The sequence below is a fragment of the Sciurus carolinensis genome, chromosome 11, assembly GCF_902686445.1.
Source record: "Sciurus carolinensis chromosome 11, mSciCar1.2, whole genome shotgun sequence".
NCBI lineage: Eukaryota > Metazoa > Chordata > Mammalia > Rodentia > Sciuridae > Sciurus > Sciurus carolinensis.
Genome location: NC_062223.1, coordinates 19,063,433 through 19,135,521, shown reverse-complemented (window position 1 = coordinate 19,135,521; position 72,089 = coordinate 19,063,433). Strand labels below are relative to the sequence as shown.

Here is a 72,089-nt window from a genome sequence, read left to right as displayed (position 1 = left end):
TCCAGACATAACGCTTTTCAACAGGTAGCTGTGGGAGAGTGGGGAACTGAGGTAGAATTGTGAGATTGCTGATATCAAGATGTCAAGAGCTTGAGAACCCACGTGTTAACAGTGTGGGAACTGAAGGCAGTTTTGCGAGAGAATGATTACTAGGAAATATATAAGGGACAAAATATGCCAGTGTGTAAGGCTCAAAGCAACAGTGGCGTTCACAGAAATGCAGGATGTAAGAATAGATATGGAATAATACCAGAAGCATCCACAATCCTTACCTCCTTTGCCAAACCCAAAGTGTATAGAGAGTTCTAAATTGAACAGATATTTGGTCTGAAGAGAAATAGGTTTTCACGAAGCAGTTTACTTTCATTATAAGACAAGAAGAATCATCAGACTGTCAGTGTTGGAGATTTTGTACTTATCAAAATGAAAGTTACCTGTGTAGCTTTCATAGCAGTAAATGTTTAAGTATTAAAGGAAAAACAGTGAAGAGAAATAAAGACTAGAGATTGACAAATTTGTGATTCAGTATAGTAATGTTTCAAAATATCACAAAAAAAGATTAAACCCCTATAGTTATCATTACGATGGGAATACACACATGCTTCTGCGGAGTAAGCTTCAATCTAAATAATATCAACTCTACCAGCAGCTGAAATTTCTAGCACATAACATGAGACAGTCACTGTTCTCATCCCTTGGCTTAGGTGAATTCATAGATCACCTTTCCAAAGTTGCTTTGATCTCGGGTTGATAGGGAAATTTCTGCCTATGTGAAAGATCATTTGCATAAACTAGGAACTAATGTTAGAGAATTAAATTATATGTTATTCTGTTTCACTGTAAGCCAGTCATAAGGGGGCTCAGTCTCAGTTCCCATAACTGAAAATTAATACACTATATAATAATTGAAGAAAAACCAGGAACCAAATATGTAAAAGTACAAAACAAAAATTAAAAATCACTGTGAAAATATAAGTTATAGAAATCACTGCTTTCCAAATGATTCACTAGAATCCTTCAGAGTAGCCCTATGGTTTCAATATTTTTGAACTTATTATTACCACTCATTAACATTTTCCAGATGATTCAGTGTGATCTTATTTAAAGTATTATGATAGTTGTAAAAGAAGAATTTTTTCTTTATTCAAATGATTCTCTTTCTTATCTTATTAAAAATAGATATGGTTATACAATTAACTTTAAAATGCCATCTTTCTATCTTTACAGACCCTCACAGAGTTGCATGCTTCACTGTTTCTACTTAGGAAACACCATTTTGTTGTGATAGCAGACACAACACAAAGAGTTCCTTTGAATGTTCTCGACAGAAGATCAGTCCATCAGTATCATCGCTGGCCCAGAAGTTGTGCTCTGAAACTTTTCTTATACCTGTTCTATGGCTAACAACAGCAATCACACATCAGTGTCTGGATTTATCCTCTCGGGGCTCACAGATAATCCAGAACTTCAAATCATCCTCTTTGGTGTGTTCCTAGTCATTTACTCAGCTAGTGTCATGGGTAATCTCGGACTGATTGCACTAATCCAAGTAAGTCCTCAGCTTCACACACCCATGTATTTTTTCCTCAGCCATCTGGCTTTTGTTGATTTTTGCTTCACCTCCTCAGCCACCCCAAACATGCTGGTGAATCTCCTGCATCAAGTTAAAAGTATAGCATTTTTCGCATGTGCCATCCAGGTCTGCTGCTTCATCACATTTGTAGTCTGTGAACTCTTCTTGCTGTCAATCATGGCATATGATCGGTATGTTGCTATCTGTAACCCTCTACTTTATGTCATTCTCATGCCTAGGAAACTCTGTGTGCAAATGGTTGCTGGCACATACATCTATGGATTCGCGGTGGGTCTAGCACAGACAGTAGCAACATTCCACCTGTCTTTCTGTGACTCCAATGTGCTCAACCATTTCTATTGTGATGATGTTCCTTTAATGGCTCTGGCCTGTTCTGACACTCACATCAAAGAGTTGATGCTGTTAATCATCGCTGGGTTCAACACCTTGTGCTCTCTAGTGGTTGTGATCATTTCTTACATCTTCATCCTCTTTGCCATCCTGAGGATTCATTCAGCTGAAGGAAGACAGAAAGCGTTCTCTACCTGTGCATCCCACCTGACCTCCATCACAATATTTTATGGAACAATTATTTTTATGTACCTGCAACCTAAGTCAAGCCATTCTCTGAACACAGATAAATTTGCTTCGGTGTTTTATGTGGTAATGATTCCCATGTTAAACCCATTGATCTATAGCTTGAGAAATAAGGAGGTAAAGAGTTCTCTGAAAAGAGTGATTGAAAAGTTGTGTTTGGTCGTCAAATAATCTAGAAGTCACTGAACCGATGACTTTGAGTTGGGTGTTAGCTAGAGTAATTGTGCTGGTCCAGGGGTAGAGATAGACACATTCTTCACTTTGAGTGCTCAAATTCACTCAGAATAGGCCTCATCTCCACTCTTTTGGTCTTAGTAATTTCCACATGAAAGGCTTTTTATAAGTTTTGAGTTGTCAGATTTTAAAGGAGGGGAGGATAACATAGAGAAAGAAAGCAAGATCTTAATCCTCTTAAACCATACATCTTTATCAATAACTAAGAAACAGCATCAGGAAATAGAGGCTGTATCTGAACTCTGAGACACTAAGAAACATGGGTTACACTTGTGTCTTATATTTCAAGTTTGCGGCATAGATAATCTGGAAAAAAAAAAACAACGTGTAATAATAGCAAGGATTGCTTGATTTTAAGATGCTGGATCATTTCCACTTTGGCTGCATTTTTCTGGGAAGGACTGTGCTAGCAGATTTATTTAGACCAAGAGTGTTTAGTAACTGTTTATGCACCAGATCAGACCACAAAAGCCACTTCACACCATTGTAATTCACTGCTTTTTGGCTCTGAACACCATGGCTAAATTATTTCACATTTTTGTGCCTTGGTTTCCTCATCTTCAGAAGGCAGCAGGAGCCTCTTTCTCCTGGGGTGATTTTAAGAGTTCAAGAAGATTGTACATATAAAGGGCATTTTCTAGCTCCTAGCATAGTAGGTATTATAATTATGAACACGTTTATCATACCAATGATTCCTTTATTTGGTCTTAAGTGATTGTATAATATAGCTTTTCGTGGAATAGTTGACAATATGTTTTACTTCATTTTAAAATTCACAAAATGAAAATGGAGAAACTGAAGAGGTTTCTCACTGTGATTTTTTTTTTTTTTTTTGGAGGGAGTAGTCAGGTGATTGAAAACAGGGGATCTTAACCACTGAGCCACACTCCCAGCTCTTTCTATTTTTTTCTTTTTTTTTAATTTTGAGACAGGGTCTCACTGAGTTGCTTAGGGCCTTGCTAAATTACTGAGGCTGACTTTGAACTCACAATCCTTCCACCTCAGCCTCCTGAGCCACTGGGATTATAGGCAAGTTACTGCACCCAGCTCATTGTAATATTTTAAACAATACAATTCTTTTAAATTTGTGTGTGTGCTGACAAACTTATTTTAAAAAGAGAAAAATGAGTTTTTTTTTAGGTTCCTTTACATTAACTACCTAAAATATGCATATTTTTCATGAAAAAAAGAAGCCACTTTTGTTTCAGTTATCAAAGATTAGATTAATAATTATAAATTTATTTAGTTCTGGACATTTAAAAGTAAAAAATAACTCCCCATTTGCTGAATTATTTTCCTTTGTCAAAATGGGCAAAGAATAAAAATAGTCAAAGCATTTTATCATTTTATGTAATTCACTAACAGACTAAAACCAGAAGAACCAAGATTTGAATTCAATTTTATCAGTCATATAAATTAATTTTTAAATGACTATATTATGTTTGAACTAGTTATATAACATCAGAAACTTTTTTTTTACACCGAATGTGAGTCACAAAAATGTCACTTCGAACCCAGGTTTATATTAAAATTCTTAACCAGTTAAGAAATCATAAGGATACGTAAGCCTGAGATTGACATGGAAATTGATATTTCTCCGCATTGTTCATTCATACTGGAAAGTAAAATAAAGGGAGAAGCCAGCATGTAAAAGGCAGGGGACTTCTGTCTTTATTACCCCTTTGCCACCATTGATGTGAACATCAAATGTTTCTAAATGTCCCTCCTCTCCTCCAAAAACTAGAGTCTTAGCTGTTCCTCTAAAACCTAAGCATATTTTGCTGCAACATCTTGACATAACCAATTCTAACTACCTTGGTTAAGAAGACAGGAATAAACCCTTCACAATGCCAAGGGACAATCATCTCACCCACAAATTGAGAATTTTTTAAGAGAAATGATCTTTGATGGGATTCAACTTGTATAATTATTTATATAGAAAAAGTCAGCCATCTCTCCTTAACTGAATCACTTGCAGATCAAACTAAGTGTCTGGAAGACTAAAGGAAAAACTGTATAGTCTATAAATGTGTAGGTACCTGTGGTTCTTCATACATTATGCTCTAATACTACTTTGAGTACAATATTATAGAAAATGTATGGGCTTTCCTCAACTAATACGTAAGAAAAGTCATTGAGGAAATATAGAGAACTGTGGGCAAGCACACAAAACACAGTACTTAAATTTATCAGAGTATTTACTTTACAGATGTATGCCTAAAATCTTGTGTCTATGAAATAAATGATTTTGCAGTTAAATTATGTTCTTAAGGATTTTTGAAGTCTTCCTTTTTCCCCCCTGGGAATTGGACCCAGGAGGGCTTTAGCCTGAGTCATATCCCCAACCTTTTTTATTTTTTTTAATTTTGAGACAGGGTCTTGCTAAGTTGCTGAGGCTGGCTTTGAATTTGTGATCCTCTTGCCTCAGCCTCCTAAGAAGAAAAGGGTTTAAATAAGAATAGTAATATAGTAAGGTCTGTTTTTTGTTTGTTTTGTTTTTCAATTTTTTGGTACTAGGGATCGAACCCAGGGGCCCTTAACCACTTAACTACATATCCAGGCATTTTTTTTATATTTTACTTAGAGACAGGGTCTCACCAAGTTGCTTCAGACCTCACTAAGTTGCTGAGGCTGTCTTTGAACTTGCAATCCTGCTGCCTCAGACTCCTAAGCTGCTGGAATTTCAAGCATGCACCCCCACACCAGGTACTGTGATCTTTTTGAAGCACTGAAATTTCACAAAAAACTGAAGAGGACTGAAATGTAGCTACAGGATAGAAAGTCTAAAATGAACTATAAATCTTTTCATATCAATATGCAAAATAATTACTTGGAATAAATTATAGACACGAAGACAAAACAAACAAATTTTATTTATTTTTTGATTTATTTATACTGGGAATTGAACCCAGGGGTGCTTAATCAAGAAGTTACAACCCCAGTCCTTCTTATTTTTTATTTTGAGATAGGGTTTCACTAAGTTGCTGAGGCTGGCCTTCAACTTTGTGATCCTCTTGCCTCAGCCTCTGGAGTTCCTGGGATTACAGGTGTGTTCCACTGCATCCAGCAAACAAATTTGATTTATAAGAAAAGGTTCTATTAATGGTTCATATCACTAATTATAATGATGCTGATGTTTACCTCATCTCTGTTAAGTGCCAGGCTTTGTGCCAAGGTGTTTACACCATCATCTACATACTCAAATGAAAACATGGGAAATAAACCTTTTACCTATTTTATTAGTAATAGGAACTTTGTATATGACAAACCTAGGGATAGGAAAACTATAATATGGGGCCAACACTTTCTGAATTCAGGCACGATTTTCACTGATCTTGGATCCTGCTAAAAATTTGCTATTTCCTTTGTTTTTTTTTTTTTCATGTCAGACTCTAGATTATATATACAGACTAAATTTGACTCTATCCTGATATAAACACATCATAGAGTCCATAGACAGAGGAATAAAAAGATACAATATCTATTTAAAGGTACCTGAAGACTATAAATAATGTAGATTTCGATGTTGATTTTGATGCTTTGAGGAACTATATTCGAGATATGAACTCACTCACCTAAAGCAATTTCCAGAGCGCAGTTCTAGAGGATGCACAGACTGTATGTTCAAGAAAAAGCTTAATAACATATATTTGAGTTGCTTAGCTTATGTCCTTAAGAAAAGTTAGATTTACTTTGATATGTGATATGAATAGCAAAGGATTAAAATTATACACAGGCATGAAAACTTCAACTCAATTAGTGTTTAAACCCCATGGTCATAAATAATTCTATGAAGCAAAAAGGTGGAAAAGGCCCCAGAAAACCAGTATTCCTTAAGACTTCCTGGACCTGGATTTCTTAACCTGTAAAAAGAGAGACTAAGATGTTTCTATTTGTCAAGTTTGTGATATGTGAGGATTTTGTGTGTACCTATTCATAAAAAATTACACAAGAAAAAATATAAAAACAGAAACACCTGGCTTTTACTAGTATATCTGTTTTAAAAACTGGAGAACTCATGCAACTCACAAGTTCTTAAAGTACCTCATGGACGTATACCTGAATCATTTATAAATGAAATGTTGAACAAAAAATAAACAGTTGACTGCAAATCTCAACCTATATTCTATATAATGGCTGCAATTCCAGGTTTCATAATGGCTTTCCAAACAAACAAAACAAAATATGATAATATTAAACCAATGTTTTAATTGCTTTAATGTCAAAATAATATAAATGCGTATCAACTCAATAGTCTTAATTGTCATGATATACTTCAATTAAAAGCAGTTTTGTATGTCTTGTTCTTAAAATTATATTTCAAAACCTGTTATGCAACTAATCAAATATCCTTCATTCTTAACACCCACAGTGTTAAAAAAAAAAAAAAAAAACTCGATCGATTTGAATTTGCACTTAGAATTTTAATGTTAGTAGTTATGTTACTTTAGGTGACTAATAAAGAACAGATCCATGGGTGAAACCCCCATGCATCTCTTAAGTTTATTTGATTGTAATAGGCCTCTTTGAATAAATGCCTTGCAGGTAGAAGAAAATCCAGTCTGGTTGTGTCTGTTTCACTTAATGACACTGAAAAATTAATGAGTTAATCTCTACCTTTATATAGCAAAATTTATATAACTAACACAAAGCACTTACTGCCACTGCAGTAGTTCTGTGCATTTCATAAATATTGACCCTTGCAATCCTCAGGGCAAGCCAATGAGTTTGTTCTTATTTTTCAGCATTGGAAACAAGAGTCCTGCAGAGTGGAGGCTGGTCACTATTGCTTGCATAGTCAATGAAGGCAATAGCTTTCAGACTCAGGCAATCTCGTTCCAGAGCCTAAAGCTCTAACAAAAGCCAGCCTCTGTCTTTGCTTGGGTTACCCGTAAGTCTTTGCACATGTGAGTGTGTCTTTCTTTGTATTTGAACCTGACTTCACTGGTCTGGCAAAGCAATAAAGGCCTGAACAGGACTCTTTTTATCATGCTGCCTTTTAAGGTCTGCCTGGGTCCTCGTAAAAAATGTTAAAACTGTGAAAGGAACAGTCATATTTTCAGTTGGTTGGGAAAGAATTACAAGAAAGAGTTCGACTCACTTCCCTCTTGTATTTAAAAAAAAAAAAAAAAAACACTTCATTACTGTTTTACTAGTTTTAATATTTTTAAGGTTTCCCAGCCTTTATCCAAGGCTTTCTTGGAGGCATCTTTCACCTCTTTGTTCCTGAGACTGTAGATCAGGGGGTTCAACATGGGGATCACCACAGTGTAAAACACAGAGGCCATCTTGTCTGTGTCCAGGGAGTGGTTTGACTTGGGCTGCAGGTACATAAAGATCAGGGTGCCATAGAAAATAGTAACAGCCACCATGTGGGAGCCACAGGTGGAGATGGCCTTGCGACGCCCCTGGGTAGAGCGGATCCTTAGGATGGCGGCAATGATGAAGAGATAGGAGGTGATGACAATGGAGGAAGAGCAGATCATATCAAAGCCAGCAAAGGCAAAAATCAGAATTTCCTTCATGCGTGTGTCTGAGCAGGACAGGGCCAGCAGTGGGAGGTCATCACAGTAGAAATGGTTAATTACATTGGGGCCACAGTAAGTCAGACGGAAGGTGATAATGGTGTGGAAGAGGGCAACCAGAAAGCTGTAGGCATAAGGCACTGCCACTAGCTGGATGCAGACCCTTTTTGACATCAGTGTGGAGTAATGCAGGGGGCTACAGATGGCGACATAGCGGTCGTAGGCCATGGAGGCCAGGAGGAAACACTCAGTGATCATGAAGGTGAGAAAACAGCCCAGCTGTGCTGCACAGGCGTGGAAAGAGATAATGTTGGGTTGCACAACAAAATTCACCATCATCTTCGGCGTAATCACAGAGGAGTAACAAAGGTCGACAAAAGCCAAGTGGCTGAGGAAATAGTACATGGGGGTGTGGAGTCGAGGGTCGATCCTGATCAAGGCAATCAGCCCGAGGTTTCCCAGCACCGTGACCAGATAGATAACGAAAAACACCACGAAGCACGGGACCTGAAGCTCTGGCCGGTCTGTAATTCCCTTGAGAATGAATTCAGTGACGTATGAGATGTTAACTTCAGCCATTTAATCTGACTGATTCTGGGGCTTCTACTGAAAGTAAGGATAAAAATAACATTTCTCCTTCCAGTGTCAGGGGATGATCATTAGCATTAGCACCTTCTTACTTTGAACCATGTCATGATGAGAGTAAAACAGGCATCTTACATCTCCAATGAAGGTTTTCCACTTTGGCCCCAGGGAAGGCCATCAGTTGCTTTAAGAATAGGGGTCTAAGAGTTACTTCACTTTGTAAATTCAGAAAATAAGAGAGGATATTGTTGATTAATTCAGTTTTGCAAACTCATTTGAGACACTTCAGAGCTCGGTTTTCTTTCTGCCACTAGCTTTTCCATGCCTGCGTAGTAGCACAAACACATGTAGTTCATAAATAGAGCCTGATGTATATTCCTGGATTGTTTTGTGCACACTCCCATAAGAGATGCAGAAACCACGTCAAAATAATTTTATACATTAATTTATATGTTGACATGTATCAAAATAATTTTACACCTCCCATGACCTGTTTATTTCCCTACATGTCCTCCTCCACTGATAGAATAAATAATCTATGCTCTAAAAGTTAGAAGAAAATTGATCAGAAATATGGGGAACCAGATGACTTATTTATGCAGATATTAAAAAGGCATGAATTCTTTTCAATTCAAAATTTATCACATTTTGAAGAAGGCTTTTTTTGGTTTGTTGGTTAAAACAAATTAAGTAGTTTATCACATAACCCATTATACTATACAACATGTGGAGAATTATCTCTGTAAACAACTGTTGAGATAGATAGATAGATAGATAGATAGATAGATAGATAGATAGCTCTCCAAAGCACCTACACTAATTGGTTATACTTTAGCAACATATACTAAAGAAACATTCAGTTGCAAACAGTTTTATGATGAATACACAGGTTGATGGAGTTTTTGATATAACTTTAAGAATAATGTTAATGATTTCTAATTCCATAATCCCTTAAAAACAAGGTTAGACACATTAACCCAATATTATTCTACTGAAATATTACTTTTGCTTCTGACTTTACTTCTCACAAAGTACAACCATAAAATATTAAGAAAGGGGCCTGGAGAGATGATCATGTCTAAATTCTTCATATTTCCCCTTTATTTCTTAGTACAATTAGTATCTATTGCAATTAAATGTTGTTTTTATTATACACGCTACTTACTACCATTTATAAATTTACTTAAAATAGTCTCTTGCTTTTTCTGTGATGCAGATTCTCCCCCATCTCCCCTGTTTAACAATTTTAAAAACCCAGGTTTCTGTCCATGGTCACCGAGTGAATGGAGTAGGGGTTTATCTGGAGGTGCCTAAATGCAGAGCACAGATTCCTAATTGTCATTGTGATGATGGCCATGCCCTCCAAAGTGCAGCAGCTCCTTTGGCTTTGGCCAGTGAGATGAAGGAGCAAGGTTAACAGCCACATCTGTTTTTCCATAAGATCTAGCTAAATATTTAAAGCTTGGAAAAGACAAAGAGAAAAGCTGTATGGATGGAACTTGTGAGCATATGTCAAGTAAAATAAGCCACACTCAGAAATCTCAGAGTTGTATGCTTTCTCTCATGTGTGGAAGTCAGAGAGAAAAGAGGGAAGACAGTGAGCAACCTCACAGATAGAAGGAATAGAAGGGAGTCTATTGGGGAAGTAAAAGAAGACTGGGAACAGGAGCAGGGAAAGGAAGGGGACAATGAGGAATGAGATTGACCCAATTCTGTCATGGGCATGCACAAATATATACCAATGAATCCCACTGCTATGTGCACTTATAATATGTGCAAATATGTAATGATGAATACCACTATTTTGTGTAATTGTAATGTTGCAAGAAAAAATTTAAGATGTAGTTTACTAAAGATTGCCTAACACTCCATATACTTGGTCAAGGTGAAATTGCAGACTCCTTTAATTATGAAGTTAAGTTTATAAGACTAACTTTCCAGTAAATAACTGTTTCACTCAAGAATATTTAGTATCATGGGTTCTCTGATTTGCATGAGACCTGAACACATTCAACTTCTTCTTGAAAAGTGTTTTGCAATTCCAGTTTTGAAGTTATTATTTGAATTATAAGGGAGGTTAACTATACAGCTACCACAGGGCATAAAAGAAAATTATACCATATTGTCTGAAAAATGATGTCAGAGGAAGAGGTTTACTTAGACATTATTATAAGGCTTTTATTAACCAGCATCATCTGTGTACTAGAATTCTGTATGTTATTGCTTTTATATAAGCTCAAGCTGTGTGGAGATTTCAAACCACATTCAAACCAAATCAAAGGGAAACTTATAAAAATATAAATGGATCAGTTAGAACCTGATGGTGGGTGTTTACTATTAAGTGGAATCTTAGAACCACATTGTAGCAGAGAAACAAAGTTCACAGTAGAGTTGCATATGATGCTAGAGTTTGAATTTCAAATTTGAAATTTGAAAATCACAGAGACAAAATTACCTTTGAAATCTATAAAAAGTGCTCATAAAGTACTTCACATGATTGTCTATAACTGTCTAGGTAATTATATTATTTCTGATATTTTTAAAGTAATGTGTCTTTGTAGCTTTCAATTCATTTCTCTAGGTTGTTCAGAAGAAATCACCCTCCCAACATCTGATCATTTCTTCAGTCATTTCTATATCTCTGTCAGATTTTTGGGGAAATCTTTTTAATCATTGACATTTTAACAAATTTCTTTGAGAAACTCTGATGTTTCTGGTTTCATCTCATCTTTCCTAAAGCAAGTTTGTCTCCAACTCTCCTGCCCATTGAAATCACCTGTGGCTTTTTAAAAGCCCAGCACTCTAAGAACCCAGCGCTCAGGTGCCCCATACCAATTTATCAGAATATCTAGGGGCATCCAGGAACCAGCATTGTTAAACCTCTCCAAGTTCTTCTAAAGTTCAGTCATGTTGGAGAACCAGTAGCCTAAAGAACAAATTCAGTGATTATAATGGCAGAGTCAGGCATATTTTCAAAATTATTTCTTTCTCTTTTGGTTTTATTTGATGAGGAGTAGTTGAATTAGTTCAAATATATAACTCAACCATGACAGTGGAGTTCAAATTTGAATATGCCTATTTTTATTCCTATGAAAGAAACTCAGTGAGGGTTATCTGGACAAGAAGAGTTTAAGAAAACCAGTTGTCAGTTTCTCCATCTCCAGATGCTCCTTTCTGAAAATGAATGTTTGAGAAGGTTTCTCTTCTCATGGCTCTTATTCATCTTCCTTTTTCAAAGTCTCCCCTTCCCTGATTTTACAAATAAGGGCTGATTTATCATTCTCCTGCAATCTTATTATTTCTTTCTCTGAAGTGTAAAACTCTTTTGGATTCTAAACAATTTGGATGTTTGAATAATTCTTTCCATCAATACAGTATATGATTCAAATATCATTAATGAGAAAAATTTCAAATATGTGTTAAATTTATGTTTAGTTACTATTTATAAGTATTGGCAAAATGTGGATATTTCAATTATTTTATAGTAATACATATTTAACTTCAGGTTTTCTCACACATACATGTGCATACATATAAACACAAACCAAAAAAGATATATATGTGTATCTAATGTATGTGTATGTGTATATGTGTACACACAAACATTTTTTAAATGCCAATGTCTATAACACACAAAAATTACATCTTTGTACCTATTTAACTCTATTCATGAAAAGTTTTAGCTACTTATTTAACTGTATAATTTGAGGACAATATTTGCTTTTCTAATTGTTTTAGTGAGCACCAAAATTTATCAGTATTCATGACTTTTAGTCCCTCTGGTAGCTGGAACTACCAAGTAGTTTCATTGATTTTGTTGTCTCCTAGTGTCTGTTGGTTTTATTTTGCCCAGTTAGATTCAAAATATATGTGCAGAGCACACTAAATCTCCTTCTTACTCTAATTTTTTAAAGGACCTTGCTTCTTAAGAATTGGGACATATCTGGTGTTTCACACCTCTGCTATCTTAATCAGCAGCAATGCTTGGCATAGAAAATGTATTCAACAATGGGGAAAAGAAGAAAATGTTGCTCGGTAACCTACTTTCTCCCTTCCACTGCTGACTTGACCAAATATTTTTTGGTTTGCTCATTTCTTGGTATTATACACCCCCTGCCTGGCTTTAATTAGGGTTTGCAGGACTCTTCCAAGTTGAGCACCCTTCACCAGGCAGGATCCAGAGACACACTGAGTACCACAGGTGTTCAGGTTCAGTGACTTCAGTCATCAGATGCTTCCTCTTGGTGTACCAAGCACATTAAAATGACATGACCTGCCACATAAAAGGTTGGAAAGCCCTCAATTCAGACTGATTCCCTCAAATTCTGATGAAGGCCAAACACTTTTTCTGTTTTCGAGAAGCAGAATTAGACAAACGATAAACCAATAGATTTCTATTTTATTTCAGGATTCAAAAATTATAGTGAGTGTCAATTATTGGAGAGACAAAATTTTATCTTATGTTCTGAATATTATAAGAACAAAGGGCAAGGATGTAAACACACACACACACACACACACAATTACCAACATTTAAATAGAGAGTCATTCTTGGTGAAACATTTTCATGAAAGGATTTTAGAGAAGGAAATCTCAACTGTTCCCATATCTTTCCTCCATCAGCCATATAACTCTGTCTTGTAGGTGTTATTGCAAGAGTGAGGATCAAGTCCAGGATGTTACATGCATAACCTAACATGATGTCATTTAAGAAGTGTGTGTGTGTATGTGTGTGTGTATGTGTGTGTTTATTCATGAGAGAGAGAGAAAGAGATAATGAGCACTGTAGCTTGATGAAGTAGTATTTAAGTTAAATGCATAATCTTTAGAAAGTGCTGTGATGGACTTAAGGTATTAAATATAGCTGGGATGCAGTCCAATTTCCTTAAAATCTAGTTCACCAAGAAGAGAGATCCTTAATGGGGAACTAGGGTACAGGTGGAGGGTTGGCTGCTGGCTCCATGCAGAGACTCCATCTGACTCACCTGCTCAGCAGTTAGCTTGGCTCCCAGTGAGCTCATTCTGAAGTTGTCTGGGTGATTTATTAGTTCTTAGGTCCCTTCAGATCTCAACCTGAATCTCTAGAGGTCGTTGAAGGCTGTAATATTCTTTTCCATTTTCCTCAAGGTATAGTGAGCTGGATAGATAATAGTGGGGATTTTTAAAAATTCCCTTAACAACGTGTGTTCCTGAAGGATCTGTACTTAAAATACACCAATTAGATATTTCCATGAAGGCAAACATGGAATCTACTACCAGAAACAACATAATAAACCATAACACTTCATTTTGATTGAGAACTCAAGTTTTGTGAAATGACAAAGAAAAAAAAAACCCTTAAATCCTGATTAACAAAGAACTTGGACAACTTCCACATCCTTTTACAAACACAATTTCCCCAATTTTAGAAACAAAATAGAGTTTTACCTTCCTTACAATGTTTTTCTGAGTATTGAATGAGTTGTGTGTGTAAAGCATTCAGTAAACTCTCTGGTAAATAGCAAATGTCCAAGAGATATTTGTCTTTAAAGGTAACATAAAATCAATACTATAAATAAAATCACAATACACCAAATGCTGACAGAAAAACATGCTTTTGCCAGTTTCAGCCTCTATCTTGGCGAACCTGGAAAATTTAGTAAATCTTTCTCACGGCCATGATGGCATCTTTAACAAAGGTGATTAAGTCTTCCCACGCTTCTCAGAAATTATTTATTCATTTGCTCAATTCTCTGTCCTGCAGATGTATGTGTGTATGTGTGTGTATGATTAGACAAATATACATGTGTGTAGGCATGTATGATTTATCACTGCAAGTTCCCTAGTTCTAATTACCACATGTTTTTTAGGTTCATCCCATTTTTGCCACTGGATCTATTATTTTCTCTGATTAATTTGCCTTTCTACTTGTACTATATGTATGTAGTAGTAGAGAGGAGTGATACTTTTATTTCTTTACTTGCTACTGGTTCAGAACACTGGGTAACACCGATTTTACAAAATATCAAGAACTCCTTCTGACTCACTTTATGTTTGCCTTTCTGAATCAAAATTGATTCCATTCTTTAGTATGAATGGTAAAATTCAGTTTCTTCTCAATTTTCAATCCAAGAATATGTATGATAAAAAAAAAAATTAGGTGTGTGTGTAACAACTTTCAGTGGTTGCCAAAATTCTTGACAGAATTGTTTGCTGTCCTCAATTCCTCACAATCCCTTGCCTGTTGCAAACTAGTTTTCCACCCACCTCTGAGGCTGATCCTTCCTTGATTATCTAATATTACTACTGAAAAATTGAATATTTTCTATTCTTAGCTGAATCGTATCTAATATTCAAAAAAGCAGTAATATCGTGACGACCACTATTTCAGGAGGTCTCTATATTAGCATATTCAGTTCTGATAATGACCTGTAGTTTATAAGCACTATTATTATCTCTGTTTCCAAAGGTTGAAACAGAAGCTTAGATGGTTCAAGAACATTGTGAAGTTCCTACATCAACAAATTGGCAGAGTAATGATTTTAATGCTGGAGACATGACCACTAATTTGCATCTCTTCCCTGTTCTCCAAACATAAGACTGCTGTCCCTCCTGGATTGCATCTCCCAGGAATGCTTGATGGCTGGGTTTAATTGGATGTAGCCAATGGAAACAGAAGACTGGACAGAGTAAGGAAAGGTGACCAGAGTATTTGATTCCCACTCTCTCCATGCTTTGGCATATGTTTCTGCCCAAAGCTTCATCTCCTCACTAAGCTCTCTTCAGGAGGCAAGCTCTCACCCATGGCCTAGCTCTCTCTGGGCTCCTAAATCTCTGTGTCCCTTCAGCCATTGAGGTAATGTTAGGATTTCACTGCTGTTAGATTCCAGGTCTCACGTCTTTATTTGAAACATTATGGGTTGAAGTTTAGGCATCTAATAAGTAATTATCTAATTGCATTGAAATTCATCTATTTTCTGATAGTTAAATGCTTTGGTAATTGACAGAAAGATATATTACCTCCAGGCATTTAAGTAAAGGTGAATGCATTCTAAGATCTTTGAAAAAAGTGAAGTACTTAAGACTTAAAAAATGAGCAGGACTGTTATCCTCTGAAAGGCAGAAAATGTCCTATAAAGTGGTCATCTTTACTGTATGTTTAAGATATTAACTCTTGACATTTTATGAGGCTCAAACTTACATATTTGACAAGGAATATGTATGGATGTGAGGAAAAATAAAACATTACCTATTTGTGAACTGGTGTATTAGACAGTTTCATCTTACTATAATTAAATAGCCAAGATAATGAATTTATAAAGAGAAAAGGTTTATCTTGGCTCAAGGATTCAGAGATTCCAGTCTGAGATCAAGTGACCTCACTGATTTGGTCCTCTGAAGAGAGTAGCACATGATTGTTGGATCGTATGATGGAACAAATCATTGATGATGAGTTCTTCTAAGGGTCAACCTCCTACATAGCACCTGCCTGGGGACCAAGCTTTTAGTACATAAACTGTTGCAGGACACAATCTATGAAATGTTGTGAAGTCTGAAATTTACTTTGAAGATGACATTGGAGGAAAAATAGACGAGGTGCTGGGTATGAATGAAACACACCTACCTGACCACGGATTGAGAAATTGAAACTGGGCAATTATTAGAAGGGGATTATTATAACAATTATTCTGGTTTTGTAAGGTTTTAGAAAAAATCCAGAAGGACTAGTTTTCATTATTATTACATAAAAATTTATTAAGCAAAAATGGAAGCAATTACATTTTTAAAATAGTCCTATTCATTTGGGATTAGAAGTATTAGTATATCTCTATTAAAACATTACCATGGAGTGTGGTAAATGTGCATAAAGCAAAAATAAATCATACACTTTTCTGAAAGGGAAAAATAAAATGTCTCATAGTTAATGTGATCAGTAAAATCTAGGGAATTCAATTAATCAGAATAGTGAAATTTTAGCAAAAGTCAAACTTTAAAGTACTGCAGATAAAACTTGTACAAATACAATAGAAAATAAATCCTTTACACTAGTGTGAAATCTATTATGTAATGTTGAACTAAAAACACATCAACAATATACAAACAAAGGCTCAGAAGAAATAAAATGTTTTGACTTAGAATCTTAATAAAATGATAATATCCTACTGCATCCTTACTTTTCTTTTGAATGACTTTCCAATTTGTCACCTTGCAAAAATAAATAGAAGAACAAAGACAAGAAAGAGTTGCCCCAATACGTAAGGACCTGGAGATTAAAGGGAGACCGGCAGTCTCTGCCCTCAGTTCACAGCCTACAGAGCAAGACTACTAGGGACAGAATTTTAATGCTATAAGGAAAGGAAAACAGTGATGCAGAATGGCCAGGAGCAGTTGCTAAAAAACAAATATATTTTTATTTTTCTTATCAAGAAAAAGTCACCCATCTGACTTTTCTTATCTGAAATGTGGATTCATTTAACCTACATCATGCTGTACTTGCAAGGATTAAAGATTTATTTTTGAAACAGTTTTTAGCACCTTGCCTGGGTCATAATAAGGAATGAATAAGTGTTAGACACTGTTATTAGTAGTAACACTATCATTCTGTGCATAATCATTTTAGCATCAATTATTTGCAGTTTTGAAAAGCAGTTGAATATTCATTATTAGTTAACTCTGCAAAACAGTTCTGTGCTATAAGCATTCTTTTGACTTCTTAATTGAATCTCAGAGTTTATGTCCTTCCCAAGAGGACACAGGAAAATGGTAGAAAAGCCCAGGCAAAACCTAAATCTAGCTCTTCTCTCCCACGGACGGTCTTGTCTCCCAGAGGAAAGTGCTTCCAGGTAGGTGAAGTAGTCATCCCCAAGGAGTGATAATGGTCTCAACGCACTCAAACTACATACATATTCATTAATCATAATAAAAAAGTCAAAACTTTGTGTGTTTGTTGAGACTGATTTCAGTTAATATGTCCCCATGAAGAAGTTTAGAAACCAGTTATTTAATGAGGCCCCTGGAAACTGATTAGTGAGCAACCCACTTTGTAGCCAATACGGCAGGGAATTCTCTCTGCAAGGAAGAGTTTAGTAATAAGATCCAGAGAGACTGTTTCATCATCAATACCCAAGAAAACCCTGGCTTCAGTTTTCCTTCCCTTAATGATCAGCAATTATTTAATCAAAATTTAAAAATGAATAATGAAAGTCACAGCTAATGGCACTTTTTCTAATTTTCTCAGATACTCTGAATTTTTGATGTCTGATTGGAAATAGAATCACTAAACTTACTCATTTGAAGTTATATAGTATGGATAGGCAGCAGAGACTTGGGGACTCTTGAATTCTGTAGTGAGTTGTTGCATATTAACCAGCATCAAATTATTTGGGAATATGATCATTGATTTAAGGTTTTCAAATTCTGTGACAAACTACAACTTTTATCACAATTATAATTTCAACAGGTACTATGACTAGGAGTTCCTAGTAGAATGCATTAAAAGAAAATGAAGGAATGTTTCCTTCTTTTATGAACAAAGTAAACCAAGAGTCAGCAGTTTAATCCTTACTCACATGGAGGTAGAAAATAAATATCAAATGTGGAAGTTAAATTTTCTAACAGTGTAAGATGACACTATGCCATATCTGATCACTTTGGATAGGGCCAATGGTCTGTGAACTGCAATTATTAAGCAGATTATTAGGTTCTGCATATTTTCATAGTATGAATTATGAATCAAGCTAAGATTAAATTTTATGAGTATGTTTTAATTACTTCCAGAAATGAGAAACCACAACAATTTCATTGCACAGCCTAAGTTATATTAAAAGATATTAAGTCACTCTAGTAAAAATAAACTTGCTTGAAGAAAAATATGAAATTCTCAGTTAAAAATCTCAGGGAAATAATTGTATGTGTTTTGTGTTTACAAATGAAGGCATATGCAGATTGTTCATGTGTGGCCATATAATCTTTTTCTATTTAATGAGAAAAAAACTGAAATGCAACATATTATAAATTAACAAAATAAGGGAGAAAGCCTTACATTACTTGAGTTTAGAATAAAAATAAAGTGAAAATGAATAAGTGGAAATCAGCACCATCAACGATAAAGGGATTTATATGATTGATGGGCAATATGATGATTGATTTATATGATGATGTGTAGCAAGGAGGAGGCCACTGCCTTCTGTTTCCAAATAAACACCCTACATGACAAAGAACACCTATTATTTCTGCTGTTCAGCTTTATTTTCTTCTTGTGAAAATAGAGAACATAAAAACAGGCTATATATTATAAACATTATAACCAGAAATCAGAGCCAGGAATGTCACTTACTGGTAGAGCACTTGCATACCATGTGCAAGGCCCTGGGTTCAGTCCCTGGAAGAGCAAAAAGCAAAGGAACCAACAACAACCCCTGAACCGTGAGTTGTTTAAATGTCAGTTCATGTAATTCATGAACAGCTCTCAGTGTCTGAGTACACCGTATGCACATTAACATGGCTTCACACTAGCAAATGGGATTCTCATCTCAATCATCTGCATGTGTAGTCAGCAGAAAGCATGTTATCAGAAAGAAAAATGGACATTAAAAATACTATCTAAGGATTTGGAGTGAGGCTTAGTGTACAGCATTTGCCTAAGCCATGTGAGGCTCTGTTAGATCCCCAGTAATGAAAAGATAAAAAACAAAACAACAACAACAAAAAACCAAAACTACAAACAAACCCCAAATCCTACAAGGTAGAATTAAACAACAAAAATAATATGTAAATTTATTGTCAAGACAATGTATCTGCTTGTCTGATATTTTTAAGGTGTGAAGATTATTCTTAAAAATAATTTTGTTTCTTTTTTGAATTTATTTGTGTAATTCAATAAATTAAGACAAAAGAAGGGTATTTTCAATATTTTTTGTAAGTAGCAAAAGTTGAAATCTCATTATAAATAAAACTTCTAGGAAATTAGCAATAAGAAAACTGTTAACAGAATATTTCATTATATGTTTTCATAGAATCACAGAATTTTTTTTTCATACTTAATCATAGTTTAAGAAAATCCATTTCACTGTGCATTACCAGGTACCTGCCCCATCAGAATCTATGGTATAAAAGCATGGATTTTAACTATATTTATGTGCTATTGTGTCTCAAGGACATAATACAATATTTGACTCACAGAACGTATTCAGTATTTTGAATAAATGGATAAAATAGATTAATCTTTACTAAGACTGTGATAAACAATGTGAATAAAGAAAAACACATATAATTTGGAATCCTTGATTTATTCCACATAATAAATAAATTTTGGATTGATTATACATAAATATAGATATATTATATGGTATGTAATGAATATACACATGCAATGCATGTATAGTGTACACACACTGCACATTGCTCCAGATAAACTTAAACTTTGACATAATGTTTAAAAAATGTCAGGAGGTAAAGGAGCAAGACATACTGGTATCAGAAAAAACATTCCAGGTCGAGGAAACAGGTACAGATACTTAAGGCTAGATCATACCCTGGAGTGTTTGAAGTCAGAGTACCTGGAGTGAATTTGGATTTAAGAGGGTATTAAGGAATTGATAAAATTAGAGGCCAGACCATGCCAGACCTTATGGGCCCCTTGTAAAGACTTGTCATGTCCTGCCTCTAACACCCTTCACAAAAGGGATCTCCTGACTTGGAAAAACACCACTTACAGTTATGATGTATTTAGAACCTTTTTCTGGAGTGAATTTATTTTCATCATTCTTCACATGAGTAAAATCCTTTTGTTTCTGAGTTTGTTGCTCATATCACCTGTGATGTGATGAACTATTTAAAGGAGTAGAATTAAAGTTGTAACAGATTAGTTTAGTTTGGACATGTGACACTGAAAGCATTGACCTGGAAGCTCCTGTGCAATCAATGGTGGTGAGCTGCTGGCTTTCGGTTTTCCATCCTCCCTAGTGTGCTGGTAGAGGATGTAGCAGGGAGCAAGAAAGCACATTTCTGTGTATCCTGGTGTCATTTTATGTAGTAGCCGGCTCTTTATCTGTATCCCAGATGCTAATCACCATTCCTCACTCTGCCTCTGACTTCCACTGGATTCACTACCAGTTACTTCTTGAAATTGCATGAAATAGTAGTTAATTTCATGTGTCTATTTTGGGGTGTGCCTGGAACAGGTTAGCATTTGAATAGACTAAGAAGATTGCCCTCACCAATGTGGTCAGTTATGATTCCATCTGTTGAGGACCCAGAAGAAACCAAAGAATGGAGGAAGGTTGATTCTCTCTTCCTTCTTGACCTGAAACATCTGTCCTCTTCTGTACTCCAATACTAGCACCTGGTTCTTGGGCCTTGAGAGTCTAGGACTTAGAGGAGCCCACCCCCATTCAATGTCAGTTCTCCAGTCTTCACCCTCAGAATGGAGTTAGACTGTCAGGTCTACTGATCCTCAGGTCTTTGAATTCACACTTGAATTATGCCAACATCAACCGTTATTTCTGCTTTTTTTGTTGTTGTTGTTGTTGTTGTTGTTGTTTTGTTTTTTTCTGAAGATGACAAATTGTGGAACTTCTCAGCCTCCATAATGGAATGAGACAGTTCTATAATAAGTCTCTACCTATCTATTTATCAGCCATTGGTTCTGTTTCTCTAGAGAACCTCAATACAAGTAATTACCATGTCCTTTGACAGGACATATTCAGTGTACAAATTTAAAAGTCAGATCAGTTTTTAGAAGGTCTTTTTTGTTACCTTACCATAGGCAAAAATGCAGATCTATATCTAAAGTATCTAGCAAAGCAGTGATTTCCACAAGCTCTTTGAAATTTTGAGTAGTTGAGGATATTACTGTATAATGGAATGGAATGATTTAAAACCAAGTAATAAATATGGTTGTTTTTGGAGCCCAAGAATTGAGCTCTGTGTTTGGGTGATTTGAAAGCAACTTCAACATCCAATGCATTAAACTTATTCTTTCATTTATCCATTCTAATATTTGATGTCAATCTTGTACTTTGCATTGTATGATATCCTTGAGGAGCAAACACAAACAGATTTGCTGCCTGATAGTGGTGCCTGATGGTTTGGTGAAGGAAGCAGATAGCAGCCAAATACTTACAAAAATATATAAGTTCAGAATGAAGTTGTGAAGCTCATAGACAGGGAACATGCCAGATAAGGATACTGAGGCAGTTAGCATGCAACGAAGGCCAGCAATTCAGTAGGATGAGCCACTGCAGTCCCAAAGTGACTCCTGGAGTCCCATGAGCTGGGAAATTTGTATCAGGTACTGGAGGATAATTGGTGCATGATGGGACAAGGTGGTACCAACTTGCAAACCATATTTCCTAAGCTTGACCTAAAAAAAAAAAAAAAAAAAAAAGAGAGACAAATTAGCAGCCCTGAAGTTTTGAGACGCCCACTAGGCTCCATTATAAATATCACCTTTGCCTTACTAGTCAGCCAATCACAGTGGTAGTTGGAAAACAGTTTATGGTTTCAATCTGAGTGACTCACAGGAAAGAATTGCATTAACTTCTGCAATTTTCCACTTTTAGTGTCTAATATAACCCTGGCATAAATGCTGATGGAAGAGTGAATAAAGGAGTGAGAAGAAAATATAATATGGAACGTTTTCTGGCTCGCAGTGAATTCCTGCTCACTGAGAATCCCCTGCTCCATGGGGATGGAATGTGACATGCAGGATTGTACTAGGGACTCTATCCTTTTATGAAAAATATATTGGAGTGATCACATGATTAAGGATAAACCAATCAGATGTTATTCTTGGGAGCTTGGAATTATAATCTCATAATTCTAGTGAGTTTTAGTTGATCACTTATTTAGGCTGAGTGAGTGCTAGAGCTGAGACTTCCTTGTGCATTGAGAAACAAAAAGATGGTCTGCAGAAAAAGAAAAAAAATCTCAGATAAGAAGTTCCATGTGAACTCAGAGATAGAAAAAAGAGCATGAATATCTGCTCCTATAATGTGAAAGGCCCAACTACTGGTTTCATATGAAGTTTGATTGTATTCTTTTCTCTTAACTTTCATAAAATATCCCTGCAATCGTATGTTAAAAAAAAAAAACCCTTGGGTTGAGGTTATATCTTAATGATAGAATGCTTATCTAGCATGCTGAAAGCCCTGGGTTTGATCCTTAGCACTGCAAAACAAACAGAAAACTAACCTTGCCTCATTATTTAACTTTTGAAGAAACTTAGGTATTTGTGACTTTCAATTAAAACAGCACTTATAAAATATAAGACAACTAGATAGGTGAAAGGATTTTAATTTAAACTATCTGCTGAATTATAAGATTGTGTTACTGAGACCAGTGAGCTCTGAAAAGTAAGAATGCTTCCAGTGATCCAGGAAATGTTGTCGTGTGAATAGTGGACCAAATAAAGCCATGCTGATGGTGTTTGTCCTGGGTACATGTGATACCTTCCCTATCCTGATATGAACAACGTTTTTATTCTGTCTGTGATCCTTGCCTTCATCTCACCAACAGGCTCATGATTTAGACTCAGGTACCATCAGTAATCAAAATCAGTCTGCATTTAGGCTATGGTATCTCAGCAAAGCAAGAGGAAAATCTCTCTTTGTGTTCTTCAAATCAAAGCCCAAGCCCATAACTGTCATCCCAGTGGCTTGGGAGGCTTAGGCAGGAGGATAAGGAGTTCAAAGCCAACCTCAGCAAAAGTGAGGCGCTAAGCAACTCAGTGAGACCCTGTCTCTAAATAAAATACAAAACAGGGCGGGGGATGTGGCTCAGTGGTCGAGTGTCCTTGAGTTCAATCCCTGGTACCAAAAAAAAGTCAAAGTGCAGTTTCATCACATGCTGATCAAGTGACATTGGGCACTGTCTCTGATTTCCATCAAATGGGCTCCTCAAACCACTGCTGAGTTGTGGGCAAAAAGATGAAAAGTTGTCTTAACTTTGTCAGTGGATGAGTGAATGGTGCTCACAAAGCTCAGGAACTAAAAAATATTTTTTTTTTCTAGTGAATGTTTTATTGAGCCATATGGGAACTGCATAATATATCATGAGAGTTCTTTTCAAATTTATTTGAATATGATCTTATTAAACTTAACTGATAACATAGAATCAGAGAATTTCACAACAGACCTAATGAATTTTAAGTCTCATTTCAATCACAAAATAGTCATGTACATTGTAGAAAACACTAAACTCAATAAATGAAAGGGAGGTGGATAATCTCTAAGAATTATGGGAAGAAATTCCTGATAAACAGATAGAGCCTCCAAAAGTTACAGTATATAATATAGGTATTAAATATTACACATTCTACAGACAGGTAATATATACATGATATGCACAATATATAACATATATGACAGACTTGTGTAAGTTTATGTGTTTGTGTGCATGATTTGTGGCTTGGAACAGTGTGGTGTTTTATGACCTTTACTTCTACACTCCAAACTTTTCACCAATGACATATCACATGGAATATTGTCTGCTAAGCACGTTTTTCTTAAATTGTCTTGCAACTTTATCCAGGTAAACCTGAAAATTAAACTTCATATAGCCACAAATATGATAATTCTGAACCAATTAACAAAAGTTCTATAGGTTGTAAAGTATTTAAAATACCAAACTATTTTTGAATTACAGAAAACAATCCATGTATTATATTTTAATAAATATTGCAAAAATTTTCTGTTAAAATCAGTCAGAAAATTTTGAAAAATCACAATAGCTTAATTCATTCTAAGTTATCACACAGTAGATTTTAAATGTTAGACCTACATGAAGACATCGGTATTATATTCCACTATAGATTTTTAAAAATTTATTTTTATATTTTCCTCACCCAAGACCAAAATCATCATTAAAGTTTTGAAATGTTTCAGTTGCTTCTAAGGCAATGCATTTGGAATACCACATAATGACTCTGTATATTATAAACTGATTTTTAGGGAAAGGCACCCATATATAGTACAGAATTATCTTAAAAGCCATGTTTGTCAATATCTAAGTGCAGTACTCAAAAAGGAAATGTTCAATCATGGTTATTTTGTATTTTTAATCTACAGCATTAAATAGCTAAGAGAACTAATAACTCAGAGATTAAATAAAAAACTGGGAGGGAGGGAAAAAACTCACAATAGAAAAAGAACAATATTCCACACCACAGGCAATAAGGAGTGAACCCAAGGTTGGCAATTTCAGTAGAATTTAAATCTATTGACTCTTTGAAAAGGGATTCCTGTACCCCCTTCACTGAGGAGCTTCCTAGATTTGGGCCAGGTGTTGCAAAACCAGCAACCAGATAAGTTTGAGGGCTTTCCCAGGACAGAAAGGATGATAATTCACTTTCCTGAAGTGTAGCCAAACAGAAATGAAATGCACTTGTTTTCTCAATCTGCCATAACAAAGTGCCACAAACTATGTGGTTTAACATGAAAAACATTCCCTCATTCGTCTGGAGGATAGAAACCCAAAATCAAGGTATCGGCAAGACCTTGCCCCTTCTAAGATTGCAGGGGAGAATCTTTACTTTCTGCCTTACTTCTAGTAACCATGGGTATTTCTTGGCATATAGCAGTATAATGCCATTCTCTGCCTCTCTCTTCACGTGGTTCTTTCCTCTCCGTGTGCATCCAAAGTTCTCTCTTCTCATAAGGACATCAATCACAATTGATAAAAGACAATCAATCACTATAATTCATATCAAGTCATGACATATCTAATAATCCTCTTTCTGAAAAATTCATTGAGATATTTTCTAAGTTAAAACTTCAACATACATTTTGCAGAGACACAATACAATCTGTGATAAACACTAATAGATTCCCTCCAATTTATACTTAATGCATGGTGCAGAGGAAACAGGTGAGAATTCCTGAGTCCCAGTAAGGAGATTATAAGTGTCTGAAAAGGCAAGTGGAGAGAAATAGCCTGGAAGTTAGAACATGAAGGATTGGTGTATAATCCCCCAATCTGTCAATCAGAAGCCACAAGTTAGAGGACTCAAAAAGTGGGAGGCAAAAGAGATATAGTCTACTATGGAATTTTCCCTAAGAAATGGTAACATTCACAGCGGAGGTGCTGGTAAACGTGTTTCTGAAAGGTACTACGTCCACCCACAGTATATGTATATATATAGTATATTATATATATTAATATGTAGAACACTAGAAGGGAGGATTAGTTACCCAAAGTGACTAGTGAAGCCCTGAATACTGTAATATAAGCTTATATAACTTTCTCATATAACAGTGTGAGTCAACGTTTTGAGTGAGACAGACCCTCAATATGAATTTTTAAGGTCTTGGTCTAGGACAACCACTTCAGTTTGAGGAAGAAAAGCCATATGTACTGGCTTTGGTATGGATAAGATAACTTTTAAGTGTTACATATAACTGTCTATTCACTGCTTATTGTCAAATTTATAGTGACTGATAATAATAATAATAATGATAATAAAGATGGGAACTCTGCTCTAGCTATATTTCCAGCAATTCATTTCTAAAAGAACAAGTGAAATAGTGGAGATTGAGGAATATCACCACCAGAAGTAGGGCTTTTAAATATCCTGTTATGATATCTATCTCTGTGCAAGTAGGTGTTGCTTGGGCAGCTCTAGTTTTTTACTTCAACCCAACTCTTTCAAAATAAATTTGGGTAGTTTTAAAACAGAGAAATATTGCAAAAATAAATTCTGTACAAACCATTACTGTTGCTGCCTGCAGCAACAATTTCGCAGGTATTTATCGGAGGGGCCTGGAAATAAACTACTTTTCCTATATTCACTAATTTATAGAGGAAGAGAGACTTTGAGAGAAAGATAGGCTTTGCTTAGAGGAAGAGAAACTTTGCTTAGAGGAAGTTTTAGAGAAAGAGAGGCTTCTACGCTTGTCAGAGATCTATTTCTTCTTAAAGTTCTGATGCTTCTTCTTGAAGGTGCGTCCTGCATCCTGTGAACTAGGTGCTATCTATCTGAGGGCTAGCTGCTTCTCTTCTCTCTCAATGACAAATCACCTGAGTGTGCTTATGTTAATTAACCTCCTCACTGCCTATGTGGCAACCTCCGGCTGGCCACCATGCACCATCCCGGTGCACAGCCCCCAACACAGTACTACTCTTGTATCTTGTTCTCAGAATCAAAATTTATGAACAAGTATGCACTCATATCCTGCTTTCCATCAGATGCACTCTAAGTTGTTGGGGAAGTATAGCCCATGGTAAATCGGCAGAGATAACAATACTTTCTGCACTTGAATTACACCATATCACCAGAGGCATTACTGACATTTACGCTACTGCTCAGATTCCTGCTGCACATACAAAAGTGTGCAGTCTTTTCATTGTATTAGCAGTTACCTGAGGTTAAATTCAGTCATCAAGAAACATTTCCCCTTCACATTTGGCCTAATGCTGGCAAGTAGCAAGGGTCATCAAAAGTACACAAAAATATATGTTGCCTAAAACAGGAACAGAAGGTAAAATGAATAGACTGTGAATGCACCAATATAAATAAATTAAACAGCACATTTTTCAGAATTTTTAACCAGAACAAAAATGTGGTACCATTTTGAAGCAGTATGTTTGAGTGCATAACCACTTAATGGTTGATAACCTCTGTCTACTGACAACTGGATTTGAGCTGCTAATTAAGGCTCAAAGAATACAATGTTAATGAGAAAAAGCTGGAAGCAAACAACAATTTCAAGTAATATTAGTAACTGAAAGCATACTGTCATGATATTCTATGATCAAACATCAGATTTTAAATATTAGAAAATCCACACTCTTTGATTGTGATGTAAGTTGCAAATTCTCTTCTACAAGATATTTCACATGCTAACATCCAAAATTTACATTAACATCTGAACCAAGGAGTCAAGGTGGGGAAATGTTGTACTGAAACACAATTAACTGTCAAAAATACACACTGAGGACAAACCGAATGATTATGATAAAATAAAACTTGAGGATTCTGAATACAATTTTACTGGTTGAAAACCCACCCATAATGCATGAACATTTAAAACACCTTTTAGGTAAATCAGCCCCATGAAATTTCCATAGTCATGGGAAATAAATGAATTATTACTCTTTTTCCCTGGAAAAGTATTTCACATGTCATTTAAGATAAAATGCATACAAAAAATGCCTTAAGAAATAAAGTTCAACTAAAACATTTTCTTCCAAGTTAACATTTATCTAAAGTTGTTTATAAGTTCCTGGAATGATCACAAGAGTATAATTTTACATATACTATGAGTGGGTCCAATGACAATTTCAATAATGTTGCATAGCTAGGATAAGACATGCTTAATAATTAGAGTGCATGCATAAGGTAAACCATCACTCTGTTGTAATGGACCTTTTAGTGTTACACAATTCTACATTAGATAATTTTTGAGTGAGGAAATTTTTGATACATCATAGGAACCAATACACCATTTAAGTGTCTATTGTGAATTTATTGTCCCAGGTCGGCCTTGGCAATGGCTTTGCTGACTGCCTCTTTCACATCCTTGTTCCTCAGGCTGTAGATCATGGGATTCAGCATAGGAATCACTGTGGTGTAAAACGCAGCCACCATTTTCCCCTGCTCCACAGACTCCTCCGTTGGCCGCCTCAGGTACATGAATATGAGGGTACCGTAAAACATGGAAACAGCGGTCAGGTGGGATCCGCAGGTGGAGAATGCCTTCTTCCTCCCATCTGCAGAGCGCATGCGCAGCACCGCGACAACAATGAGGGTGTAGGAGAGGAGGACCACTGACAGGGAGTAGCTGAAGTTAATTCCGGCAATAACAATCATCGTGAATTCTTTGATGTGCACGCCTCCGCAGGCGATCTTGATGAGTGGAGGATCCGCGCAATAGAAGTGGTTGATTTCAAAATTCCCACAGAAGTATAAGCCATATGTCCATAACGTGCATATTAAGCTCACGGAGAATCCGTAGACGTAAGGCACCGAGATGAGCCGAACACACACCATCCTGGACATTTTACTGCCATAGAGCAGAGGTTTGCAGATAGCCATGTAGCGATCGAAAGCCATCACTGCCAAGATGTAGACCTCCACGTGCACAAGGGCGATGAAAAAGTAGCACTGCACCAAACACCCCACGTAAGAAATGGTCTTAGTCTCTGACAGTAAGTTTTCCAGCATCTTGGGGGTGACGTTGGAGGAGAACCACACATCCACAAAAGACAGGTGACTCAGGAAAAAGTACATAGGGCTCTGAAGCTCTGGGCTGATGCTGATCAAAACGATCATGCCAATATTCCCTAGCAGAGTGATCATGTAAACCACCAGGAACACCACAAAAAAGAGTACCTGGAGATCCCGCCGGCGGGTCAACCCCACCAGAATAAATTCTGTTACATCGGTGAAGTTTGGCATTGCCTTAACAGAGACCAAGTCTGTGCTGCTATGGAGAAATTCATTAAAATGTGAATATACTTCTTTATTCTTAAAATTTTTGAGTTACATTTACCTTTATCCTTTTTAAACAATATAAAATACAATGCAGATTTATCACTATATGGAAAAGGGATTGGGAACATAATAGACCCCAGAATTTTAAATCTAAGTACCATGATAGTACCTCATTCATTTTGGCTCTTGATAAGTGTGATCTCTCTTGATAAAGGAGATGAAAGTTGTGGAATTTGGTTTTGAATAGAGCTGAAGTTATGGGCTTTCCCATGTTAAAAATTCTGACCTTGACTAAACTCCCATATTCTCTCATGATCAAAGCTGGGTTTGATGCTATTTCTGAAAGTTACTACTCTTTTAAGTGTGCAATATGTTAAATATAGCATCATGGCATTGCAAGAAACATGAGCTAATACTACTGTAATTTCAATCACTGTCAAGTACATGTATTATCTTCCTTTACACATAATCATTGGCTGAGTAGTAGTGGGATTAGTCTTATTTGCCTTGGAACTCTTAAAACTACCTGACTTAGTACTTAATTATATGTAATAGATATTCAGAAATTGTCACATACAAATTTTTGAAGTGCTCTGATCTGTATATTAGTTTCATATTTCATACCTGAGCATTTCATATCACACATTAATTATTCCAATAATAGTAATAACATTATTTAAGAAAGAATTTTCTAGAAGCAACAGTCCCAGGTTAATAATATTTGTAAGCATAGCTAGCTTTTAATAAAAGTTCACTAAATCATTTGCATGTGGTTTCATTTGAAACAAGTTTTATTAACATGTCCATGTTAAAAATTAAGAATGGGAAGCATCGAGAGGTATAAGGGACTTCCTTGGATCAGATATCTAAGTTGGCAATATCAGGGTGCAAGCTAAATAAGTTGTTTTCATTTTTTATATCATTAATTATCCTCTCTTGCTACATATTTAGTAACTTATTCTACAAAGTATTCCTTTTCTTTTAAAATTCATTTAGATCATCCTTCAAGAAAGATGAAAATCATCCCTGAGATGCTTCATTCTTCATGGTTTCTTATGAACTTTGGAGACCCTAGAGCTGGGTGGACTATGCATAAAAGAGACCCCTGCTTCTCCCCATCCCTCCAGGTTCAAATTGGAGGTGAAGGGCAAGTGACTTCTGTGATAAAACAATTTGTTACATAGATATGTATCATCTATCCAAAAATCAAGTAGGTAGATTATGTAATTGGCATATAAGAAATCTAATTTTATTTTTATGCAACTTATTTTCCATGAAGTTGTTTAAATTAAATAATTCCCACTATCTCAATTATAATGAGGAAATCAATGGTTCAATAAAACAATTTGATAGCAAGTAAATCTATGAATAGACACAGTTTTCTTTTTAGAAATAGCCTGTGAAATTGAAAGATTTGAAAGCATGAATCTGTTTGCAAAAACATATAAAACTCACAGACTTACCATCAGCAGAAGATAACAACAAATGGAAATTTCTCATTATTTATAATATAGAGGCTAGAGCATTAGGAGCATTGGGAATATCCCTCTAAGGTGCTATCTAGGTAATTATTAAAGAAATAATGACTGAAATTCTAGAAACATCTCAGGGATAGAAGTCAAGGAGTGTGGAGGGGAAGAGTAATTCTTAAAATAGAGATATGAAAATACTTGACACAACAACATAATTGATCTCCCACCACCACACGGGTTCTGTTCTTTTTTCATTCACATGTTGGCAGTTATGGGTCTCAACAATATTACTGGGTGCGTTATGTGAAGTGTTGGGTATTTACTTTCCTTGCTCTTATGCACCTGGATTGAGAAGACCGGCTACCAGCAATGCAGGCACTCTGCATCTCTGAGCTGTTCTTGGGTGTCACAGTGTAGGTCAGGACAGGATCTGGGAAAAAGAGTGTGTACAGAGGTCATAGGTGACGAAGGAGATGGATTTGGAATCCAGGCACATCTGGAGTTTAAATCTTGCTCCTAAAACTTTATGTGAACTCGGACAAGTAACATTCTTCTGAGTCTCAATGTTCTTCTCTACAGAAAGTAGAAACTCTTATTTCACAGTGTGATTATGATGATCTCAGTTATTACAGGAGAGCTTTCACCCCATCACCTCTTCCATATGAAGAAGTCAAGAAATTCATATTATTTGTACACTTCCTCTTTCATAGAATTAAAAAGTATCTCATCACATCAATGAGATTGTGGCTAATTTTACCTTTACTTTGAAGCATGAAAATATGCATGTGTAAAATAACTACTAAGTTAGGGTTTTTAGGTCTAGTTGAGATAGCTAACGAATTAAAAATTTTAAAAAACCTACATTATTCATCAACTCTAAATTCTATATTGCCTCAATACAATCTGGAAAATTGTTGACAAAATTGTGCTAAGACAAATTTTTCTTCTGCATCCTTCAGTGCTCAAGTACCCACTAATCTTGAGTTCTTTTTCACTTATTAGGGATAAAATCCATTAAATTAACTTGTTTGTTCAGGGAATTGTGACTTCACAGATAGTATCTCAAGTAAATGTAGAATTAAAAATTAAAAGTATATGTGTGTGTAAATTATACTTCTTCAACTGAGCAAACAGCAAATTTAATTAAGTACGAAAGATACCAAGTTCTCTTAATATTAGTTTCACAGGATGTACTGTTAACAACAAATAAACCATTGTAACTATTTTTTTCAAATGCCTAAATTTAAGAGATTAACCTATCTTAGATACAGATGTACAAAACATCACATACGAATGTCAATTTAATTTATTTGGTGGATTCTGATCAACTCGTGTTGACAATGGCACTTCAGCCCACTAATTCTACCCACTTTTCAGTCAGGCTGAAGACAAGGAATAGCAGAACATGGGCAATGTGCTCTCTATGATGATTGTAAAGTTAGGGTTGCAGCGTGAGGATTACTGGAATCATTGGAAAGAGACCTGCCATTTTTACCTCTCAAGAAACAAAGGAAAACTAAAAAATGATGAAGTACAATAGTATTGTGATTTTCAAAATAGTAGTCTCTGAGAGACCCATCAAGCACAGTTAAGGAAGCATTAAACATATAATATTCTCACAACCATCAGTAAACATTGGCCTGAAAATAGAAAGTTGACCTAAACATGTTATTGTTTTACAAGACAAATTAGTTTCTAAAAGGGCAAATAAGCATTTCACAAATTCATCCAGGGTTCATTTAAATAAGGAAAACAAAATATATTAGATCTAGCAAATTAGATGACAATTTCAAGCAGTGCACATATAAACTTTTGTGCAAGTGATCTTTTTAATTTATTACTTTGGACCTAATCTTGACTGCTTTCTCCATCAAGAAGAAGTAAATCAACTATATTTTTTTTTAATTTTTCATTGCTTTCTCTTTTCCTTTTCCCTCCACAAAAAGTCTTTGCATTAATGTTCTGAAAAATACTAGAAAACTAACAATAGAAAACAAAATCTAGAAATACTAGACAACAAAATCAACTTAGCATTAATTTATCTGTTAAAGAAAGTTTTGCTAATCAGTTTGTTCAAGGCTTCTTTCACATCCTTGTTCCTGAGACTGTAGATTAGAGGATTCAACATGGGGATCACTGTGGTGTAGAACACTGCCACCATCTTCCCCTGCTCCACGGACTCCTCGGTGGGACGTCTCAGATACATGAAGATCAGAGTTCCATAAAATATAACCACAGCTGTCAGATGGGAACCACAGGTGGAAAAGGCCTTGCGCCTCCCTTCTGCTGAGTGCATTCTTAGAATGGCGACAAGAATGAATAGATAAGAGATGATAACCACAGTCAGGGAGTACGTGAAGTTGATGCCCGCCAGTACAAGCATTGTGTACTCTTTCACAAAGGTCCCAGCACAGGCCATTTTGATGAGAGGAGGGTCTGCACAGTAGAAGTGGTTGATTTCAATTTTCCCACAGAAGTACAAGCCATAAGTCCACAATGTTGCTGCCAGACTGGTCAGAAAACCATACACATATGGGAAGGAAATCAGGCGCATGCAGACCACCCTGGACATCTTGCTGCCATAGAGCAGAGGGTTCCCAATGGCCATGTATCTATCAAAGGCCATCACAGCAAGAATGAAGATTTCTACATGGACCAGGGCAATGAAGAAAAAGCACTGGACCAGACAACCAGCGTAAGAAATAGTTTTTGTCTCTGATAGCAGGTTTTCTAACATCTTAGGGGTGACGTTGGAAGAAAACCACACATCCACAAAAGACAAATGGCTGAGGAAAAAATACATGGGGCTGCTAAGCTGGGGACTGACCTTAACTAACACAATCATGCCGATATTTCCCACCATGGTGATAATGTAGACCATGAGAAAAATGAAGAAGAAGAGAACTTGCCATTCCTTATGGCTGGTTAATCCCAATAGAATAAATTCAGTCACATCAGAGAAATTCAGCATTTTCACAACTCTAAGTGAGTACAAGTTACAAATCTCTGAGAAGCTGCAACAAAATGAATGAATTAGAGCTAATCGTGTAAATAAAATAGCTGCTAAAACTTGTATTTTTTTGTGAAACCGTAATTGTGGCAAAAATAGGGAAAATAAATAACACATTTTTGGGGATCCAAAAGAATTCTTGGACAGTTTGCAAACTTATTCTCTAATAAAGAATTTATCATTCTGTCACTACAGAAGACACTTCACAATTATATTCCCAGGAAACTTTACATGATGTTAATAGAGATTCTAGAGATGAATCTGAGTATTTCTCCATCAAATAATAATGGGACACTTTCATGTTTCATCTAATTTCTTAGAGATACATAATTTATCTAGTAAAGTTCTGTGAGAAAAAGCTCTACTACATTTTCTCAGGTTATTAATTAAAAATTGTATATGTAGAATACAGAGTGAAAGTCTATATAATAAGATAGCTTTCAGGCAAGACAATAAATTTGATGGTGATGGAAATGTGAATTTCGTCCTACCTTATGGTGGTTAAATATTATGTCTAGGGTAAATGATTATCACAGTTCCTTTTTTTTAACCTGCTGGTTTATACATTTTTTTTCTTCCACAATTTGATGGACTACATCCATAACTATCACTGGTTAGTCACCTAGAAAGGTAGGAAGCAGGGAAGAAGGTAAACTTCATTATTATAGTGAAAATAAGTGGACTCATACCTACCATGATAATCCACAACTTTTTACTTACCCAACTTTGAAAGAAAATGTTTCCCAGGATAGAGTAACAAGCCTCAAACAAAAATAGAATGGACTGATTCAATATGACTCCAGAGTCTCAGACTAATTATTGAAAATTTGAGGCTTTACATCAATGTTTATAGCAGCACAATTCACAGTAGCCAGACTGTGGAAGAAATTTAGGTACCCTTCAACAGATGAATGGAAAAAGAAAATGTGGCATATATATATATATATATATATACATACATACACACACACTATGGAGTTTTACTCAGCCATGTAAAAGAGTGAAATCATGTCATTTGATGGTAAATGGATGGAACTGGAGACTATCATGCTAAGTGAAATACATCATGCTCAGAAAGTCAAGGATTTAATGGTTTTTCTGATATGCAGAAGCCAGTCTAAAATTGAGGGACTGTGTGAGAGAGAGAAAAGAAATAGGGGATTCCATCAAAATAAAGAAAAAGCATAGGAGTGAAAAAAAAGATTGAAGAGGAAAGAGGATGGACTGAATAAGGGAAAAACAATGGAACGAATCTCACCTAACTTTCCAGTGTACCTATATGAATATATTATAGTTAATCTCATACATTATATATATGTATGTATATAAACAAGAAAATAATTTAAAAGAAAATAATTAAATAGATCCATAGTGTAGAGGAAAGGGAACGGGAGGAGGTAGGAGGGGAGGGAAAGGATAGGACTTGGGACTTATTTGGAGCAAACTATACTCCATGTATTTATAATTATGTCAAAATAATTCTAATGTTATGTATAATTATTATCCATGAATTTTTGAAGCTTTAACTAGTGCATAAATTCTTTAAAAGAAAAAATACAAATAAAGTTGTTTAAGATTTGGATGAATATAGTTATATAGAGGCTATAAAATCCATTACCAAGTTGTTAAAATGGTCTTTAAAATCTTTAGATTCATTCGTGACTGGGGACTGCACACCTGTCAGCAGATCACACCTGCCAATGATGCAGGTATGGGGCTGGTTGAGGTTTTGTCTTTTGTGTAATTTTCAAAGATTGGCACTAAAGAAGCTCTTATTTAGAAGGGCAGATCCGATTATGTGGTACTAAGGATGACCCAGAACAGAAAAAAATTGAGAAGGTGGCATTTTCAGGACTTCCAGAAGTCAAATTCAAGAAAATCTGTTATTAACCAGGTGATGAACAAGAATGGCAAAATAATGGGAACCTGGATTGGTTAGATCTGACCTGGGGAGAGCAAGTTTGTGAATTAGTGGGACCTTAAGAGCACGTAGAGGATTTCCACACAACCTCAGGCTCAAACTTCCCTTGTTGTTCCACTGTATTTCAAATTGAATTACCAACATGCTGTGGAATTCTGAGAGTTCTGTTTCCATTGTCAGATCTTGCTGGTTTCCTGCCTCTACAACTTAAGTACTTGAGCATGTTGTTTTTATCTGACTTAATATGACTTAATGATAACAGTATATGTTTCATTGTATATTTGTAAATATGAAAACAGATACTACTGATTAACTCATAATAAATACTCAAAAATAATTACTAAATGCAATCTATTTATCATTTGCAAAAATAAAATATAATCTCGATTGAAAATTCATCTCAGGCTGGGAGTGTAGCACAGTGGTACATCACTTGCTTGGTTTGTGTAAGACCCTGGGTTCATCCCAGGACCACAGACAGAAATCATCATTGTTGTCAGTGTCATCATGTTTATCATCATCATCATCTTCTTCAACTTCATGATCATTACTATCACTTTTGTGTCTCACTCTCTCACAAACATCGTATATGAAATCATTAAAATAAAATCAAAAATAAAATCAAAGATGCAAACCTCACCTGATAGGTGCATTTTTTACCCACCTGAGAATGTGGAGAAATACCCCCAGTAAAGATTAAGGATTAAAAAGTGCATGCTACATTGGCGAATGTTAAAGAGGTGAAACTGGAAGTAGTCTACAAGAGAATCCTCTCTTAAATGTTTGCCTTTGATAACAAGGCATTTCTCTTAGGAATGACCCTGGGGAATCACACCTCTAAAGGAAGAGTCAGATAATTGGTTTTTATTTTTTTATAACCAATTTGTTCAGTTTTATTCCTACTCCTGAAGTTCCAGTAATTGTGTATGGTCTTCGTTGGTTACACTGTTGTGAAGTATGATACTGGGTAATGAATAAAGATAAAGATCTCACCATTCTGCAAGTTACGAGATCCAAGATCAAGGAGCTGCATTTGGTGAAGGTCTTCTTGCCAGTGGAATCCTGAAACGTCTCTGGGCATCAGAGGGCAAAAAAGTATGCAGACTAGAGAGAAAGTCAAATTGGCTTTACAACAGACCCACTGTCCAGATAACTCATCAAGGCCTTAATCCTTGAGGGGATCAACCCAGTCATACAGGTTCTGCCCATCATGAGTCATCTACTAAAATCTCACCTGATACCACTTCTTAATACCTCATGAGGGTATTCAATTTCAACATGAGTTTGGTTTGGATTTATGTCATGTTAAACCTGCTGATGGTATTGCCCACCCTGTACACACCAGTCCTAAGCTATGTACTGCACAATCTGTGCCATTGGGCTTTTTTTTTTTTTAGAAGGGGGAAAAGGTTTCCAGGTCTTTATTTCTTTATTTTGTATTTTATATACAAGGTATTAAATGGATTTAAGATGTGAATTTGAGAGGAAGACCAGTTTGGATAAGAACTTGGAAAGGTTCCTTGTGTATACCCTTTAAGCAAGATATGAATTTCTTGGGAGACCATGATCATGTTCTTCTTTCTCCTCAAGAGCAAACTGCTGTTTGCCAGGTTTTTGGCCACTCTTTTCTTGGATTAATTCATCACAACCACCAGCAGCAGTAGCATCATCACATAGCTCATCTGATGATTCTATTCCATGATTTCCATGCTTCATACATTGTTCTTCACCTTTTTTTTTTTTTCAGAACTGAGAAACTAATGCAAATTACTACCATACAAACTTTTTAAGTCTTCATATATTGAATTTTGCAACATTTTCCTTTGGGCTGATGTAGAAGATGCAATTTTGGTGATGGTTTTGAACCTCTTTTCAATATTAACTAGCACTTTATGTAAACAATTACAAAATATTACCACTATCAACAGCATGAGATAATGCAGTCTGTACCCAATAATCTTCCAAAACCATGTCAACTCCTTGTTGAAGAAGCAGCCTGACCATTCCTTTGCTTTCAGGTCCTGCAGCAAATATGAGGGATAGTCTTTTTACACCATCAGTAAGGTCAAAAGAAGCAGGGGAAAAGTAAAGGTCTGTACATTCCCTGATCAACTGAATGTGTAATTGCTCCCTTGTCTATTAAAAATTCTGCTATGTGCTGTTTTCCCTTAGAGCAGTAACAGTGGAGTCTCTCCTGTCTTGTGTACCACTATATCCTTCACATCAGAACAGTTTCACAATGTCTAGAAGATAGTAGGTGCTCAGTAAATATGTATTGAGTGAATAGATGAGAAGTCTTCTATATTCATGAGATAATCATCAACAGGCTGAGAGCAGAGTCCTCCATTAGCTGCACAACTGAGACCTCTGATGCAGATTCCCATTCACAAACACTCCTGCAGAGTCAGTCCACCTGTGTCATGGCAGCTGAAGAGCATCCACAAACACCTACAATAATCCAGCAAGGAATCCAGACATAGGGTGTAAAAGGCTCAAGGTGAATCAAATTTATCTTTAACAGAATCCTGATCAACATTTGTGCTTTTTTGTAGAACTTAATGGGCTGATTCTATATTCGCAGGGAAATGAAAAGGGCACATAGAAGCCAAATAACTCTGAAACCGGAATTCTGTGACGAACTCAGTTCATGGCTTCGGCATGCAGGTGGCGGGTCTGTGCAAGCTACAGGACTCTGCAGGCAAAAGTGTTGCACTTCCTAAGGGTCCCCTATAGCTCAACATCCATTCCTTCTTTCCGGCCTCCTGTCTCGTGAACTCCTTCTTTGGACGTGGTGGATGCCATGGCAGCTTCCGCCCTTGGACTTTTACAGCAAAGATTAGTCAAGTGCTATTCTGTATTTTCTAAGTGGTAGCTTTTCAAAGTGGTGAAAAAAAATGTTTCAACTTATTCACTTTATTAATAGTAAACACAGTAATACTGGCAACTGTGATGTATTTATTACATAAACACATATCAGATACTATGCTAGTTTAATTATTTCTTGCAAGTATCCACTGAGAAATTATCATCACTCCCTGTTACAGAAGAGAGATTCGCCTTCAAAGATCGCCTCACTGGATGACTTGACTTGTGCTCATAGTAACACTTCATACCTTGTTGTTAGTGTAACTTCAATTGTTCATATTTGGTTTCTCTTGTTTTCTAACACTAATGCTTGAATCTATGCAAGTGGACGTGGCTAGAAAAACACCAGAACTGCACTGAATTCCACCCACATCCACAGGGTTTCCAGTAGTGCCAGACTACCCCATTACATCCCTAGTATGGTCTCTCTCCTCTCTCTCTTTCTCTCTCTCTTTCCCCCATACTTTTCAATAGCTTTACATTTCTCTTCTAGCCCCTAATATCTCATTCAATTGGTTAACCTCTCAGGTAACTGCCCTGCTTCCTTCCAGAAAGTGAAAACTCAAGCAATCACAAGAGCCTGAAAACACTCCCAGGACCAGTTTCTCAATGACCAGCATTGTGCTGTCAATCTTCGGCTTTCCATGCTCCGAGTTAGTGTCATTACCTCCACTTGGCATGGGATTCTGTCCACTCTTGATTATGCAACACAATGTTCTAACTATACTTTTTTTTATTCTTAAAATTAAACATCAAAATTCTTTACATCATGATATAATTGTAGTCCAACTGTTACACGGGTTCCCTCATCTTTAATTCACACATGAGTACTTATGCATCTCAGCAAAATACTATCAGTGTGCATGATGTAAATGTGACCAGTTACGCTCCTTCCTCTTATGCAACTTTAATAAAAGGACCATGTGTGAGGACAGATGATATCAACAATATGTGCCACAATCTATTAAGTTTGTTCTTGGGTGTCGAGGCATAGATCACATGGCAGGATCTGGGGGAAAGAGTATATGTAGAAGTCAGATAAAGAAGGAGATAGACTTGGGAATCAAACACAAGTGGAAAAAAAAATTGGTTCTGACACTTGGTATGAATTTGAACAAGTAGCATACTTCTTAGCCTTAACATTCTCATTTTCGGAAAGTAGAAACTACTCTTTTACAGTGTGATTGTGATGATCTTAGGTACTACATGATAACTCTTACCCACCAATTCTTGCATATGAAGCACTCAAGAAATTCACAATATTTATACACATTGACTTTCACAGAGTTTTAGAAGTATTATCTCACCACATATGTGAGATTGTGACTAATTTTATCCTTACATTGAAGAGTTAAATATGCATATGTAAAATAACTATCAGACTACATTTTGTAACTCACATTTTTTTAAACTACTGTTTTTGACAACTCAAATTGTGTGTTGTCTTAACTTATTTTGGAAAATTATCGACAGAATTTGTCTCAGGCAAAATTTTCTTCTGCATCCTTCAGTGCATGAAGGACTCCTATCAGAAGGAATCTTGAGTTCCTTCTCACTGATTTCAGGGAAAGTTCATTAAATTAACTTGATCACTCAGGTAATTGTGTTTTTAACATAGTATCTGAAGAAAATGTAGACTGAATAAAGGAAGCATTTGTATGTATGAAGCATATTTCTTCAGCTGTGTATTTTCTACACCAAAACTGAAAGTTATTTATTTATGCATTTATTTGTTTATCTGAGGACACAAAGATTAATAAATTAAATTTTGAAGTAGCTGGCTCATGAATGTATTTCATGAAATGAGGTGCAAAGGGAATATCAAGTTATATTATATAGTATTATTTAACAACACATGTTATTGTCAACAACAAACAGACCATTTTATAATTTTGTTTCAAATACAAAAATTAACATATGTCAACACCATATCTAAACACATTTGTACAAAATATTCCATGTAAATATTAATCAAACAGATTTGGGAGAACCATGTTTTGCAATGATACATTATCACCCACTAATTCTATGCATTAATTTTAGTCAGACTGCAGATTATGGCAGGGGCACAGGAAGAGTGTACACTGGTTACCTGCACTCTTAGGAACAGGGCGGTTTCTGGACCCAGTTAAAGAAAAACACACTGTGTTACGTCTCTTAAAGAAAACTGAAAAATAAGTAAATACAGTAGTAGTCCTATTTTCAAAACGGTGGTGTCAAGTCCAGTCCACCAATAACAATGAAAGAAAGATTAAAGATCACACCATCACTGTGACCAAAGTTCTCTAGTTCTTTGGCTGGAGAATTTAAATCAGCACATCTATGAATTTTAAAAGAAATAAATATTTTAATGAATCATCTCATTCATTTTAATTAATTGTCAAAACTTTGGTAATAATTAGTTTATTTATTTATTTATTTATTTATTTCAATTGGAACTGTATTTTTTTTTTCTTGTAGCCCCCAAAAAAGTATTCTTAGCATAATGTGGCAATGTATTGGGCAATAACATATTGAAAACAACAGACCACAGAAAATAAAGTCCACGCATGTTTATTTTGTTAAACATATTCTGCTGATCACTTTGTGCATGGCTTCTTTCACATCCTTGTTCCTGAGACTGTAGATTAGAGGATTCAACATGGGGATCACTGTGGTGTAGAACACTGCCACCATCTTCCCCTGCTCCACGGACTCCTCGGTGGGACGTCTCAGATACATGAAGATCAGAGTCCCATAAAATATGACCACAGCTGTCAGATGGGAACCACAGGTGGAAAAGGCCTTGCGCCTCCCTTCTGCTGAGTGCATTCTTAGAATGGCGATGAGAATGAATAGATAAGAGATGATAACCACAGTCAGGGAGTACGTGAAGTTGATGCCCGCCAGTATGATCATCGTGTACTCTTTCACAAAGGTCCCAGCACAGGCTATTTTGATGAGAGGAGGGTCTGCACAGTAGAAGTGGTTGATTTCAATTTTCCCACAGAAGTACAAGCCATAAGTCCACAATGTTGCTGCCAGACTGGTCAGAAAACCATACACATATGGGAAGGAAATCAGGCGCATGCAGACCACCCTGGACATCTTGCTGCCATAGAGCAGAGGGTTCCCAATGGCCATGTATCTATCAAAGGCCATCACAGCAAGAATGAAGATTTCTACATGGACCAGGGCAATGAAGAAAAAGCACTGGACCAGACAACCAGCGTAAGAAATAGTTTTTGTCTCTGATACCAGGTTTTCTAACATCTTAGGGGTGACGTTGGAAGAAAACCACACATCCACAAAAGACAAATGGCTGAGGAAAAAATACATGGGGCTGCTAAGCTGGGGACTGACCTTGATTAATATGATCATTCCAATATTACCGAACACAGTAATAATGTAGACCATGAGAAAAATGAAGAAGAAGAGAACTTGCCATTCCTTATGGCTGGTCAATCCCAAAAGAATAAATTCAGTCACATCTGTGAAATTCAGCATTTTGTCAAAGAGTTATAAATATCTGTAAAAGTAAAATTAAACAGAGATAATGTAAATAAATGATTTGAAATACTAGAATATATTGCTACAGCTTCATTATATGGGCAGTATTGGAAGAATGATTGACAGTTTTGGGGGAATCCAGAATTCTAGAAAGTGTTTTTGAATAAATAGCAAATTTATTCCCAAAGACATTATGTTAGATGTGAATGTCTTCTGCAAACATTTTACAATTTATTTTCCTAGGAAAACAATGTACTTTGTATAACCTTAGTAGATATTATTTAGTAAAATTCATATATGCATGAGTAATTATATTGGATAAACTTTATATACTGTCCAATATCTTAGAGATAAACAAACTACCATGTAGAACTAAATTGTGACAAATTCTGTAGGAAAGAAAGCTAGTACATTTACTTTTCATATTTTACTTATAATTTATATGCATGTAGGTTTATGTATATGTTTTTAAATTTTAATACGTACAGATGAGTTGAGAGATTTCATTTACTTCCATGAACATTCACAGTCTATAAAGCACAAAGTAAAAATCTATCCAATACAAACCTGAAAAACTTCTCAGTAGAACAACTGATGTGCTGGAAATTGGAATCTGGATTGTGTCCTACTTTCTGGTTGTTAAATATCATGCCTAGAGTAAATGACTATTCCCAGGAACTCTTCTTAACCTGCAGGATCATACATTGTACTATCACAATCTGATGAATCATATCCATAATGAGTTACTAGGAAAGGCAGAATGCAGGAAAACAGGCAAATCTCACTGTTGTAAAATAAGCTCTTACCTACAGTGATAATCCACGACTTTTCACTCACCCAAGCTAGAATGAAAATTTGACCCCACGTAGAGGAGAAAATTACCAGCCAAAATAGACTAGACTGACTCTCTATGATCCCAGTGTGTCCAGCAAATTAACAAAAGTGCAAGGCATGAACTAGGGAATAAACATTTATTAAAAGAGTCAAGTATGCATAAAGTTGTCTCGAATTTAGAAAAACTACCTTAGAATATAGTTATGTATAGGCTATAAAATCTATACAAAGTTGCACAATCTGCTTTTAAAATTTTTAGATTTATCCTGACTAGAGATTACAAATATGCCAGCAGATCACATGTGCTGTCTAATACAATATGTCATACATGCTGCATGTATGAGACTGAGATTTTTTCTTTTGTGTAATTTCAAAGATTAGCATAGAGGAATTATTATTAGGAGAATCAGATCTGATTATATGGCACTAAAGATAATCCAACATAAACAAATATATTGAAAATGGCAGGGAAAAAACCTGATTGATGATTAACCAGTTGATGGGTAACAAAACCAAAACAGGAAAGCTGGACGTTAGCTCTGATTTAAGGAGTGTGATGATCTGCAAAGTAGTAAAGGGCTTAGGACTTCAAAAGCACTTACAGGATTTCCCCACAAGCTAAGGCACAGATGTATTCATAACCTTCCATCACTGGTCATTCTATTCCAAACCAAATTATCAGTAAGGGTGGACTTTTTGACCAGGTCATGTATAAAGCAATATATGATATTCCAGTTTAATATTTCTTTATTTTCAGATCTTCACTGTAGGATTCAAGACTTATTTTATGAACATGAACATATTTTATTCTTATTTTGTTTTACTTTTGATTTATCTATTCCTCAATATAAGTTAATAATCATTATGATACACATTTTTGTGGATTCATAAACAAAAAATTAATATTGACAATTAACATATAATAGATATACAAGGAATAATTATTAAATGCACTCTCCATCAATCATTCATAAAATATCTTTTGCAAATTCATCCTTTTCTCTCTCACTTTCATGCTCAAGTTATATGGAATCATTAAAGTATTGTTATAAAGAATAAAATAAAATGAAACCTAAGATAAAAGCTTCATTTGATGAATGCATTTTTTACCAACCTAAGAATGAAGAAAAATACTGCCATTAAGAATCCAGAGTTGGCTGAGTGCAGCTGCATGCACCTGTAATCCCAGTGATTTGGGAGGCTGAGGTAGGAGGCCCGCAAGTTCAAATCCAACTTCAGCAATGCCCTAAGCAACTTAGTTAGAACTCAAAATAAAATAAAATAAAACATAAGAAGAGCTGAGGTTGTGGCTCAATGATTAAGTGTCCCTGGGTTCAATCTTCAGCACCCCCCATACACACACAAAGAATTCAGAGTTGAAAAGAGACCACTAAACCACAGAGGTGAAAGCCAAGCAACATCAATCTGACAAAAGGGAAACTGAAAGAAGTCTACAAGAGATCTCTTTTAAATGTTTACCTTTGAAAACAAGGAGCAATTAAGAATTTTCCTTTAGGAATGACCTTGGGGAAGTACATCTCTAGAGGAAGAGTCAGTTGATTACTTGTTTTAAATAACCAATTTGTACAGTATTTTTCTCCCAAGTTCCAATAATTCTGTATGATCTCTAGTTGCTCTCTGTTGGAATGCTGTGAAATATGAGACTGGGCAATGAATAAATATAAAGGATTATTCATCTCACCATTCTGCATTCTGTGAGGTTCAAGGTCAAGGAGCTGCATTTGGTAAGGGCCTTCTCTATGCACTCTTCTCTGGGCCCAAATCTCCACCATGTTAGCTCAGGAAATGACTTCCTTAACAAGACTCCTAAAGCACAAGAAGTAAAATCAAAAATCAATAAATAGGATGAAATCAAACTAAAAAGTTTCTTCACAGCAAAGGAAATAATCAAGAGCATGAAGAGAGACCCTACAAAATGGGAGAAAATCTCTCCACCTCACACAGAGCATTAATCTACAAGATATATAAAGAACTCAAAAAATTTAACCCCCCACCAAAAAATAACCTAATCAATAAATGAGCCAAGGAATTGAACAGACACTTCACTAAAGAAGAAATACAATCGATAAACAAATATTTGGAAAAAATGTTCAACATCTCTAGCAATTACAGAAATGCAAATCAAAACTACACGAGATTCCATTTCACTCCAGTCAGAATGGTAATTATCAAGAATGCAAGTAACAATAAATATTGGTGAGGATGTGGGGAAAAAGGTATACTCCTACTTTGCTGGTGGAACGGCAACCACTATGGAAAGCAGTATGGATAATAATACCACTAATAATACCTTCTGCATTTCTATATCACTTAGCTTAATTGGCTTATATAGTCATAACCACATTGCATTGCAGACAGTTGTAATCGCAAGCTCTATGGTGCTGGACTATGAACAATTTGAAGCCAGACAATATCACTCATCACTGCTTCTTTGATGATGATGATATCCTAAATAGTCCATAAGGTTCTGTGAGAAATACAGCAAGGTGTATAATATTTCCTGTCCTATTTAATCCCCTGGCGGCCACACCCAGAGACATGTGCAGACACATCACATCCTTTGTACACATACCTCACACAGCTAGGATATACCCAGATGCACACGTCTGTCTCACACATCAGGTAATTGAGATTTCTGGTTGTGATTAATGTTTCTTGGGCTTTCATCTTCATGATTTCTTAGAAATTTGGAAACAGGGAATGCATCTCTAATAAGGTTTTGAATTTGCCTCTCCCAAGAGCTTGAGAGCATTTTTTAGCTTCAGAATATTTTAAACCAAAGTATTGACTTAGCGTATTTAAGAAAAAATGGCAAATAGAAGTTCATACCTTTGACCTGTGAGCCTGTCACTTCATCTTCTCAGGGGAATATCTATCTCTCCCTCTTTCACTGCTGTCTTCTGTAAGAATCAGCTTAACAGGCAAGTTTTTTTGTTTCCTCCATTTGAAGGAAGGAATCCTATTTATAAAGGTTTTAAGCCCTTGTAGTTCCAAAATCAGACATTTTCATGTGAGTCACTTTTTTTTTTTTTTTTTTTTTTTTGCAGTGCTGGGGATGGAAGGATCGAATGCAGGGCCTTGTGCATGCAAGGCAAGCACTCTACTGACTGAGCTATCTCCCCAGCCCTGTGAGTCACTTTTTTAAAAAGGCCCCCTTCTGCTGCCTTCCTAGAACATCAGAGAGAAATGTATCTCATAAAAGTGAATATCTTATATTCCATAGGCTGCTTATTTTCCTTATCCAGGAAACTCTACATTGGCAGAGTTTTTTGAGGCTCCCATCTGACTGATTTCAGGTTTATGCTTGCCTGTATCACCGTGGTTTCCCCAAATGTCTTGGAGGGAAACTCCTTGGAGGTGACCCCTGGTTCTTTATATGGAAAGCACAAGGTCTATAAAACACCACCATAGGAAGCAAAATAAAAGATCTACTGGTGGCGGGGGACGGGACTTTCACCATGGCTGAATACAGAGGGTTGCTTTCCTGCTTGCTCCATGGCATGAAATGAAGAAAGCAGACAGGTAGCTTCTCAGAAAGCTGGGTGAGCAAAAAAAATGGTGGTGGGGGGACTTACTGGAATTTAAAACTGTACATTCAAAGCAGATCAGGGACTCAGGAGGTTGGATATAATAAATAAGGAAGAAATCCCCCAGGGCCACAACTTCTGCTGCAGCCAGGGGCACAAGCCAGAGTGGTCCCTTCATGAGCAAAGTAGAGGGATAAGGGAATTAAAGTAACCTGCATTTTTTAGGAGGCCTGAGGTGTGTCTGGGTACAAAGAGTTTAGAGATCAAAGACACTGCCCAACTAAACTGAAAGACACACTGCACAATGTCCTTGTGTGGGAGACGAGTCACCATCTCTTCCAGTGCAGAGGACAGAAGATGGAACCATTTTGCAGCTATGGCAAGGGGACCAGCAGCTGAGGGAGCCAATTCCTGGGAAATCCAAGTTTAACCCAAAATAGGGGGCTGGCAAACCCACGCTGTATGACACAGAGTCCGCATAAAGAGATCAGGAGAAAATCAAACATGGAGAGAGGTTTACACAGGGGTCTACAGGTTATAGAAATCAGCCCAATTCTCCCCCTCCCCCTCTAATTCTGCTGCTTGCGAGACTGACTGGGAGAAATGGACCTGGGGAAATTCGAAAGGGTGGGGCAGGAGAGATTGCTCAATACCAAGAAATGTGGGGTCCACAGGTGACCTAGTAGACTAAGTTGTCTTCTCCACCACACCAGTAGAACCCAGGGGAAACCCCTTCCAGTGTGTACTGGCAAATATTGAGCCATGGAGATGCACTGATTTAAAATGTCCAGACCAAATGGTATTCAACTAAGAGCCTGACGCCCACCTAAGTCTAAACTCTGCCTCAAGGAATTCTGCCTACAGGATTACCTCTCTCAGTCCTGCCATAAGCAGGGTGGAGAATCACGCTGCAGATAACCCCACCCAACACTGCTGAGAAGCTGAGTATCTTTTGACCTCCAACAGACACAATTCTTTAACTTTTCATCAAGTTTTCTCTCTCTCTCCCTCTCTCTCTCTCTCTCTCTCTCTTTCTTTCTCTCTGTGTATATATATATATCTTTGAGGGGGGAGAAATTTATTTTTATTTTTTTAAAAGTTTCCTCTATTTAATTGTGACCTTAATGGTTCATGGACATGTATACATACTCATGTTTGTTTTTTTTCCCCCTCATTTCTAGCATTTTTGAAATCGGTTACTTTTCATGGATCAGATGTATGAGGACTGGGATGTTTGATTAGTATATTTCAGTTTTTTTTTTTTTTTATTCTTTATGTTGGGAGTGGTGATTGGATCACTGCTTTGAACTGTCCTGGATCGTGGTGGCAGTTCCCTTTGGAATTTCTGGTGCAAAGGTGCTTAGAAAACTGCCCATTTGAGGTGATCCCTGTTAAGAGAAAAAAATCTGTGCCTGTCAAGGAATGTGTTAGTTAATAGCCTTGAGTACATATGCCAGCTGCCCATAATTAAAGGAGATATGGCTGCATTCAATAGCCTTAAGTTCAAATACCAGTTTCGGGGGAAAGTAGAAGAGATTTGGGCCTGAGCTGATGAGCTTTTTTTTTTTTTTTTTAATTTATTTTTATTGTACACAAATGGGATACATACTGTTTCTCTGTTTGGACATGAAATAGAGGCATACCATTTGTGTAGTCATACTTTTACATAGTATAATAGTGTTTGATTCATTCCGTTAGCTGATAAGCTTTAATTGGGTTGCTTCACTCACAAATTTCGCTTTTGTTTATCTTGAAGACACTTTCTCACAATAAATTCTTTTGATGTTTAAACTTAGGTAATAAACATGTAGAGCCTGCTTGTGACCAATCTCTCTCATCAGGAGTTTGGTTGGTCCACCAAGTCCTACTTTCTATTTTGTGTGTGTTTGTCTAATTTCTAATCCTTCACTGCCCCGTATGGGAAACAGAATAAATGTCACATGGTCTGTGGCACTTTTAGTTTTGTTTTTTTTTTTGAATTTTACTTAATACATATATTTTTCTCTCACCTTTTTCCATCAGTTGAAGAACCTATCTCAACATTGTAAAAGCTATATATGCTAAACTCAAGGTCAACATTGTTCTAAATGAAGAAAAATTGAAAGCGTTCCCTTTAAAACCTGGCAAAAGGCAGGGATGCCCTCTTTCACCACTTCTACTCAACATAGTCCGGGAAACTGTAGCCAGAGCAATCAGACAGAAGAAAGATAATAAAGGGACAAAAATAGGAAAAGAATTACTCAAACTATTCCTATGCTGATGACATGCTTCTATATTTAGAAGACCCAAAAATCTCCACAAGAAAACATCTAGAACTCATAAATGAATTCATCAAAGTAGCAGGATGTAAAGTTAACACCCATAAATCAACTTAATTCCTATATATCTATGATGAATCCACTGAAAGAGAAATTAGGAAAATTTTCCCATTCACATTAGCCTCAAAAATATTTGGGAATCAATCTAACAAAAGAGGTGAAAGACCTGTATGATAAAAAGTACAGAATTCTAATGAATGAAATTGAAGAAGGCCTTAGAAAATGTTCTTGGATAGGTAGAATTAATACTGTTAAAATGGCCATACTACCAAAAGTGTTATTCGGATTTAATGCATTAAGGTTCAGATGATGTTATTCATAGAAATAGAAAAAGTAGTCATGAAATTCATTTGAAAAAGTAAGAGACCCAGAATAGTGAAAGCAATCCTCAGCATGAAAAGTGAAGTAGTAAGCTTCACTCTACCAAGCCTTAAATTATAACACAGAGCTATTTTAACAAAAATGGCATGGTGTTGACACCAAAACAGACATAAGAACAATGGTACAGAATAGAAGACACAGAGACAAACCCACATAAAAATACAATTATCTCATACTAGACAAAGGCACCAAAAACATACATTGGAGAGAAGATAGTCTCTTCACAAATGCTGCTGGATAAACTGGAAATACAGATGAAGCAAAGTGAAATTAAACCCCTCTCTCTCACCCTTCACAAAAATCACCCCTCAGTGAATCAAGAACTTAGGCATTAGACCAGAGACCCTGTGCCTATTAGAAGAAAAAGTAGACCCAAATCTGCATCATGTCAGCTTAGGAACCAAATTCTCAGCAAGATCCCTGTAGCACAAGAAATAAAATCAAGAATCAAAAAGAAGGCTGGAATCAAACTAAAAAACTTTTTCACAGTGAAGGAAACAATTAAGAACATGAAGAGAAAGCCTACAGAATGGAATAAAATCTTTGCCTCACATAGAGCATTAATATCCAAGATATATAAAGAACCCAAAAAACAACAAAAAAATCAAATAACCCAATCAATAAATGGTCTAAGGAACTGAACAGACACTTCACCAAAGAGTAAATATCATCAGTCAACAAATGTATGAAAAAGTGTTCAACATCACTAATAACTGGTGAAAAGCAAATCAAAACTATACTGAGATATTATCTCACTCCAGTCAGAATGGCAATTATCAAGAACACCAGTAACAATAAATGTAGATGAAGATGTGGGGGAAAAGGTACACTCCTACTTTGCTGGTAGGACTGCAAATTGGTGTAACCACTATGGAAAGCAGTGTGGAGATTCCTCAGAAAATGTGGAACGGAACCACCATTTGACCCAGTCATCCCACTTCTAGGTGTATACCCAAAGGATTTAAAATCAGCACGCTATAGTGTTGCAGCCATATCAATGTTTATAGCAGCTCAACTCACAATAGCCAAGCTGTGGAACAAACCTAGGTGCCCTTCAACAGAGGAATGAATAAATAAAATGTGGAACATATCCACAATGAAATATTACTCATCCATAAAGAAGAATGAAATCATGGCTTTTGCTTGTAAATGGATGAAACTGGAGACTACCCTGTTTTGTGAAATAAGCCAGTTCACTAAACCAAAGGCCAAATGTTCTTTTTGGTACATGGATGCTGACTCATAATAGGCAGGGGCAAGGGAGGAGTGGAGGTTCACCAGATTGGACAGGGGGATGTCAGGGAAGGGAGTGGAGATGGGGTAAGGAAAGACAGTAGAATGAATTGGACACGACTTTCTCGTGTTCATATATGAATACATGATCAGTATAACTCCACATCAGGTACAACCACAAAAAAAGGAAGTTATACTCCATGTATGTATGATATGCCAAAATACATTCTACTGTTATGTATAGCTCTAAAAGAACAAATAAAAATTTTTTTTAAAGATTTAGTACCTATAGATCCTGGGCAGAGAGGGCTCAATGAATCAGGTAGGAAATCCTGTGTCCCCAGGTCATGAGAGCAAGAGAGAGAGAGAGAGAGAGAGAGAGAGAGAGAGAGAGAGAGAGAGAGAGAGAGAGGGGTAGAGCAGGTGGCCCAGTCTACTAGGTGGGAGAGTTCTTACCTCTGGCTTGAGTCTTTCAGATATGGTGTTCTCCTAATGCCTAGGAAGAACCTTTGCTCTGTTTCTCCTCTTGCACCAGCCCCGACCCCACAGTCCATTCAAAACTCTAAAACTACAGTGGTACTTTTAAAACGTTTCATTTCATATCACTGCTTTGCCCTCAACTGTCAGACAACTTTCCCTCTTCCTAAAGTAAAACTTCAGCTCGTGTTAAATTATCTGCCACCCATCCCATTATGCTTCTAATGTCTCATTCCGTGGCTGCCCCAGTGGCTTCCAAGCTGTCCTTGAAATACAGATGAGTACTTGCATTTTATGATCTGTTCACTGGCTGGCAGGAATCTTCATGACTAATCCTTTAACTATCTATATGTGTGTATTGCTTAATTATATCCTCTCTTTTTCTTGTACGGTTGTTTTTTTGAGGTCCTGGAGATTGAATCAAGGGCTTCACACATGGTGGGGAAATGTTTTACCATTGAGCTTTGTCCCTAGCCCCTATATCCCCCTTATAAAATCAACCCTCAACATCAAACCTAAATCACATGCACCTATTCACTTATTCTGCCCAATTCTTCTCCAAATTTTGTCATAAACCACCATTCAACATGCCATATAATTTACTTCAATATTATGCTAATTGCTTCTCACACCATTTAAACATAAGGCTCATGAAATTAAGAGTTTTTTTCTGTTTTATTTATTAGTAAGAATGATCTAAAACAGGACCTGGTATATAATAGGCACTCAGGTTATACTCAGATGAGTGAATGAGTAAATTAATGAAACAATATTCATAATGTTGAGGAACAGGTCAAAAGAAATATATAAAAATACATTCTATATATCCTATTACTGACATTTTAAAATTAAGACTATTCAGATTACTAAATAAAGGATAGTAGTTTTTATAAAAGACTACCCATGGAGTCTTGCCTCAGGTAGTATACAAAAATAAATTCTGAATGAGTTAAATTAGGCATATTTCAAAAATGTATGCCTTGCATGAACTTTTGTGTGAATGAACACATAGTGTGTCCATATGAGTTAAAACAACACAAGTAACCACAATAACTTCTGAAACCTTGGTGGTGTAGCAGAGTGGAAGTTTATTTCTTGATCACATAATAGGTAATTGGGCAAGTTGGAAGGGGGCTATCACTGTGATCTACTCTGAGATTTCACACCATTTCTGGAGCCCTGGAGAGCTCAGCTTACATCTAATGGGCCAACAAAATAAGACATAAAATGCAAGATGAATCCTGGGAGACTTTCATAGCCAGTCTAAAAATAGTATGCAACCCAACTATAATTGTCTTTAGATTTCAGCCACTTGAACAAGGCAAGTACAAAGGAAGCTGAGAAATATAACTACATTTTTTGTTTTATTTTACACTATAAAAGAAGATGAAATTGGATTTGGAGACAATATAGAGGAATCCCTCAACTCAGAACCCTGCATTTGAAAGAGAACATTTTTATCATAACACTAATGAAGAGACTAACAAGACAAGCTTAGTAGATCTATGAATATATATATACACACACACATATATATAACATATATATACATATATATATATGTGTATATATATATATTTTACTACTGGGTATTGAACTCAGGGGCACTCAACCTCTGAGCCACATACCCTGCCCTATTTTATATTTTATTTAGAGACGGGGTCTTGCTGAATTGCTTAGCAACTTGCTGTTGCTGAGGTTGGCTTTGAATTTGTGATCTTCCTGCTTCAGTCTCCCAAATGACTGAGATTACAGGCATGCACCACCGTGCCTGGCAGATCAGAGGATATTATCATTTGAAAATGTAAGTTTATTATACACATCAAGGAAAGAAAAGAAGCTTTAAACAGAAGATATGGATGTCATAATAGTGAATCAGTTCACTGATGTGATAAACATTTCAAGGATTAGAACCCAGGAACTTGCACATGCTAAAGTAGAACTAAGCTACATCGACAACCCTTTTATAATTTTACTTTGAGACAAGGTCATATTAAGTTGCCCAGGCCAGACTTGAAATTTTGACCCTTCTGCCTCAGCCTTCCAAGACATTAGAATTACAGGCATATGCTACCATGCTCAGTTTAGCTAATATTTACTAATCACTTTGTAAATGAAGAGATAATGATAGTGGTATTACAAATCAGAAATGATCCTCTTCTTTAAAGGAAAATACAGTTCATTAAGTTAACATTCTAAAACAGAGAGTAATTAGAATTACTTCATTTCAAAAAATATGAATCGACCAACAGAAAAATAACAGTATAAATAAATAGTATTCAAAAAATTCAAATGTCGAAGAAACGTAGTAGCATTTAACTGCATTAGTATGCAGGTGTTTTTAAGTTAAGACAATGAGGATTTTCTGCCTTTCAAAATGACTAACCTTTATAATCTGTTTTTCAGAATATTTGCTAAATAAAGAGAGGACTGATGGTGAAGTTGGCAGTTTGGAGATATAAATGTGATGAGCATAATATGAGAATAAATGATATACTAGGTATCATAAAATAGATGCTAAAATAATAAGTATTACATAATAAAAGGAATCTTATTTTTATGAGACTACTACTTTGGTACCAAAGGAAACCCCTAAGGAGGAATTTCTACAAAATTCTTATCAAATTCACTAATCTGATAAAAAGACCCCACAAGCTCGTGCGCAGGCGCACACACACACACACACACACACATATATGCAGGTACATTTATTTATGCACATTTATATATGTATCTGTGCATATTTGTAAGTACATAAATTTTATTTCTTTATGAAAACCCCACTTCTATATGTCCTTATAAGTTCACTGGTAACAAAAAATTAATAGAATGTGCATTCTAACAGGAAAGGTCATAGATTTGGAACACTTCAGAATCAAATTCAGCTCTTCTTGCCAAAAAATTTTTTGTGATTTCCAAACCAAGGATTTTTTAAATTGAAGCAACAATATGGCAAAATAACAAAGAATAGGTTATATTTCACATGTAAATTATGATTTGTTAAATGTACAAATGAAGATACTACAATACCTAATGGAACAGTTGCTTTATGCTATCACCAAATCCAAAACACCAAAGAACATAAAGCAAAAAAAAAAAAAAAAAAAAAAAAAAAAAGTATCACTATATCGCTTCAAAATATTGTACAATCAATTTGCTAAGATCTGGTTAGGGGAAGCTCATTGCAAATTCCAAAACAAAAACAAGGTGGTGTCATTTAACAAGGCAAAACTTAAATGGTGTCTTAAAGCTATCAGAGGATATCAGGTAAGTACTGTATGAATGACTTTATTAATAAATTAATATGCATTGAAAGTGAAATCACATGTAGCATATAAGCAATTAATGTTAATCAGTGCTGGTTGCTCTACACCAGATATTCCATCATCAAGGACATTGTCTCCAAAGATAGCAATGTCTTCGGTGAAACCTTACTCAGTTTAAGCACTTTGTATCAGTGACATGTAATCCAGAACCTGGTCCTCCTCTAGGAGCAAGAAAAGACCCTAGATAATATTATATTTTCCACAGAAGAATTGAAATGATGGGGTGGTGAATGTTCAAGGGCAATGAAAAAAATACCCTGAACTAAAAATTAACCTACTGAATCTGACATTATGTGGAAGGGAAAATCTACGGAGGATGTTGTCAAAAGTGTTCCCATCGTTACAGATTTCATGACCCAGGGAGTTCTATTTACAACTGCTTCCCTCACCTCTGCTCCTTTATTCTCTTTTCAGTTATATTTACTTTATTCATTGAAAAGATAAATGACCAATTCCTCAAAAATTCCTGAAAGAAATAATCTCCACCTGTTATAATGAACTATGGACCTCATCCTGCATTTCCAATTTTATTTAGTCAAAAATGCTCTACTGATGGCCTTGTTCATGGCCTCCTTCACATCCTTGTTCCTGAGACTGTAGATCATAGGATTCAACATAGGAATTACTGTGGTGTAAAAAACAGCCACCATCTTTCCCTGTTCCACAGACTCCTCCGTTGGGCTTCTGAGATACATGAAGAAGAGAGTTCCATAAAATATGATGACAGCTGTCAAATGGGAGCCACAGGTGGAAAAGACTTTCTTTCTTCCTTCGGCAGAACGCATTCTCAGGATGGCAATGAGGATAAAAATGTAAGAGACAACAATGACCAGCAAGGAGTAAGAGAAATTGAGACCTGCTAATGTGCGCATGGTGTATTCTTTAATGAAGGTCCCCGCGCAGGCCATTTTGATGAGAGCTGGATCTGCACAATAGAAGTGATTGATCTCAATGTTTCCACAGAAGTACAAACCATGGGTCCACAGTGTTGAGATCAGACTTATAAAGAAGCCATATGCATAAGGGAAAGAGATCAGCTGGATACAGATGGTTCTTGACATCCTGCTGCCATACAGTAGGGGGTTGCCAATGGCCATGTACCTATCAAAGGCCATGACGGCCAGGATGAAGACTTCCACGTGGACAAAGGCAATGAAGAAGAAGCACTGCACTATGCAGCCGGCATAGGAAATGGTTTTGGTCTCAGATACCAAATTTTCCAGCATTTTAGGGGTGACATTAGAGGAGAACCACACATCTGCAAAAGATAGGTGACTGAGGAAAAAGTACATGGGACTGTTGAGCTGAGGACTAATCCTGACTAATATTATCATTCCAATGTTGCCAAGCAATGTGATAATGTAGACCAGCAGGAAAACCACAAAGAAAAGGAGTTGTAATTCAGGACGACTAGTTAATCCGAAAAGGATAAATTCTGTTACGTCAGTAAAATTGAGCATATCCTTAAATCTGATCCAGAGAGCATTGCATTTTAGCTAATAAAATAAACAAAAATAAGTAAATGCACAGACAAAAATAACCATTTTTATTAATATTATCTTTCCTATCCCTTTTGTTTCTAATGCCTGTTCTTTTTCTTAATTCTTTCTTCCTTCTCCCATATTTTTACTCATATTTATTTCTGTTGTACATTCATATAATAGACTTTTTCATACAGAATGTGATAAAATAACCTAACTTATTGTGCCTTCCTTAATTGTCTAGAAATAAACAATTCAGAAAGAAAATTCTTTATTTTACTATCTTCTGGAAAGGGACAAAATTTTTATTACTGTACCTGATTTTCAGGTGTGCAATGTTAGTATTCATTTACTGGATTTATATAGAGCAAAAGGTCTGCTGTACATTAGAAATTTATTCAAAGCCACAGCAAAGAAATACTATTACTTAATTAGAATGTTAAATGGTTCCTCCAGTCATCTTGCAAATTTGAGATGCTGATTCCACAAACGACTTAATAAAATTGTCTAAATGGCTTAACATAAACTCACTACTCTCATCAGAAAAAGAAAAATTTTTTTTCTAAAATTTTATTTAATTTTTTTAGGTCGATCTCAAAATATTACTGGATCCATGACTGGGGGTACAACTCCTGCCTGGCCTGTGAGAAGTTCTTGGTTCAATTCTCAGCACTGCAAAAACAAAAACAAAAGTAAAACAGAAAAACAAATAACAGCAACAAGAAAACTGAAGGCTTGCCATCCATGTCTGCATTGCCAAAAAATCTGATAAAAATGCACACAAGCTTCACCTCCTCCATGGAATTTATTTCTCTTTGATTTGGAATAAATAACAAAATCTAGGCAACCTCTCATTTCCTTTCTCTCTGTTAGAATTCTGAGTAACAAAAGAATAATAAAAGACTGAATGAAAGTCCATATTATGTATCTATAAACTTTTGAGTTTAAATTCAAAATATATATACAAAATATAACAGAAAGACAAGTAAAATATTTTGAGAGAAAGGAAGGGTTTTTTTTTTATTGTTTTTTGACTATCCAATTAAGATGGCTAGCTTTCTGGATTCTGAACACCTTCTAGCTTATCCCAAATAGTATAAATGTTTTGAAGTTTGGTTTTTTTGTTTTTATTTTTTATTTTTTGGTACCAGGGACTGAACTCAGGGGAACTCAACCACTGAGCCACATCCCCAGCCCTGTTTTGTATTTTATTTAGAGGCAGGTTCTTATTGGGTTGCTTAGTGCCTCATTCAAAGCTTGCTGAGACTAGCTTTGAACTCACAATCCTCCTGCCTCAGCTTCCCAAAACACTGGGATTACAGGCATGTGCCACCACGCCCAGACTTTGAGCTGATTTTATTAGCAATAATTTTCTACCTATTTTCCATTTATTGATGGACCAAAGAATTTCCAATGATAATTCTTCACAAAACTACCCTGTATTTGCCACCAAAGTACAAATTGGAAAAATATCATCATTTCCCAGGTGGTCTCTGGGGTTACAGACAAACTGAGAAAGAGTCAAGATTAACAACTTGGATGTCTTGTTTGTTACATTAAGGATTACATTACAAAAGGAACAAACATGGGGTATTTTGTTAATCATAAAATGGTCAAAACCATTCAATTCCAAGCTTTGCTCTTTACTAGATGTGTAACCATGAACTGGTCAATTTATGTCCTTGGCTACAGTGTCTTTATGAGTAGATGGAGAAAATTAGAGAGTATACCTTGGGGTTATTGTGAGGATTGACTAAGGTAATTTGACATGGAATATTACAGAAAGGATACATTAATGAAAATCACAAATTGTATATGTTCCTGTGTTGACTCTGTTAACAATTATTTTCATATGGGGCTCAATTTCCTTATTTCTAACAATTAGCAGGTAAGTTGAATTAAGCAACTATCACAATACCAAGGACAAAGAGACATTGTTTCCTTTAACTCTGAGTTTGTAAGAGAAACAGAGAGGCAACTCTCTTAACACAGCCTTTATACTGCAGGAGGAGTCACATGGTTCTCTCTGCCTGTTTTAAGATTGTTACCACACATTTATGTGCAACCTGCTTATATTCTGGCTATGCCTGCATCTGAAGGAGCACTTCTTTATGGTTCCACATATTTATTTGATGATTAGTAAACCTTATATATTTATGGGAGCATTTTTACCTACTCCTTTTTCACTTAAGGTAAATGTGGTTGCAAAGAATATATTTTTTAAAAAGTCATATTGGCTTCAAACACTTAACAACGAATATATAGGTAAATCAGGACAGATGAGATATCTTCAACTCCAAGGATGTCTCAAAGTTTAGTATCTGTTTAATGGTAAATTTGCACAGAAAACAGAAGGAACACAAAGTTTTTACACCCTAATGAAATTCACCTATATCCGCTAGAGCTCCGTCTTTGGTTGGATATATGTAGGGTAATGAACTACACCCAGGTTTCCCAGAACTTCCAAGCTTAAAAATGAAAGTTTTGCATCTTGGGAAAAGCATTGGTACTAGGCAAACCTAGAGAGGTGATCACTCTAAAAGGGTCAGAGTTCACTATTAAAATTGCCAGTTTGTATAGACAAATTCAGAGTTCTATTTATAATACAGCAGATAACTATACAAAATGACATGCAGAACTATCTTGTTCTTTCATACAGTCTCCATGTTAACCTCTAACCACCCAAGATATAAGAGAAAGAAAGAATCTGGTCATGGGATTATTTATTAGCATCTTTCAGACAAGGGGGTTTCTTCATAAATAACAAGAGGGCTTCTTCATGAATAACAGACTTTGAAAACATATTGCTGGTAATGTATCCCTGTCACTAAATGCATAATAGGTTAAACCAATGACTCTCTATGTATGAGACAGACACAGGAACATTTAAAACAATATTTTTTTTGTTTATAACTATTCATATGATAAAATATATGTCATGTATTTACCTTTCTTCAGTTTAAATGGACAACCCCTACCTTTGCCACTCTCTCTCCTTTTTTAGTAATAAGAATATGTCTTTAGTATATAAACAAAAACATAATTTTTGGTCACTGTAAAAAATTGACACCACTTCTTCATTTAGGTAAGATGCTATATGTTGCTATCACAGATAAATTATACCTCTTATACGGGGCCATCAAACCCAGAGAACCATCCGCAGCAGACTTCCACTGACTATCACAGGGAAGTTTCTCCAATCTTTTTTCCTAAAAACCATGCAAGATATTCTCTTCCTACTCAGAAATAAAAGGACAGCATAGAGGAATGATGCTTACTTTATAAAAACACAGATTGTCCTTGAGTATGAACCCACCTGGGTACGTAGAAGAAATGTTCTTGGAAACATCCCATTTCCTATCATTAGTGGAGAAATCAGAAGGCTGTATAAAGATTGAATTTCCCACTGTGGGGCTTTTTCACTGGAGAATATGGATAGAAACTCAAGGAAGTAATTAAAATGACACACATTGCATCATCATTAAAGAAAGTAATCTCAAGAGCAAAATAACTCTCAGCAGATCTAGAATTTAAAAACAAGGTCTAAAAAAACTTGAGATTTTGCTTTCTTCCTGTTGTAAAAATGTTTTCTCTGAATCCTAGCGTATTGTGGAGCATTTATTTGAGGAACATCTTGCTTTCCCATATAATAATTATATCAGTATCTGATACAATACTTTTTTTTGGCTGGGGAGTGCTAGAGATTAAACCCAAGGTACTTTACCCCTGAGCCACATCCATGGCCATTTTTATTTATTATTTTGAGACAGGATCTCACTAAGTTGCTTAGGGTCTCAATAAATTGCTAAGACTGGCCTTCTGCCTCAGTCTCCAGAGTTGCTGGAATTGCAAGCATACACCACCATGCCTGGCACAACATATATTTGTAATAACCTCTTGCTTACAATAGGAAAACACCAAAACATTCCTCTGTGTTGGTGAAGAAATTAATGTTTCTTTTTCAGTAAGAGAGAACTGGTTAAAAATGAGAGACTAGAGGATACATTTCCTGTGCACGTCATTCAAGAACTCTTAGTCGGCATCTACTTATCTGAAAGGATTAATATATGTCTCTAAACCCCAACTTAATTCCTAGATCACATTGATAATGAAGAGATGAAAAATATAACTTTCTCTCAACACCATAAATTCATAGTTGGAATAGACTTTCATGGCCAGAGAAAACAAGCTCCTCACATGAGAGAAAAGCAACTCTTTCTAGAAAGTAACTTGTTCAAAAGCAGTAGCTCAGGGGCCTGTTTTAAACAGTATCTTAACAAAAAGCCTTTGCTATGGTTTCTAAAAATTCCCCCTAAAAGTCCATGACTTGGTCCCCTGTCCATGGTACAATTAGGAGCTGGTGGGAATTTTAAGAGGCGGAGTCCAGTGATGGGTATTCCACTCTTTTCGGGAATGGCCTTGAAGTGGGTATTGGAAATCCTGTCTCTTTCTCTACCTTTCTTTCACTTCCCTGCCATGAGGTGAAATGTTTTGTTCTACCACATAGTCTGCCATGATGTGATGTGTCACCACAGGCCTAAATGCAACAGTGCCCACCAAGCATGTACAGGAACCTCCAAAACTCAGTCAAAACAAACCTTATTACTTTATAAGTTGATCTCAGATATTTGTTACAGTAACAGAAACCTGATTAACTCAGTCATAAATCTTAGCATAGTGACAAAATAAAGTCAAATAGTCACAGGAATCCAAAAGGCAGGAAGTTGTGGAAAGGGAAGACAAAGTGTGCTCACAGATTCCTCTGCCCTATCTGTAGGTGCAGTCTCGGGCCTGGTAAGCAGCTGGGTCCGGTAGGTGAAGATCTGGTTTTAAAGGCATTCATCTGTGTGAAATCTCTGTCTTGTTATTTGGGCAAAGAAGAAAAGCTGAGAACCCCTTCTGCATTTTCAGTGTCTTTAATACAAAAATGCTAAATATTTTAATGAGACGTATTTTGATTTCCTTTAATAGTTTGTTCTTTTTAAAACTCTGGTAGAAAATTAATTCTCTAGTAAATAATTTTTACTGATAAAAATGTAGTTATTTTCTTAAACTGGCCTGAGAAGAGCTATTTTTCTTATGTTGACAGATTTTACCCATTTAGAAGGGAAAAGCTGACATGGTTGAGAACTATAATTTAAAAATTGATTGACAGTGACAGCTCTTTGCATATGTGGTATATATAAATCTTAGAAACCTTTTATTGAAAATGGAATTTACATTTCAGTTTTCCATAACAAGTAACATTTTGGTAAATTGTACCTCAACTGGCAAAACTGTTTTCAAGCCAAAAATTTACTTATTGAATTAATGGAACCTCCTATTGATGCACATCGATATAACAAAATGATGATCATTATCACATGTGGATTGTTGCCATTAACTTTTACAAGACAGGGCTAAATAAGGGAGCAAACATCAGACTTGGTACTTAGAATATCAGACACAACCCCTCTGCCAGGTCCTGCTTCTCTCACCCTTACAAGAATTTAACCAAGGACCCCCTCAAAAGCTAGACTGCTGCATATAATCTTTAGAAGTTTGTATAATATGATGCTCAGATTAGACAAGTACACTAATTACAACTCCTTCATCATTCTTGTTTGTAAACTTTTTTTATTGTTTGTTCTATTTAGTCATACATGACAACAGAATGCATTTGTGTGTGTGTGTGTGTGTGTGTGTGTGTGTGTGTGTGTGGTGCTGGGATTGAATCCAGGACCTTGTGTATGTGAGGCAAACATTCTACCAACTGAGCTATATCCCCAGCCCCCAGAATGCATTTTGATTCATTGTGCAGAAATGGGGTACAACATTTCATTTCTCTGGTTATACATGATATAGTCACACCATTTGTGTAATCATACATATACATAGGGTAGCCATGTTTGTCTCATTCCCCCATTTTTCCTTCCCCCAGCCCCCTTCTCTCCCCTCATTTACCTCTACACAATCCAAAGTTCCTCCATTCTTCCCTTACCCTTCCATCTCCTCTTATATGTATCACCATCCACTTATCAGAAAGAAATTTGACCTTTGGTTTTTTGGGGATTGGCTTATCTTGCTTAGCATAGATTATTACTCAGCCATAAAGAAGAATAAACTTATGGCATTTGCAGGTAAACAGATGGAGTTGCACATGAACTGCTTTGTACCAAATGATTTCACATTTAAGAAGGAACTTGTTATAATGATAGTCTATGAAGGTGAGTTGTCTCCTCCTGCACAGATTATGGTTGTATTTACCTTTGTTGCTGGGACACTTTAAGCAATAAACCAACCAGTGGAGAAACTAAGTTAGAAAATTATGGTGAAGAGTTGCTCTTCATTGATGTAACTAACATAAGCCATCTTGATCGGATGTTGTGATTTTCTTGAGTTCACGCTGGAAGTCTAGGTGCCATGATGGTGAATGAAATGAATGAAAAATAAGATTCATAGTAACTTACTTGCACTGGAGGGAGCATCTTACTCACATTGACATCTAAACACCACTACAACCAAACATTGTGATTGACAAAATAGGGTTGGTGAAATGAGTGTTAAAAATGATTTATCCCTTAATAAAAAGTCCCTGACTCAAAATTTAAAAAGAAATTAGGATTTTTTTTTTTTTTTAAAATAGGTACCTTGTGCTCTCAGTCTGCAAAAAGGAGACAAAATTTTCTATTTATTATTTTCTACAACAGCCACGGTCCTTTAGAAAGCATGGTCCATAAAGGCAATTTTGATATTGCAAGGAAAACTGGGTGGTAACACTCAGTCTCTAAAAAATGCTCAATTTAAGTGGTGAATTAATTACACAGAGATTTCAAACCACATCTATGGAGATTTTTCTCAGGTATTTAAAAACTGCATCATCTGTGAAAAAAATGTCATTAATGTCAATTATTCTCTTAAGAAACTCTGATTAAATTCAATATTCTCTGTACTTGATGTTTGAATCTATGCAAGTGAACATGGCTAGACAAAAACAAGAGCTGAACTGAATTCCACACACATTCACAGGATTTCTAATGCTGCCCAACTACCCCGTACATCCCCAGTACGGGTTAAATCTCCCTCCCTCTCCCCCATCTCTCTCTGTCTGTCTCATATACACACACACTGAATAATGCATTGGATTTATTGTTTCTATTGTGCTTCTATAGTTGGAAAACTTCTAATGTCAATCCAAAATTGAACTCAGAGCTTACTTGTCTCAAACTGTAATTGAGGAAAAGGTAATTTACAAATAGTATTTGAGATTCACAATAATTCCATGAGATGGGTGTCATTAACCTGTTTTTCAATTGAATAAACTCATGGTGAGAGGTAACTTCTCTAAGTTACCCAGCTAACAAAATAACAACAACAACAACAACTGGGGCTCAGACATGCTTCTGAATAACAACAAAACCAATTCTTTTCCCACCACACTATTCTGTCTCAACATCGGGAGAATGCTCTTAGTAGAAGCTGAAGACAACGTCTTCACAGGTGGCATGAATTTTAGGATGATTGACTATGAAAAAGCAGAGCAAGTGTACCCTTGTTCCAGGATCAGAATTTCCCTGGATTCAGTAAATGTTATGAATTAATATTATTTTCAACTAATAATAGTGATTTTCTTCAAATGTCTTTTCCACCCACGTGGCACTAGGACCCTTCTGTTTTCCAGCACCTCAAATCTCAACTCAACCCTCCACTTTCATTTGTCGTAGCTGGTTTCTGCCAAATGTCTTAATGTTATTGCACAGTGGGTGATTTTTCAATTAAAACATTGTTACAGGGTCAGAACAAGCTGGTATTTGTGAAGGTGATAAAATTGCCACTTATTTCTCACATGTTATGCATACGTATGAATGCATCCTAAGGAAGACACAGTTATTGCTATAAAGATTTACTGCTCTAAACTAGTTCCCAATTCCCTTCATTGTCGGTCAACATTCGCTTCCATCTGTTTCCATCCAGTGAAAAAGCACATGAAGTGTATGATCACTGAAGTCTGATGCCAATCAAATTACATTCTTCAAAATTCTTGCTCAGAAAGGATCTGCTCAATGAGCTTACTATGGGCCATTTATGATAAAGAGCTTGAATGTGACAGAACTAAACCAAAATGATCATATGTTTCTCTCCTCAATTACATGTTGGGCTGGAGAAGAGAGTTGTATTAGTCAGGGTTCTCTAGAGGAACAGAATCAACAGGAAATATGATTATAAAAAGGGGATTTATTCGATTGGCTTACAAAACCAGAAGCCAGATAGTCCACAGTGGCTGTCTGTAGCTGGAGAGCTGGAATATAACAAGCAGAAGCCCCAGAACAAGAGGGATCAGCAGTCCCAGACCAAGGCTTCTGGAAACTACCTGGAGAATCACTGACAGAATCTGCTTTGGAGGAGTGAAGAAGCCAGAGTCCGATATCCTCAGACAATTGGAGCAGCGATCACAAACTCAGTTCAAGAAGAGCCGAGCTTGCATCTGAATCTGCTTCCTTGTTCTTCCAACTGTTATTCATCCTAATGGGCGGTGTTGCCCATGCTTAGGGAGGGTCTCCACTTCAGATCACTATCTCACATTCCAATCATTCCTAGACAGACAATTATTCCTGGACACACCCAGAGACCTCTTAATCATTGGAATCTCTTAATTCAATCAAGTTGACAATTCAAATCAACCATTACTGGAGTATTACAAAGAAAAATCTGTATGTGACAATAAATAAAGGCAGAGAAAACAAGAGGAAAAAATGGGGAAATTCTTATTCACACAAAAATATGAGTCAAGCATCATGTCTTTATCAGACACAATGTTAAGTTGGTAAAAATAAAAAAGGAAAAGATATTCTCTTCCTTTAAGAACTTCCTAGAGCAGTGGAAGAAATAGGTGCATACATATATAACTACAGCACCATGTTATAAACAGAATGACAGAATCATAAATTCCTGAGTGAACCATAATACAACACTTGTACCAACTGAATGTGTTAGAGAAATCTTGTCAGAGGAGTCAATGCTTCAGACAAATCTTAAATGATAAAGGTAAAAGAGAGTGTGGAGAGGAACCAGGGGCTGGATAGCAGAAAAATCCATTACCTGTTCCATAAATCCTATTTGCTTCAATTCACATGTTACCCACTCCAAGACTCCTTTCCCATATGCTAAAATTGACCCATGAGCAAGACCCTCTGTTAAAATTGACTCTGAGGCAGCCAAGGGCTTCTCTCCCACACTGTCCAGCTTTGATTTCTCCACCGCACTAACCATACTGGAAACGTTTTATTATTGATTCATTTAGGTATCAATCAGACTGACTCCCTTACTCTAAAATATAATAAAGGTATTATTTGTGTCTTGTTTATTTCTGAATCTCCAATACATAAGGCATTTCCCTGTAATCAACATGGATCAAAGGACTGAAATACTTTAAATTTATTGTAGGTGTCACTATGTATGTGTTAACAGCGCTACAAACAGCAGAACCTTAACAGGAAGACAGAGAACTTCCGGGAGGAAATGTGGAAATTATAGATTACCCAGTGTATTTGAATTTAGAGGTGGAGCTTCATAACTCAGTGGAACTCAGGGGTAAAGTACATAAAGAAAAGAAAAATGAGACACAATTATTAAATCTATGAAAACCAAGTGAGCAAGAAAAATGATCATAAAATATTACTCATAATCTAAATGATAAACACTAGTATTAATGATGCTCATATTCATAGTATTACCCAGATTATTTTTCAGGTATTACTAATGACATACCCATAGTAATGTTAGCAATAAATACTGACTTAAACTAAAATTCAAACATAAGTTTATCATAAAGGTAAAGAGACAGAAGTGGTAGATATGAGGCAGGTATAAAGGATTACTAGAGTAATGCTAACACTTCACCTTTGTTTTAAAAATACCAACAAATTAGCTAGGTTCAGTGGTGCATATCTGTAATCCCAGTGGCTCAGGACACTGAAGCAGAATGATTGCAAGTTCAAAACCAGCGAGACCCTGTCTCAAAAAAAGGAAAAAACGCAAAAGGCTAAGGATGTTGCTCAATGGTTAAGCACCCCTGGGTTCAATCCCTGGTACAAAAAAAAGAAAAGAAAAAGTCAAAAAACCATATCTGTATTTGAAAACTCAATAATTTTTTTAAAAAAGTATGTAACTTAAGGTGGGCTAATTCCCCAAGGAAATGACAAGAAGCCATTATGTATGTGGAATTAAGGATAGGATATCATTGAAACAGGAATTTCAATTAGACTTATAATTTATTTGACATTTAAAACTACACACATGACTAATCACTAGTCATTTAAAATAATAATTACTATAATTAATTTTAACTAAGCACACATTTATATAAAATCACAAAAAGGCAAACTATTTCTCAAATATAATTCTTTTAGACCTCTAAAATTTCCATCTTATATACTTAATGTGCTGCAATTTTATCTAAGTAATATTGCTTTCATGAGAATAGGATATTCTATGCTGGGAAATGAACAAACCATAACATCATAGTAGCTTATAAAAACAATGTTATCCACCAGTGTTCTACCTTTGAGAAATTTGTTCCATGTCTTCTGACTGCACAACCTCCGTCTTAAATTTTGCAGGTCACCATGGAGAAGAAGAAAAGACCATCTGAAGAGTGTGCTCACAAACAATGACACTCTCAACTGAGAAGTGACACAGATTCTAAATCATTTTCCAGAAATAGCCACATGCTCCTGCTTAACCTACGGGACTAGAGGCACAAAGCCCTCCTGTGCACCAAGGGCAGAGAACTTGAAATAAGTGATTCAGGATGAATGGCAATTACAAGTGTGAAAACTGTGTAATCAGACTTTTATTCCATGTGTTGCATTTTAGAAAATAATTGAAGTTTCAAACACTGTGGTGCTCTCCATTCATGTACCATATATACATATATATTTGCTTTGCCACCAGTTCTGGCCTGTGGCTTAAAAAAAAAAAAAAATCTAGTCTAGAGAAATCATTGAAACAAAAAGAAATGTGAGTTTTTCTTTAGGAAAAATGTTTTTCTCCTTGACAACTCTTTGGCTAAGGCTTCTTTCACCTCTTTATTTCTAAGGCTGTAAATCATAGGGTTCAACATGGGGATCACTGTGGTATAAAACACAGCCACCATTTTTCCTTGTTCCACAGATTCCTTGGAAGGGGGTCTGAGGTACATGAAAAAGAGAGTTGCAAAGAATATGATGACCGCTGTCAGGTGGGAACCGCAGGTCGAGAAAGCTTTGCGCTTGCCTTCTGTGGAGCCGATTCTCAGGATAGCAGGGAAAATATAAAGGTAGGAAAAAAGAATGATGAGCAGAGAAAAGGAAAAATTGCAGCCAGCCACAACAAACATTGATGTTTCTTTGTTGTAGGTGTCAGAACAGGACAGCTTAATCAGTGGGGGGTCAGCACAATAGAAGTGATCGATTTCATTGGGGCCACAGAAGGTCAGGTGGTAGGTCCACAGGGTCTCCATGAGGCCGGAGAGTGCTCCATACACATAAGGCACCAGAACAAGGGATGTGCACACACTCTTGGACATTTTGCTGCCATAAAGCAGAGGGCTGCAGATGGCCATGTACCGATCAAAGGCCATCACAGCCAGGATATAGATCTCGACGTGGACCAAGGCAATAAAAAGGTAACATTGTACCAGGCAAGCAGGATAAGAAATGGTTTTCTTCTCTGAAAGAAAAATTTCCAGCATCTTTGGCGTCACATTGGAAGAGAAACACAGATCCACAAAGGATAAGTGACTCAGGAAGAAGTACATGGGCGTGTGAAGCCGGACGTTGACCCGGACGAGTAGGATCATGCCAAAATTCCCTGCCACTGTGACAGTGTAAATGGCCAGAAACAACACAAAGAAGAGAATCTGCAATTCCAGGCGGTTGGTCAGTCCCAGGAGAATGAACTCAGTCACTGAGGTTAAGTTTCCTCTCATCATTCCCTTCAGTGAGAAAGGAGAACTTGAGATCAGCAACAGAAGTTCTTTTAAAGAGTGACAATGTTCTTATGTCTTAGAACTTGCTTTGCTTTGCTTTTCTCCATGTTTTAATTTTTCTATGACTTTTTTTTTGTTTCAGGAGACAATAGAATGAGTGTTTTAATTAAAACAAAATCTAATTAAACATTATTAAACAAACAAACAAAAAACTGGTTACCTATGGGACATCAACCACTTTAATTAGGTCTTTTTCTCTTCTAATTAGTCTCTTATTTCTCTTTGTCTATTAATGTTCTTGGTCAGGAACTACTCTTTTTAGCCATCTCCATTTCTGTTGTGTCTACCTTTTACATTTTACTTTTAACCACACATTCCTTTTCAGTTCTCAGATTTTATCACTCAATCTGATAAAAACAAATGAATACTCACCTCTTATCTAAGTTAATTTTCCAGATAACTTAACTAGAAAGAGAAAACTGTACCAGAAGTTCTTTTCTTGATAACATTTATTTCTTCTATACCATGCCAAATAAAATACCCTTTTAATAAGGTTATCAAGTGATAAAGATGAATCTTAATTCATTATTTGCAAGATACAAAAAAAAATATGTCCTATTTTAGAATGATTAGCTGATATCTTGGGGGGAAAAATGGAAGAAAGAAAAACACTTGAAAAATTATACAATGACACATCCTAAAGGAAAGCTTGGGAACATCTTCTAACATTTTTTCCAGTTAATTCAGTAAGCATTAGAAAAGCTAATTTTTCAGAGCATCAGTCTTGAATAGGGGAACAGAAATACTTAGTTCTGCCTGTTAGTCTACAGTCCTGAAAACTGAGATAGCAAAAGCAATGATCCAATCCAGAAATCAGGGTTTGATAGAGCTTGGACTGGAAGCCAGCTTCTCCCCAAGAGCTCACCTTTGCACCTCAGAGTCAACCAAAGACAGCTATTTAAACAAAAACAAAAAAAAAAAAAAATGAAAGTAAAACAAACAAAATAAAAAGAGAGAGAGAGAAAGAAAGAAAGAAAGGAAGGAAGAAAGAGAAAAGCCAAAGAGAACAACAGCAGTGACACACACACACAAAAAAAATTGGCAATGATTTCATTTTTCTTTGTTTATTCTCCAACTAGATTTGCTACAGTCAAAGAGAAGATTCTGGTCAAGAGAATGTGATGAGAGAGAAGGTGCAAATTTTATCCACCTGTGTATAAGATAGGCTTGTCCACTCTCCTGTCTCCCTGGATGTGATGGGGACATTGTGCTGAGCCATCTGGACTCACATGGCTAAGAGGAAATCTTTAGGGAGGACAGAAAAACGAGATTGAGTAGGTGGGTGCTTCTAAAATCTTGGGGGGACTGAACTGACATACTAGCTCAGAATTTTATATAAAGGAAAAATGCATTTCTAACTTCTTTCACTCTTATTTCATTTTGCTTCCCTGCTGCATCTATTTCCTGCCACTCCGACACTTGACACAGTTCTGTTGGAGTAGAGGATCCAACACTTGACATGGTTCTGTTAATTATCCTTCCTCTTGGGGGCCATAGGCATGGCATATCTTCATGTGTAGTTGCTTTTTAATATTAATAATCAATATATCATTAGAAACTTATTGGAAAAACATTGGGAAGGTTTAATGTATTGGGACACAAAATAGTATACAATAAAAATTTAGCAGTAATACATAGATAAAATACATGAAAATAAACAATTGTAGCTGTGCTTGAGTTAAAAGGAGCCTGTGATTGCTTTAGTATAATAATTTCTAAATATAGATGGATAAGGAAGCATTCCTCTGAGCTTGGATGCGGTGTTTAGCCTTTGTTGCTTTCCTAGTTTTAATAGTTGATTCTAGAGATACTTTCCATGATAAAAATATTTAGATTAGATATAAATATAATTTGTGTTTTTCTTATGTTTAGTCTAATTCTTTGCGAATCAGAACAAGATTGTAGTTCACCATTATTTGAATAGAACAGACTAAATATTAACTATAAGTTGATTTCTTTGCCCTTTAATAATAATAAAAAACTTTTCTCTGTTAAACACTGGAGTTCATGGTGGGGGTGGTTTCTCAGAAAATCTAGTGACATGTTTGTTCTGAAGGTTGAAGGCTGGCAGATCATGGTGCCCTCAGTTTAGCTGGGAGACGAGGTTGTTTTAATCTAGCTGGGAAATAAGGTTGTTTTGGTCTGGGCTGTCATACAGAGAGAATGTGTACTTTGAGAAGCAGCATAGATTGTACGTTTGAAGGTTTTTATTATTTAAAAAGATATAATCATTACTAAAGAAAAATATCTATAAAAAGACTGGCAGAAAAAATAAACAGATTCAACCTCAGAACACTTGGTGTCTATGTCTGCTGTTTCTCCATGGCCCTCAACACCTCCCATCCACCTAGGACCCACGGCACTTCCCCAGAAATTGAAGCTCCTATCCCAACAACACAAACACCTTCTTAGGATCAGCACTCAAAATTACTCTTACCTGCCACCAAGTTAACTATATGAAGTGATCATTATTAGTTGGAGTCTAATTAATCCCTCAGTGATTATGCCCAAGGACTAGCATGACTTAAAATGTGTTATGATGATGCTTCAATAATCCTGAGGTCGGTTCCTTTTAAAATTGCCTGAAACTTTTCCATCCATTTCATGGCATTTAGAAATCCAGAATATTCACAAATACACAGACACACATAATACCGCAACTCTGTGGAAAACAGATGAAAGAGAGATATTAGTTGCAAAAATAGTAAAATAAAATTGCACTCTGCAATTTTTATAACATTGAATCCCCATCTTCAAAATACTGTCTAGTTGCTTTTCTTTCTCTCCAATTTCTTACCTCCACATTTTCTCTTCTGAAGCAACTCTAAAAAATTCTTATTTTTGTTCACTATATTATTCTAAGTAATCCACATTTTACCAACCCTTAATCTCAAGCTCCTCTGTAAGTCCATTTTAGCCTTGTGTGCAGATTTAGTTGTTTTTCAAAACTAAAAAGCTTTCTGTATAATAGAAACTATGATCTTTAGAAAGATGATAATTACACTTATCTCTCTCTCTCCCCGTCTCCCCATCCATCTTCATCTATCTTCTTTGCCCTTGTCTATATGTGCTAAGTCTCCCTGACTCTATAAATTGTCTGTATACACACAGACGTTTACTACACATGTAAACATATGTTCATGTGTACATATGCATCCCATCTACCTTGGAAAAGGTCTACCAATCTCTCTTGATACTTTCCAAAGCCATAAAAATCATTTTGTCCTAAAACATTTTCAGCAACCTCAGCACTTATATTTATCTCAGAAAATCAATTCAAAGTTTTTTGAAGTTGACAGTTTTGACTTTAAAAATTACAACTATGGCACATATTATCTCTACATTTGTAGACAACTTACCTCATTTTCATGAACTGTACTTTTTCTCACTATGAACTCTTGTCCTAGGAATTTTCTTTGAGGTTTAAAAGTTATAAGGTATTCAAAGATCTGACATTATGTAAAGTATATAAAGCCATCACAGGAAATTCCAGTTTAATCTGAAGCACAAATTTTCAGATTCTGTTCACTGATACCACAGAGATAGAAAACACCCTCCTTTCTATGCAGTCATTTAACTTTTTCTGACCAGGCACTCATTACTACCAAATAAGGGTTTAGATTCCATGTATAAATAATGATACTTTGGTTAGTTACTAACAGAGCAAGTAACTCCCTACCTATAAAGAAGGAGAGAAAGCCAAAAGGCCTTCAAGAATAAGTGAGGGACACTTGTATTTATAAGGTTGATTTCGTTTCCCTATTGCATTTCAAAAAAATTCAAAATGAAATCATCAATCCCACCAATTAAAAGTTCCCTGAAGACAGCTCAGGGACTTTCACCATGGGAGTTAGGAATGACTTAAGCATCTCTTTCTTCTGTTTTCTCTATCTCTCTTGGTAATGAACTTACTGCTTGCTCTGCATTACTGGGCATTGTTGTACCTCACCATCTCCATTACTCAGCAGAAAGGTCTGCATTCTAAAAGAAAACAAAGAAAAATGTTACTCATTTCACTTGCTTCCCAGTATAACCTGAGCATTTCCCGCCATATAGTATCATTGGAGGGACCAGACATTCATTTCAAATCAAAATTTAAAAAATATTTAAATTTTTTTTCTTATTTCATGTTGTTTTATTTCAAGAAAAGTCCAAGACAAATGCAATGGAAGAAATGTTTTCAAAATCAGACAAAATTTCTTCAATCTTTTATTTCCCTGGGCCAGAATGTACCTTATATGGATAGTTACTAAATCTCTTAGTGGTAAAGTGTTTTTAATATATCTGATTAATAAAGTAACTAACTTCCATATCTCAACATATTCTACATTTTTTCAAGACTTATGGTATTGGAAACATTAAAAATCTGAGATAAATATTTTAAATTCTTTTATATTGAGGAAATTGAGTACTATTGAGGATAATCAATTTTTCCAAATTCAAAAAAGGATATTAAGTAAACTGGCTGAAAAGAAAGCAGGTATGACTAAAAATATATCTTTTATCACTAACTTGCCTTTCTTTGCTGTTAATTTATCATGTTTCATGATTAAATATTCACTAAAATGAGTAAGAAATGGCCATGCATTCCAGGCACATGAAAGCAATATATGATACATTCATTACAGCATTTAGCTGGAGAGAGAAACAAGAAAACCAAAGAAAGTGGTTTTTGTTCCACTGAGTAATTTCGTTCTTATAGTTTAGTCCATTAAGTTTGGGCAAGTCTCTTAGTTTTTCCTCATCTTTAAAATAGGAGTGTGTACTATAGTTAATCCTAGGTTGATTCTCGTTGAAAACCAA

General features: G+C 36.0%; 6 protein-coding genes across 7 annotated transcripts; 1 reads left to right on the top strand and 5 right to left on the bottom strand.

The window, feature by feature from the left end:
• The first annotated feature begins 1,390 nt into the window (after positions 1-1,390).
• LOC124958665 (olfactory receptor 5AL1-like) lies at positions 1,391-2,341 on the top strand. The gene has a single exon (XM_047516976.1). The coding sequence runs from the start codon at positions 1,397-1,399 to the stop codon at positions 2,339-2,341; it is 945 nt and encodes a 314-aa protein (XP_047372932.1). The 5' UTR covers positions 1,391-1,396.
• Positions 2,342-7,545: 5,204 nt separating this feature from the next.
• On the bottom strand, positions 7,546-8,508 carry LOC124959106 (olfactory receptor 1038). Its single transcript, XM_047517746.1, has one exon. The coding sequence runs from the start codon at positions 8,506-8,508 to the stop codon at positions 7,546-7,548; it is 963 nt and encodes a 320-aa protein (XP_047373702.1).
• Positions 8,509-27,955: 19,447 nt separating this feature from the next.
• On the bottom strand, positions 27,956-28,900 carry LOC124958666 (olfactory receptor 5M9). The gene has a single exon (XM_047516977.1). The coding sequence runs from the start codon at positions 28,886-28,888 to the stop codon at positions 27,956-27,958; it is 933 nt and encodes a 310-aa protein (XP_047372933.1). The 5' UTR covers positions 28,889-28,900.
• Positions 28,901-32,434: 3,534 nt separating this feature from the next.
• LOC124959996 (olfactory receptor 5M3-like) lies at positions 32,435-33,367 on the bottom strand. The gene has a single exon (XM_047518513.1). It carries the CDS (start codon positions 33,365-33,367, stop codon positions 32,435-32,437), a length of 933 nt encoding a protein of 310 aa, XP_047374469.1.
• A 6,312-nt stretch (positions 33,368-39,679) lies between these two features.
• LOC124958626 (olfactory receptor 5M3) lies at positions 39,680-65,930 on the bottom strand. Of its 2 annotated transcripts, XM_047516883.1 has the most exons (4): positions 65,820-65,930; positions 44,218-44,342; positions 42,249-42,370; positions 39,680-41,700 (listed from the first exon to the last, which is right to left on the bottom strand). In XM_047516883.1, exon 4 carries the CDS (start codon positions 41,676-41,678, stop codon positions 40,746-40,748), a length of 933 nt encoding a protein of 310 aa, XP_047372839.1. In that variant the 5' UTR covers positions 41,679-41,700; positions 42,249-42,370; positions 44,218-44,342; positions 65,820-65,930; the 3' UTR covers positions 39,680-40,745. The 2 variants fall into 2 exon arrangements, with proteins under 2 accessions (XP_047372839.1, XP_047372840.1); XM_047516884.1 differs by lacking the exon at positions 44,218-44,342 and having other exon boundaries at positions 65,820-65,929.
• Positions 54,326-67,229, bottom strand: LOC124958625 (olfactory receptor 5M3-like). Its single transcript, XM_047516882.1, has 2 exons — positions 66,634-67,229; positions 54,326-55,268 (listed from the first exon to the last, which is right to left on the bottom strand). The coding sequence occupies exons 1-2, from the start codon at positions 67,227-67,229 to the stop codon at positions 54,326-54,328; spliced, it is 1,539 nt and encodes a 512-aa protein (XP_047372838.1).
• Between the last annotated feature and the right edge of the window lie 4,860 nt (positions 67,230-72,089).

Coding starts and splice junctions, on each gene's coding strand:
- LOC124958626 (XM_047516883.1), bottom strand. CDS start 41,678: ATGCTGAATTTCACAGATGTGACTGAATTTATTCTTTTGGGATTGACC.
- LOC124958666 (XM_047516977.1), bottom strand. CDS start 28,888: ATGCCAAACTTCACCGATGTAACAGAATTTATTCTGGTGGGGTTGACC.
- LOC124959106 (XM_047517746.1), bottom strand. CDS start 8,508: ATGGCTGAAGTTAACATCTCATACGTCACTGAATTCATTCTCAAGGGA.
- LOC124958625 (XM_047516882.1), bottom strand. CDS start 67,229: ATGATGAGAGGAAACTTAACCTCAGTGACTGAGTTCATTCTCCTGGGA. Junction 55,269..66,633: donor TACAACAAAGAAACATCAAT/GTTTGTTGTGGC, acceptor TCTCTGGATCAG/ATTTAAGGATATGCTCAATT.
- LOC124959996 (XM_047518513.1), bottom strand. CDS start 33,367: ATGCTGAATTTCTCTGATGTGACTGAATTTATTCTATTGGGATTAACC.
- LOC124958665 (XM_047516976.1), top strand. CDS start 1,397: ATGGCTAACAACAGCAATCACACATCAGTGTCTGGATTTATCCTCTCG.